The sequence below is a fragment of the Mirounga leonina genome, unplaced genomic scaffold (assembly GCF_011800145.1).
Source record: "Mirounga leonina isolate KUSES-001 unplaced genomic scaffold, KU_Mleo_1.0 Mir_126, whole genome shotgun sequence".
In the NCBI taxonomy this organism is placed as follows: Eukaryota; Metazoa; Chordata; class Mammalia; order Carnivora; family Phocidae; genus Mirounga; species Mirounga leonina.
This window is the reverse complement of record NW_023270314.1, coordinates 29,036,950-29,096,359: the sequence shown is the minus strand read 5'-3', so window position 1 is coordinate 29,096,359 and position 59,410 is coordinate 29,036,950. Positions and strand designations below refer to the sequence as shown.

Below are 59,410 nucleotides of genomic sequence, written 5' to 3'. Positions count from 1 at the left end.
AGGAGGGAAGAGGAGCCCAACAAGTATTCAATTCGCTAAAAGGGGGGTTACCACCAGGAAAGAACTAGGACCAGTGCACAAGGCTAGGAGGTACGAGGACTCGCTGTGATTGGCAAAGATCTCCGCTCAGCCCTGCCTCCAGCCTTGCTCCGCCCCCATCCCATCCCATCCCATCCTCAACCCAAGGGGCGCTACATTTCAGCAATTCCACTCAGCTGGGAGGGTATCCCAAGCCTAAAACCCGCGTCTCCAGCTGGGACGGCGGCTGCCGAGTCTCCCAGAATAGCTCCTGTTTCCCGGAGGTCTTCGGGTTAGCGCGGCCCGGCCGGGGAGCTGTCAAGGAGAAGGCGCTCATTGGTTGCCGTAATGGCGATCCGAGAGGCTGGGGAAGGCTGATTGGCAGGTTTTGTTTTGTTTTTTAGCGCCGACCACGCCCATCTCCTCTACTCCGGGTAACCGGCTCAGGGCCCAAGGCCTCATGGGTAGTTTGGGCGTGTGGCTCCGACCTGTACTGGGAGACAAGGCGTCGGCTTTAGCTGGGAGGGAGCCCAAGGCGAGGTTAAAGCCTGAGGGCGGGTTGAGCTGGGACCACAGCTAGAATTTCTGGGTTCCCTACCCACATTTTCAGGCCCTGGGCGCGCGCCCTCCCACGACAAGTGGATTTGCATCTGGATATGCGAGAGGGCTGGGACGGGACGCGCGTTTCAGAGTGATCGTTGAATTCTGGCTGTTGCATTCACATTGGTTTTCGCGGTCCCTGGGGGCTTCTCATGTGCCTCCGGGGTCCAGGGACCAGGGCCGAGGCTGCGGCAGGGAAGACGGCCCGGGCGGTGGCTTTTCGCGCGAGAGCGCCGCCCGCGCCGAACAGCTCCTCCCCTCCCCGCCCGCGTCCCCGCCCGTCCAGGGTCGGTTCGTGCCAGGCGCCCAGTCCTCCCAGGGCCTTGGATGAGAAAGTGCTCGCCCTTGAGAAGACAGTTTTATTTTAGGTCGCTCAGCCTGATTTTACAGCATTCCCGGCCATGCTCACCATCCGCCATAAACGTTGAAAGCATTTCAACGACGAATCGGGTAGCTCCTTACGGCCTGGAATTCCTTGTCCCTGGCTAGCCGTACCCCACCCCTCGCCGCCCCGCTCCACTTTACAATTCACTGCTTATTCTTCAAGGCTTAGTTCTAATACCATCTCTCCCGTAGAAAGCCTGCTCCATGCTTTGGGACAGTTATTCAATTACATCCTTAGGAGTGTGGGCTCTGGAATTGGTGCGGGAGTTAGAAATGCCTTTTTGAAATGTGTGATTTTGAGCAAATTGCTTAACCTCTATGAGCCTCAGTTTTGCATCTCAAAATGGAGGTAATCTGGTACTTAAAGGGTTTTGTGAAGATTAAATGTAGAACTGTTAGAACATAAGTGCTTGATAAACGTGAGCTTTTATTATCTGTCCTCCCAGTGTACTTTGTATAGGCCCCTTATAACGTTTGCTCTTTCTATTACCATTATTTGTTCTTGCCTGCCCTATTAAACTTTGAGCTTAAAAGCCCAGACTGTCTTGTTTATAATGTAAGCGTACAACAGCGTTGGGCAAATGTAAAGTGAAGAAATTGCTTGGAAAACTTTTTTAAAAGCACCCTTTCCTTTTTCTTTCTTTTGTTTCCTTTTTTTCTTAAAGGCTCTTTGAGACGGGAATTCTCAAACTTGGAGAAGAAGTTGAGATCCTAGGGGGAATAATAAGCACTTCTTTTGTTCTCCATGGTAACCAAGTGTGGACCAAGAAGGCCCTACTATTCCCTTTTCTGCTTGACAACTTGAGACTGGTTTCATCTTAAGTAGAGGCCCCTGGCCTCCCTTTTGTCAGACAATTTATTTTAGAAACTTGTAATTGCCAATCTTTTTCTTGCCTCTTTTTAAATGTATATGAATCTCCTTTAAAGCCTTTTGCCAGTTTCAAGACCCAGGGAAGGTCCTTCTCAATGACCTGGGAGCCATCCCTTTGAAATGTAATCCTCAGGAAGATGGCGTTCCTATTTCCTAGTGTCTATAGAAGGATAGGAGCCCAACATCAATGGGCTCCTTGCTCCAGTTGCAAAACTACAACCTGTAAGCTTACTTCTTTGAGTAAGACCAGTCACCACACACAGGTGGCCCTACGGCAGCTCTTAATAACTCTCTAGCCGCTTGTTTCAGTAGAGCTGAGTTCAATTTCCTATTGCAATAGTCTTAAATAAAGTCTTTCCTGTTTAACTTTGCCTATTTAATTTGCCTGGTGTAATTTCTCTTTGATAATGAAAATTTTATGTTCTACACTTATTGTTTCTTCTCAATTACACTGGCGTTTCATTTCTTCTTTGCTGCTGACTGAGAAGGCCTTCTCACGTGTCCTCGGATATCTACAGATTAACCAATTTGGATTCAAAAGATTAGAACTTTGTGGAGTGAAGCTACCACTTTAAAGTCATTGCAGAAGGTAGTGTGATGTGTATGATGTGGAAAGGGTAGTACATCTATTTGAGGGAATCCTAACTGAGGTGCATTTATCTTATGGAAGTGGCACCAGAAAAGAAAGAATAGACCTGTCCCCCTTTTTGTTTTTGTTTTTTTTTTAAGATTTTTAAAAATTTATTTGAGAAAGACAGCGACAGAGATAGTGAGAAAGCACAAATGGGAAGGAGAGGGAGAAGCAGGCTCCCTCAGTAGGGAGCCTGATGTGGGGCTGTACCCCAGGACTCCAGGATCATGACCTGAGCTGAAGGCAGATGCTTAACTGACTGAGCCACCCAGGCGCTCTTGACCTGTCCCCTTTTCTATTATTATGAAAGGGGCATGAGAAAAAAATGCAATTTTCAAAGAAAGGATGGCTAAAAATATAATCCCCTCTCAAGGGACAGTAACTGTGGTTGAGGAGAGAAGCTAGAGGAAGTGAGAGAGGTGAGGGTTGCAAATGGAAAGGCTTCTGCAATGGTACAGGTAGTGTGGAGAGGTGTTCCTTAAAGTACAGGGAATGAAATGTATCCATATAAGATGGGAAGTAAGGTGCAATAGGATTGAGTTGGAATGAAATGAAAGATAGTTGGGAAAAAAGGCAGACAGTAGGGAGAGGGGAGTTAATTGGGAGTCTATACCAGGGAAGGAAACTAGTAGACTGAGCAGCTTAGCAGAGGCATTGACTACTTGGATCAGAAGGGAAATATCAAGCAATCATGCTACCTAGGAAACTAGAAGATTTAGGAGAAGGGGTTTGAAACACTAGCCTCTCTCACCTTCCTTTCCTCAACAACACACAAGCATAAACTTAAGCTGAATGCATTATTATGGTGGCAGTTTAATACCATTACAAGTTCTCCCCCATGGGCTAGTGGAGGCTAACATACGGAGTTCAGGCTGACGATCTTTTTCATTTTCTTCTTTTCTCTGACTTTTCTTAATATCAACACTGTTCCCTAATTTCCTTTTTCTTAACTTTTCCCGCTTTTTCTTATGTAGAGGTGGGGTGGTTGAAGGTGGATTCAGGATATGAGAGTGGAATTTGAGAAAGAATAGAAGACTAAAATGACAAGTTGAAAGAGAAGAAAACTTTACTTCTAAATGTATATGCAAAACTCAGGCTGGGAATAGAGTGTAAAAGTACTGTATAAATAAAATGAAATGGAATTAAGTACATATATGTCTTTATAAGATCCTGTTTTGACAACATAGAAGAAAAAAGTAGGAAAGTCTCAAATTATCCTGAGAAAGGATCAAGAGAAAACAACACTTGAAGTGAAATCAGACAGATGAGCATTAGACATCAACATAATCTTCCAGGTCTGATGCTAGTAGGAAGAAAACTATGAATGCTCTTTCCTAGAGCCTTTCAGCATTGGAGAGTTACCCAGTTGTCAGGGCTGGGGGGAGGAAGCTGCTCTTCCAGGAGGCTTCCCCCTAGACAGACTCTGTCTTGGCCAGGCTGGTCCTCCCAAGGGCCCTCACCATGGCCCCCTTCATTTCCTTGTTTTGAAAACTATAGATGATGGGGTTGCACATGGGGGTGATGATGGTGTAGAGGAGGGAGAAAGGCTTGTCTTTTTCAGGGCCATGTGTGCTGCGAGGGTTCATATAAGAGAATATGGCTGAGGTGTACAAAAAGATGACCACAGTCAGATGGGAAGCACAAGTGGAGAAGGTCTTTCCACGACCTGAGGAGGAGGCTCTGCCAAGGATGGAGGCCAGGATGCGTGCATAGGAGATGACAATGAGCACCATGGGGCTGAGCAGCACCATGATGGCATCGGCAAAGATCACCCTCAGACTAAACTGGGGGTCTCCACAAGAGAGAGTGATCACTATGGGGGCCTCACAGAAGAAGTTTTCTATGTGGTTGTCTCTACAGAAGGGATTCCGGAATGACATATACTCAAGAAAGATGCCATTGATCAGCCCAAAGAACCAGGCAGTACTTACCAGCTTCACACAAACCTGCCCGCTCATGATCTGGGCATAGCTGAGTGGGTGGCAGATAGCAACATAACGGTCATAGGCCATAAAAGCTAAGAGAATGCACTCAGCCACACCCATACAGAAAACCAAGTACATCTGGGTTGAGCAAGAGACAAAGGAGACAATGTGGTTCTTGACCACCAGGTGGATCAGCATCTGTGGCATGGTGGTGGTGATGAAGCAGACATCCAGGAAGGACAGGTGGCCAAGGAAGAAGTACATGGGGCTGTTGAGCCTGGGGTCTGTCCAGGTGATGAAGATGATGAGGCCATTCATGGCCATGGCAAGGCTGTAGAGGACTAGGAAGAGGGCAAAGATCAATGCCCGAGTGAAAGAGGAGCTCTGCTCAAAGCCCACGAGGATAAACTCTGTCACTGTGCTGCCATTCCTTAGGTCCACTGTCTTGGACCTGCTTGAGGAGGGAGGACAGAAAAGCACAGGTGAGATAGTTGTAGGGGAATGTAAGGTACTCACTTGGGCCCAGAGATCCAGCTATAAAAGAACAATGAGTGGTGGTAAACATCTTGGAACTTTAGTAAACTATGTAATTGGCAATGTTGTGGGGCAGTGAAGATGCCAGGGTCACCATAGGCAGCATACATGGAATTGTAATATCAAAAATTGAGGAAGCAATGGTTATACTTTGTTCTGGTTTGGTCAGGCCTCAAATGAAGTACTGCAACTGCTCCAGGCCCCTCAATATTGAAGGATTAGCCACTAACCAAAATGTGTTCAAAGGTGTTAAACTAAGATGGTTGGGCCTGGAACCCATGCCAAATGAGGAAAGAAAGGTTTAAGAAATTGAGGAATGGAGTATTTGAGGGAAGAGCATGGTGGCTGTTAGCGTATAGAAGATCATATTTAGGAAGCACTTGGGAGATGTTTAAAGACATATTTTTCTAGAAGAAAGAAATGCTCAGTGTAGTATATGTATTTAAAATAATGGGTTGAGGGACGCCTGGGTGGCTCATCGGTTAAGCATCTGCCTTCGGCTCAGGTCATGATCCCAGGTCCTGGGATCGAGTCCCACATCGGGCTCCTTGCTTGGCAGAGAGCCTGCTTCTCCCTCTACCTGCTCTGCCTGCCGCTCCCCCTGCTTGTGCTCTCTCTCTCTGACAAAAAAAAATAAATAAAATCTTAAAATAAAATAAAATAAAATAAAATAAAATAAAATAATGGGTTGAAGTTTCAGAGGAAACAGTAATATTCTAGCCTTCAGCATTGCCCCTTAGGTGAGAATGATTTGCATACCTCTGGGAACAGCCATGCTTACCAGTCATCCACCCTCTTTCCAGACTCCCTCTCCCAGTGGTTGATGCTGCTGTATCCACCATCCATGCAGTGCATGCTGGAGATGGGGCCTCGTTGTGAGCTCTCGCATGCTTTCCCAATAGAAGACAGTTTTTCTATAGGGGCTGGAACTTAGGGCTAAGCACTTTTGGGTGGAAAGGATGCAACCCTTGCTGTGAGACAAAGGAAGCTATGAGCAGCGCACAAATTCAGCCTTTCTGGAATGGACCTTCAGAAAACTTTGATCTGTCCCTTTGCTTCCAGGATAAGTCTTGTTCTTTTCCCATAATCAGAGAATGAGCATTCAGAATTCTCATGTTCTTTTCTCATTATTATAACTTTTAGGAAGTCATTATGTTCATATTAAATCTCTCTTGTACTCTTCATCTTGTCTTGGAGTTAGATATCAGATCCCTTCCACTTTCAGATGCTTATAGATGGTTAGTATATTCCTTCTTAACCTTCAGTTCTGCCAACCACTCTTCTTTGTTTCCTTTTCTCTCACTCCTTTTTCTACACACTCTTACTCTACGCCCTCTGGGAGTCTTTCCCCCTCCTTTCTCCCACTTCCACTTCTCACTCTTTTCTTCTTCCTCTCCTTTTCTCATATTTGGTGTGGCTGTCTGCCATTCAGCTACCTCTGGTTGACTCCCCTCTCTTTTCTATGTCTTTAAGCATCTCATGTTGCCTATCTTAATTTTAGAAGAGACCTACCCATTGACTGCCACTCCTTTCCACATTAGATTCCCTGTAGGTGATTTCCTGATAGGTCAAGGCAATAGGCCATTCCCATCATCCGACTTTGGAACGCTCCCCTAGAACTTGTACCTAGAACTTCTCCTCTCCGAGGCCCATAAAGTGCAGGGAAGATCAGAGAGCAATGTTTAACCCCAGAAGTGGCCTGGAATCATGGGCCCAATGGACATGTTGGGGTTAAGGTCAGATTTTGGGCAAGGGAAGGCAGTGAGCTATGCTCCAGACAAGTCTGGGGCTTGTCCAAGAAGAAACTAAAGTTCAACCTAAGAAAGCAGTAGGATTTATAGGAGTATATAAATGCTTATTGTGGTCCACTGTGCCAGAAAGAATACTCCATGATACCTGGCATCTAGTGCCCTGTTAACCACCGGGGTTAATCAGTCAAGCATTTGCATAAATAAATAGGACAATGACTTGAAAATCACATCCTACCTCATTCTGTTGCTTGGCTGGTGATGATGTTTATCACTGAATCACCGCAGCAAAAAATAGAGAAAATCCCATGGTGTTTGAAGAACTGGTCCAGGGAGGATGGTCTGACCTGGTGGGCCACTCTGGAAGAGAGTTGTGATGATGGCCTCGTTAGTTCTTCAACGTCCATACCATAGATGATGAATGTTTACTTAAATAATAATACTAAGTTACTTACGTACTGCACTTTAACTGTCACATATTCCACTTGTTAATAAGCTTACTTGCTCCCACTTTTTCAGTGTATGTTTTGACCTTCTCAGGACTTTTAATTTTGTCCCAGTGCTAATTGAATTTTAGCCCCTTGACTTGAAAATCACATGCTCTCTTAATTGTTACTTGAAGAAAACACCAGCAAGAAAATAAGAAAACATTCATACTCCTTTAGCTGCAGACAATCTCATATTATTCTATAACATAAAACATATCCTTGCAATTGTTTCTGACAAAGAATTTTCTGAGACTGGACATCAGAAATTGTTGCTATGCTCTAAACCTAATTGTGAACCTCTAAAGTATCATTTTTATTGGTGGCCTTAATCATGGCCATCGTAATATTTAAATTGATATCTCTGTTTTCAGAAAGATATATATATATATATATATATATATATATATATATATATATATATATACACACACACACATACTTGTGAGATTTCTCTGTTAAACCAGAAGAGGATCATGGGATTTTCTTCTGCCCAGGGTACAGATATAAATAACCACCTACGATCCCTTGGACTTCTTGTTTAAAGAGTCAAGGGTCTGTAATCTCATTTAAATTAACAATAATTTATAAAGTAGTTCACACATGCCATTATTTTTTATTGTAATTTAAGGATATAATTTAATCTCATTGAAGAACCTCTGTTATGTTGGACAATGTAGTTGAACACAGTTTGGCAAGGAGAGAGGAATAGGGAATAAGTTTTCAGCTGTGGGTCTAGACTGGCTTCAGAGTTGACTTACTGTTCTGATTCCTTTTAGAACCACTTGCAAGGAAAATAGAACTGTTCCAAAGTTCCAAGAGCCTCTCACCAGAGCAGTGATTTGTGTTGGAGGGGCAGCCAACATGAAGGTGGAAGTAGGACTGTTTTAATATCTTACACCCTATGGTTAACTGTAGACTTAATGGGGTTAGAGAACACAATGCTAGATACTGTTAGGGGCGGGGTAGGTAGGGAATAAGTTCTTCCACATTCCTGATGTTTCCTTCCACATGGATAGATTGTGATAGCATAACCCTCTTGACCTTTCTCTTCCTCATTCAGACCGTCCCATGGGGAGTGAGTGGCTTACCAGATTGGTGATTTTAGAAGGAGAAACCGAGCACGTGTTTTCTATCCCTTTCCTCTCACCTTCCCCTTGGGAGGGAGTGGCCTTCTCCAGGGCAGGGTCTACCCCTGTTTGGGGAGGCCTTGTGGCAGTACGGTCCTGCCAGTTACAGGGGAATAGGTTTTTCTGTCTAACTCTCTGCTTCTGGATTAGGAAGTCCAATTGCTGCAGTGTCTGCTTTGTTATTAGTAAAGGTGATGTTTTAACCTCCACCTGCAGACTCTGTCTTATTTCTCAGATGATTCAGAGCCAGATGAGAAGAGCAGTGTTATTTACTGGACCCCTCAAAATCCCTAACAATTATTATTAGTGATATAATCACATATATGGAAATAAAATTTTAACAAAAATGTGATAGAGCTTTGATTACAACGACAAGAAACCATTAGTCACAGTGATGTCCGGGCAGATCCTGAGAGGGAAGAGTTCTGCTGATACAGGTATGCTGAATGCTCAAGGTATAGGGCTGGTGAGTTCAGGGAGAGAAGCGTACATTCCTTGACCACAGGAGCACAATGAACAAAGTGTGCTATTGTAGACTAGACAGGTGGGAAAATGTCTTATTGTAATGTTAAGATTCTGATTCCTGTCATGTTTACTGAAGAGGAGCAGGACACTGTTGAATACCTTCAACAGTTGGCCACAATGTTCCTGTAGCTTTCCTAGCATGCTATGGCCACAGGAAAGAAAATATAATACAGCACTGTATCATTCATTTATTCTGGAGAGTATGTTTGTTTTAGGAATGAGATTGGCTCACTTAAGTTGTAAACGAACTCATCAGCCTTGTTTAAATCATGTAGATTCTTAGAAAGCTTCAGCTTCTGTGAGGCTTGGCTATCTTCTTGCAGGTCTGCTGTAAATAAAATGTGCCTTTAGTAATTTCAAATCTAACACAGCTTGAAATCTGGTTTCTCTTCTGCATACTCTAATCCCTTCCTTTTTTGGATTAAATACATAATTTCATGACTTGAAAGCCAAAAACCATTATTTTTCTGAGCAGAAAAACTTTATGGTGGATATATTTATCCTGAGGTTCATGGAGCTCTAGGGAGTCAGAAGATATGTTTCAGTTTGTCCAGGCATCTCTGAAATGTTGTATGAAAACATGTGTGCATGACAGCATTTTTCTTGAGAGTAAAATGAAGAAAAACATATTTGTTGGTGTGGTTGGTGTGAAGATTAGGAGGAAATTTATTCAATCAAAAATGTGCGTGTGTATGTAAATATGTTTATATGTAAATCACATAGAACAGTATTTGTAGTAGGGAAAGTGCTCAACAAATCTAGCTTCCTTTTCTAGGTCACTGAATAAATAAAAAATATTAGTTAAGACATTTACTTTTTTTTTTTAAGATTTTATTTATTTATTTGACAGAGACACAGCGAGAGAGGGAACACAAGCAGAGGGAGTGGGAGAGGGAGAAGCAGGCTTCCCAAGCAGAAGGCAGATGCTTAACGATGGAGCCACCAGGCACCCCAAGACATTTACATTTTTAAATGTCATTAATCCTCGGGGTGCCTGGGTGGCTCCGTCGTTAAGTGTCTGCCTTTGGCTCAGGTCATGATCCCAGGGTCGGGGGATCAAGTCCTGCATCAGGGTCCTTGCTCAGCGGGAAGCCTGCTTCTCCCTCTCCCACTCCCCCTGCTTGTGTTTCCTCTCTCGCTGTCTCTCTCTCTGTCAAATAAATAAATAAAATCTTTAAAAAAATAAAAATAAATGTCAATCCTCAAAATGCCTGAAGCCTTTAAAAAACTGAAGCTGCAAATTAAAAATGTATTTCTAAGCATTGTTAAGTTCTGGTAGAGCATGCAGTACAGTTGAGGGTAGAGATATTTTACAATTTCACTGTACTATGATATGGATAAGAGCTCTAGTAGGGCATCAATAAAATACGGCGGTATCTCAGAGTAATGAAATAATGAAATACTCAAGGAAAAAGTGTGTAAGAAGAAAAAACATCAACTCCAGAAAAAATAGCTGCTTAATGACTGACAGATTCAGAGGTTGTTCTTGGAAAAGTGCTTTTTTTTTTTTTTTTTAAGATTTTATTTATTTATTTGACGGAGAGACACAGCGAGAGTGGGAACACAAGCAGGGGGAATGGGAGAGGGAGAAGCAGGCTTCCCGCCGAGCAGGGAGCCCGATGCGGGGCTCGATCCCAGGACCCTGGGATCATGACCTGAGCCGAAGGCAGACACTTAATGACCCAGCCACCCAGGTGCCCCGGAAAAGTGCATTTTTATAAAAGAAAAAATGGCCAATGTAAGCAGAAACATGGATTAAGCCCAGAAAGTCTGAAACTGAAAGTTAAAATTATACCCAAACTTTGAAAAAGACTTTAAGAGGTACAAAGTGGCCCTAAAAAGATGTTCTTTTAGTAAATTGAATTATTAGTAGGTTTATGATTATTGTGATATAAAGGATAGAGTCAGTGATGAAAACCAGTTTCTCTTCAATATTTAGTAAGGAAGATAGAAATTCCTGTCCCCAACTGGACAATGCATGGATCAATTGGAGGCCCCAAATTCCATAATGGCTGATACGCAATAATTTTGAAATCAAATTTATAAAATAAAAAATGTTAATTCATTGGGGCTTCTTTGAGAATTGAGTGAAGATTTCCACTGCTTCTCAAGGCTGAGAGCTAAGAGCCAGGTTGAAAATTCTCCTAATTCAATAGGATTAGATCAACAGGCAGTCTTTAGGAGGAAGGCAAAGGCATCCACTGTCCTGATTCTTGCTCAGACAAGCTACAGTTCATCCTAAAGTGGATAATCAATTTCTCTTTGTTAACTAACAATGAAGATTTAGAAATCAGATTTGAAAAAGCAAAAGAAGGGCCATTAATCATTCAAAAATACAGCCTGAGGGTTGGGAAAGGGAGGGGAGTGGGGGGATGCGATAACTCGGTAATGGGCAATAAGGAGGGCACGTGATGTGATGAGCACTGGGTGTTATACACAACTAATTAATCATTGAACATTATATCAAGAACTAATGATGTACTATACATTGGCTAATTGAATTTAAATTAAAAAAAGAAAAAAAAATGTAGATCTGATGAAAACCTCTAGAAAGGAATAAGGGTGAGCCCCAGAATTAGCCTTGCTAAAAGAGAAGGGCAACCAGGATCTACCGAGTTCCTTGTTAGTGAGACGGGGGTCATCCACAACTGGAGGTCAAGAAGAATACACAAGTTGCAGAGTTGTTGGGAAGATATTGGCACCTATTTGTGGAGGAAGAGAACCAAGTAGTTGTATCTAGCTGAGTGGTGTCTCACATCAGAAATATTAGAAAGACAGTAACCTACACTGAGACACTTCACCAGGAGCAAAAAAGTGAAATTAGAAAGACCTTGTAAGACCAGAGCCATTGTCTGCCAGGCCTTACTCTGCATCCTACTGCATTAGCCCCATCATTAGAAAGAGCCCAGGCCCTTACCAAACAAATCCTTACATGGCCAGAAAAAAATCATTGTTTTCGTTCTGATTTTTGCATTATTCAGAATGCCCTGTAATTGTGGCATTTCTAAAGATTTTTTGTGATTCATGACTTACATATAACACCCAGTGCTCATCACAACAAGTGCCCTCCTTCATATGCATCACCCATTTAGCCCAGGGCCCAACCACCTCTCTCCATCAACCCTCAGTTTGTTCTCTCTAGTTAAGAGTCGCTTATGGTCTGCTTCCCTCTTTCTTCCCCCTTTCTGTATGTTCATCTTGTTTTCTTTCTTAAATTCCACATATGATTGAAATCACATAGTATTTGTCTTTCTCTATTTCGCATAGCATAATACTCTCTACCTCCATCCATGTCATTGCCAGTGGCAAGATTTCATTCTTTTTGATGGGTGAGTAATATTCCATCATAGATAAATACGTATATGTGTATATATATACACCACATCTTCTTTATCCATTCATCATTCAGTGGACCTTTGGACTCTTTTCATAGTTTGGCTATTGTTGATAATGCTGCTATAAACATCGGGGTGCATGTGCCCCTTCAAAAAAGTATTTTTGTATCTTTGGGTAAATACCTAATAGTATAATTGGTGGGTCGTAGGGTAGTTCTATTTTTACCTTTTGAGGAACCTCCATACTACAACAGCAAAAATGAACTATTGGGACTTCATCAAGATACAAAGCTCTGCACAGTGAAGGAAACAATCAACAAAGCTAAAAGACAACCTATGGAATGGGAGAAGATATTTGCAAATGACGTATCTGATAAAGGATTAGTATCCAAAATCTAGAAATTTTTAAAAATTTTAAATTCCAGTATAGCTAATGTACAGTGTTATTTTAGTTTCAGGTGTCCCATAGAGTGATGGTACCATTTAGTACCATATACTGATATATCACCCAGTGCTCATCATGACAAGTGCACGCCTTAATCCCCATCACCTATTTTACCCATCACTCCACCCACCTCCCCTCTGGTAAGCATCAGTTTGTTCTCTACAGTGAAGAGTCTGTTTTTCGGTTTGCCTCTCTCCTTTTTTATTTTTTTTTTTAATCTTTGCTCTTTTTTTGTTTCTTAAATTCCACCATGAGTGAAAGCATATGGCATTTGTCTTTCTCTTACTGATGTATTTCACTTATTTCAGTTAGCATTATACTCTCTAGCTCCATCCATGTTTTTGCAAGTGGGAAGATTTCATTCTTTTTTATGGCAGAATAATATTGCATTGTGTATATATACCATATCTTCTTTATCCATTCATCTCTCCATAGACACTTGGGATGTTTCCATAATTTGGCTACTGTAAATAATGCTGATAGAAACATGTATCATCCTGTATGTATCCTCCCTACAATGCATTATCCATATGAATTAGTGTTTCTTTATTTTTGGGTAGATACCCAATGGTGGGATTACTGGATTATAGGGTAGTTCTACTTTTAAGTTTTTGAGGACCCTCTATACTGTTTTCCACAGATGCTGCACCAGTTTGCATTCCCACCAACAGTGCAAGAGGGTTCCTTTTTCTCCACATCCTCGCCACACTTGTTCTTCCTTGTGTTTTTGATGTTAGCCATTCTGGCAGGCATGAGGTGATATCTCATTGTGGTTTTGATTTGCATTTCCCTGATGATGTGTGATGCTGAACATCTTTTCATATGTCCATTGGCCACGTGTCTGTTCACATCTTCTGCCCATTTTTAATTGGATTATTTGTTTTTTGGGTGTTGAGTTGTATCAGTTCTGTATAGATTTTGGACACTAACCCTTTATTAGATATGTCATTTGCAAATCTCTTCTTCTGTTCAGTAGGAGGCCTCTTAGTTTTTCAGTTGTTCCCTTTGCTGTGCAGAAATTTTTATTTTGATGGAAAACTTTTGCTTTCATTTCCTGGCCTCAGGATACATATCTGGAAAAATGTTGCTATGGCCGATGTCAGAGAAATTACTCTCTGTGCTCTCTTCATAACTTTTATGGTTCCAGGTCTCACATTTAGGTCTTTACTCCATTTAGAGTTTCGTTTTATGTATGGTGTAAAAAGTGGTTCAGGTTCATTCTTTTGCATCTAGTTGTCCAGTTTTCCCAACACCATCTGTTGAAGACACTGCCTTTTTCCCATTGGATATTCTTTCCTCCTTTGTCTAAGATTAGTTTCCCATATAATTATGGGTTTATTTCTAGGTTTTCTATTCTGTTCCATTGATGCATGTGTCTATTTTTGTGCCAGTACCAGAGTGTTTTGATTACTAGAGCTTTGTAATTTAAGTCTGGAATTGTGATACCTACAGCTTTTCTTTTCCTTTTTTTTCTTTATATACTTTCTAAAAATTTTATTATGTTATGTCATCATACATTACATTATTAGTTTTTGATGTAGTGTTCCATGATTCGTTTGCATATAACACCCAGTGCTCCATTCAATACATGCCCTCCTTAATACCCATCACCGGGCTAACCCATCCCCCCACCCCCCCAAAACCCTCAGGTTGTTTCTCAGAGTCCTTAGTCTCTCATGGTTATCTCCCCCTCCGATTCCCCCCCCCTTCGTTTTTCCCTTCCTACTATCTTCTTCTTCTTCTTTTTTTTAACATATAATGTATTATTTGTTACAGAAGTACAGGTCTGTGATTCATCAGTCTTACACAATTCACAGCGCACACCATAGCACATACCCTCCCCAGTGTCCATCACCCAGCCACCCATTCCCTCCCACCCCCCACCACTCCAGCAACCCTCATTTTTTTCCTGAGATTAAGAATCCCTCATATCAGTGAGATCCTACGATACTTGTCTTTTTCTGATTGACTTATTTCGCTTAGCATGATACCCTCTAGTTCTATCCACGTCATTGCAAATGGCAAGATTTCATTTTTTGATAGCTGCATAATATTCCATTGTATATATATACCACATCTTCTTTATCCATTCATCTGTTGATGGACATCTTGGCTCTTTCCATAGTTTGGCTATTGTGGACATTGCTGCTATAAACATTGGAGTGCACATACCCCTTTGGATCACTACATTTGTATCTTTGGGGTAAATACCCAGTAGTGCAATTGCCAGGTCATATGGTAGCTCTATTTTCAAATTTTTGAGGAACCTCCATACTGTTTTCCAGAGTGGCTGCACCAGCTTGCATTCCCACCAACAGTGTAGGAGGGTTCCCCTTTCTCCACATCCTTGCCAACATCTGTCATTTCCTGACTTGTTAATTTTAGCCATTCTGACTGGTGTGAGGTTGTATCTCACTGACGTTTTGATTTGGATTTCCCTGATGCCGAGTGACGTTGAGCACTTTTTCATGTGTCTGTTGGCCAATTGGATGTCTTCTTTGGAAAAATGTCTGTTCATGTCTTCTGCCCATTCCTTGATTGGATTATTTGTTCTTTGGGTGTTGAGTTTGATAAGTTCTTTATAGATTTTGGATACTAGCCCTTTATCTGATATGTCATTTGCAAATATCTTCTCCCATTCTGTCAGTTGTCTTTTGGTTTTGTTGACTGTTTCCTTTGCTGTGCAAAAGCTTTTTATCTTGACGAAGTCCCAATAGTTCATTTTTGCCCTTGCTTCCCTTTCCTTTGGTAATGTTTCTAGGAAGAAGCTGCTGTAGCTGAGGTCGAACAGATTGCTGCCTGTGTTCTCCTCTAGGATTTTGATGGATTACCATCTCACACTTAGGTCTTTCAACCATTTTGAGTCTATTTTTGTGTGTGGTGTAAGGAAATGGTCCAGTTTTATTCTTCTGCATGTAGCTGTCCAATTTTCCCAATACCATTTGTTGAAGAGACTGTCTTTTTACCATTAGACATTTTTCCTGCTTTGTCAAAGATTAGTTGACCATAGAGTTGAGGGTCCATTTCTGGGCTCTCTATTCTGTCCCATTGATCTATGTGTCTGTTTTTGTGCCGGTACCATACTGTCTCGATGATTACAGCTTTGTAATAGAACTTGAAATCCGGAATTGTGATGCCACCGGCTTTGCTTTTCTTTTTCAACATTCCTCTGGCTATTCGGGGTCTTTTCTGGTTCCATACAAATTTTAGGATTATTTGTTCCATTTCTTTGAAAAAAGTGGATGGTATTTTGATAGGGATTGCATTAAATGTGTAGATTGCTCTAGGTAGCATTGACATTTTCACAATATATATTCTTTCAATCCATGAGCATGGGACCTTTTTCCATTTCTTTATGTCTTCCTCAATTTCTTTCATGAGTATGCTGTAGTTTTCTGAGTACAGATTCTTTGCCTCGTTGGTTAGATTTATTCCTAGGTATCTTATGGTTTTGGGTGCAACTGTAAATGGGATCGACTCCTTAATTTCTCTTTCTTCTGTCTTGTTGTTGGTGTATAGAAATGCAACTTATTTCTGTGCATTGATTTTATATCCTGCCACTGAATTACTGTATGAGTTCTAGCAGTTTTGGGGTGAAGTCTTTTGGGTTTTCCACATAAAGTATCATATCATTTGCCAAGAGTGAGAGTTTGACTTCTTCTTTTCTGATTCAGATACATTTTATTTCTTTTTGTTGTCTGATTGCTGTGGCTAGGACTTCTAGTACTATGTTGAATACCAGTGGTGATAGTGGACATCCTGCCGTGTTCTTGACCTTAGGGGAAAAGCTCTCTTTTTCCCCATTGAGAATGATATTCTCTCTGGGTTTTTCATAGATGGCTTTTATGATATTGAGGTATGTATCCTCTATCCCTACACTCTGAAGAGTTTTAATCAAGAAAGGATGCTGTACTTTGTCAAATGCTTTTTCTGCACCTATTGAGAGGATCATATGGCTCTTCTTCTTTCTTTCATTAATGTATTGTATTACATTAATTGATTTTCGGATGTTGAACCAACCTTGCAGCCCAGGAATAAATCCCACTTGGTCGTGGTGAATAATCCTTTTAATGTACTGTTGCATCCTATTGGCTAGTATTTTGGTGAGAATTTTTGCATCCATTTTCATCAGAGATATTGGTCTGTAATTCCCCTTTTTGATGGGGTCTTTATCTGGTTTTGGGATCAAGGTAATGCTGGCCTCATAAAATGAGTTTGGAAGTTTTCCTTCCATTTCTATTTTTTGGAATCGTTTCAGAAGAATAGGTAATAATTCTTCTTTAATGTTTGGTAGAATTCCCCTGGGAAGCCATCTGGCCCTGGGCTCTTGTTTGTTGGGAGATATTTGATTACTGCTTCCATTTCCTTAGTGGTTCTGGGTCTGTTCAGGTTTGCTATTTCTGCCTGGTTCAGTTTTGGTAGTTTATACAACTCTAGGAATGCATCCATTTCTTCCAGATTATCTAATTTGCTGGCATAGAGTTGCTCATAATATGTTCTTATAATTGTTTGTATTTCTTTGGTGTTGGCTCTGATCTCTCCTCTTTCATTCATGATTTTGTTGATTTGGGTCATTTTTCTTTTCTTTTTGATAAGTCTGGCCAGGGGTTTATCAATCTTGTTAATTCTTTCAAAGAACCAGCTCCTAGTTTCATTGATCTGTTCTACTGTTCTTTTAGTTTCTATTTCATTGATTTCTGCTCTTATCTTTATTATTTCTCCTCTCCTGCAGGGTTTAGGCTTTATTTGCTGTTCTTTTTCCAGCTCCTTTAGGTGTAGGGTTAGGTTGTGTACTTGAGACCTTTCTTGTTTCTTGAGAAAGGCTTGTATTGCTATATACTTTCCTCTTAGGACCGCCTTTGCTGCATCCCAAAGATTTTGAGTAGTTGTGTTTTCATTTTCATTTGTTTCCATGAATTTTTTAAATTCTTCTTTAATTTCCTGGTTGACCCAGTCATTCTTTAGTAGGATGCTCTTTAGCCTCCATGTATTTGAGTTCTTTCCGACTTTCCTCTTGTGATTGAGGTCTAGTTTCAAAGCACTGTTGTCCGAAAATATGCAGGGAATGATCCCAATCTTTTGGTACCGGTTGAGACCTGACTTGTAACCTAGGATGATTCTGGAGAATGTTCTATGGGCACTAGAGAAGAATGTGTATTCTGTTGCTTTGGGATGGAATGTTCTGAATATAACTGTGAAGTCCATTTGGTTCAGTGTGTCATTTAAAGCCTCTATTTCCTTGTTGATCTTTTGCTTAGAAGATCTGTTCATTTCAGTGAGGGGGGGCTGTTAAAGTCCTCTACTATTATTGTATTGTTGTTGATGGGTTTTTTTGATTTTGTTATTAATTGGCTTATATAATTGGCTGCTCCCATGTTAGGAGCATAGATATTTACAATTGTTAGATCTTCTTGTTGGATAGACCCTTTAAGTAGGCTAAAGTGTCCTTCCTCATCTCTTATTATAATCTTTGGTTTAAAATCTAATTTGTCTGATATAAGGATTGCCACCTCAGCTTCCTTTTGATGTCCATTTGCATGGTAAATAGTTTTCCACACCCTCACTTTCAATCTGGAGGTGTCTTTGCATCTAAAATGAGTCTCTTGCAGGCAGCATATCAATGGGTCTTGTTTTTTTTATCCAATCTGATACCCTGTGTCTTTTGATTGGGCCAGTTAGCCTATTTACGTTCAGGGTAACTACTGAAAGATATGAATTTAGTGCCACTGTATTGCCTGTAAGGTGACTGTTAGTGTATATTGTCTCTATTCCTTTCTGGCCTATGTTACTTTTAGGCTCTCTCTTTGCTTAGAGGACCCCTTTCAATATTTCTTGTAGGGCTGGTTTCGTGTTTGCAAATTCCTTTAATTTTTGTTTGTCCTGGAAACTTTTTCTCTCTCCTTCTATTTTCAATGACAGCCTAGCTGGATATAGTATTCTTGGCTGCATATTTTTCTCATTCAGTGCTCTGAATATGTCATGCCAGTCCTTTCTGGCCTGCTAGGTCTCTGTGGATAGGTCTGTTGCCAATCTAATGTTTCTACCATTGTAGGTTATAGACCTCTTGTCCTGAGCTGCTTTCAGGATTTTCTCTTTGTCTCTGAGACTCGTAAATTTTACTATTAGATGTCGGGGTGTTGACCTCTTTTTATTGATTTTGAGGGGGGTTCTCTGTGCCTCCTGGATTTTGATGCCTGTTTCCTTCCCCAGATTAGGGAAGATCTCTGCTATAATTTGCTCCAATATACCTTCTGGCCTTCTCTTTCTTCTTCTGGGATCCCAGTTATTCTAATATTGTTTCATCTTATGGTATCACTTATCTCTCGAATTCTGCCCTCGTGATCCAGTAGTTGTTAATCTCTCTTTTTCTCAGCTTCTTTATTTTCCATCATTTGGTCTTCTATATCACTAATTCTCTCTTCTGCCTCATTTATCCTAGCAGTTAGAGCCTCCATTTTTTTATTGCACCTCATTAATATAGCCTTTTTACTGCATGGAGCATTGGGTGTTATACAAAAACAATGAATCATGGATCACTACATCAAAAATTAATGATGTATGGTGACTAACATAACATAATAAAATAAGATTTAAAAAAAAAAGAAAGAAAAAAAAGATTTTTAAAGCAGGGGGAAGGGTGGGGCAGAGGGGAAAAAAATTTTCAACTTGGTTAGATTTTAGTTCTTTTATTTCTCCAGAAAGGGATTCTCTAGTATCTTCCATGCTTTTTTCAAACCTAGCTAGTATCTTTATATCATCATCCCGAACTCTAGTTCTGACATCTTACTAATGTCCATATTGATTAGGTCCCTGGCAGTTGGTACTGCCTCTTGTTCTTTCCTTTTTTGAGGTGAGTTTTTCTGTCTTGTCATTTTTTCCAGAGGAAAATAGATGAATGAGAGAACAAAATGCTAACAGGTTTACAATGACCCCAGAAAAATATACACTAAACAAATCAGAAGAGACCCAAAACCAGGGGGAAAAACAGGGAAAGAAAGAAAAAAAATATATGATCAGGCTGGTGAATAGATCAGAGCCACACACAAGATTTTGGGAGTATTTTGGTCTCTTAGAAGAAACTGCCTCCAAAAATTTTAAAGAAAGAAAAACTTATATATGTACAAAAATAAGGGTAAATACAATGAAGGGATGGAATATGACTGTAAAGATGAAAATTATAAAAGATTTTATAAAAAGGAATTGATAAGTTGGTTGGAAAAAGAAAGAAGAGAAATTTGGAAAAAAAAAAAAGGGAGGGAGAGAATGTGATCAGGCAGGAGACTAGAACAGAGCCATACACTAGAGATTTAGGGTATATTTTGGTCTGTTAGAAGAAAACTGTATCCCAACATTTTAAAGCGAGAACAACTTATATATATACAAAAAATAAGGTTAACTATAATGAAGGGATAGAATATGACTCTAAAAATGAAAATTAAAAAGATTTTTAAAAAGGGATTGATAAGATGTTGGTTGAAAAAGGTAAAAAGAAAAATTTTTTTAAAAATAGAAAAAGAAAAAAATAAAGAAAATTTTAAAAATTAACTTTGAAAGACTAACGAATCAGGGGGAAAAAAGCCATGAATTCTATGTGAAGTATTCCCCTAGCACTGGAGTTCTGCCGTTCTCATTGATTGGTAAACTTGGCCTTGGCTGGCTGTTCTCGCTGATCTTCTCAGGGAGAGGCCTGTTGCCATGGTTCCCAAATGTCTTTGCCAGAGGCAGAATTGCCCTGTCCTTGCCGGTCCGGGCTAAGTAATCTAATCGGGTTTGCTCTCTGGAGCTTTTGTTCCCTGCAAGCTTTCCCTACAGCTTTGGAGGACGAGAGTGAAAATGGTGGCCTCCCAATCTCCACCCTGGAGGAGCCGAGAACTCGGGGCCCCGCTCCTCAGTGAGCCCCCAGAGAAAAGCAGTCAGTCACTCCTGTCTCCCTGTCTCCAGCCGCACTCCGTGCTCACCCAGCCTGTGACCGAGCATTTCTATCTCTGGCACCCGACTTGGTGTGGAGTCTCTAAACCCAGAAGATGCCTGTGGTGCACTCCCACGCCGCTCCTCCCGAGGGAGGAAGGGGAGTCTCCCTGGATCTGCCGCTTGTTGGGTCCCTGCTGGAAGAGCAGTGGCCCGACTGTGCCCCGGATCACGGTTTATGGCAACCCCGAGCTGAAAGCCCACGCCTCGGCTCTGTCTCTGCAGCCAGCTTCCCCACTCTGATACCTGGGAGCTCTGCTGCACTCAGGCACCCCTGGTCTTTCTGTGACCCTGAGGGTCCTGAGACCACACTGTCCTGTGAGGTTCCACCCCCCCTTAGCCACCGGAGCGATGTCCCTCAGCGGAGCCGACTTTTAAAAGTTCCGATTTTGTGCTCCGCAGCTCTATCACTTGCCAGTAGCCAGTTCCCCCCCCCACCATCTATCTTCCCGAATATCACCTCAGATTCACTTCTCCGTACGTCCTACCTTCCAGAAAGTGGTCGCTTTTCTGTTCAGAGCGTTGTTGCTATTCTTTTCTTTGATCTCCTGTTGATTTTGTAGGTGTTCAGAATGGTTTGACAGCTATCTAGCTGAATTCCTGGGACCAGACGAAATTTAGGTCTCCTACTCCTCTGCCATCTTGCTCCACCCCTCCAGCTTTGCTTTTCTTTTTCAAGATTGCTTTGGCTATTTGGGGTCTTGGTGGTTCCATATAATTTTTAGGATTTTTTGTTCTAGTTCTGTGAAAAATGCTGTTGGTATTTTGATAGGGATTGCATTAAATGTGTAGATTACTTTGGATAGTATGGAGATTTTAACAATATTTGTTCATCCAATCCATGAGTGTGGAATGTCTTTCCATTTCTTTGTGTCATCTTCAATTTTATGGAAATATTCTTTTTTTTTTTTTAATTTATTTGATAGAGACACACACAGCAAGAGAGGGAACACAAGCAGGGGGAGTGGGAGAGGGAGAAGCAGGCTTCCCCCCGAGCAGGGAGCCCGATGTGGGGCTCGATCCCAGGACCCCGGGATCATGACCTGAGCCGAAGGCAGACGCTTAACGACTGAGCCACGCAGGCGCCCCTGGAAATATTCTTAAGCTAATGATTTATCTTTATGATTACAAGTGAGTTCATGTTTTCCTTCTTTAGTCATTTGTGGAAAATAATATTTCTCTAGTACTTTTTTCTATTTATCTAAGCAGATTTAATGTCATAAAGTTTTCCATGGTATTATGTTAGAATTTAAAAAGCTTGTTTATTAGTAGTCTATTGCTGTGTAACAAATTACCACAAATTCAGGGACTCAAAGTAACACAAACTTACTATCTTACAATTTCCTTGGGTCAGGAGTCTGGGTATGGTTAGCTGGGTATTCTGCTCAGGATCTCACCAGGCTGAAATCAAAGTGTCAACCAGGCTGTGATTTTCATCTGAGGCTCAGGGTCATCTCCCAAGCTCAAAGGTTGTTGGCAAAATCTGTTCTTTGCTGTTGTACCACTGAGGTACCTATGTCCTTGCTGGGTGTCAGTCAGACATTGCTGTCAGCTCCTGGAGGCTGCCTGTACTTCCTTGCCACATGGCCGCCACAGGCAATTCACAATGTGGATGTATGCTCTCTTCCAGGCCAGGTGGAGCATTGTCTTTCTTTGACTTCCAGCTCCTCTCTAGTCCACTACAATGGAGTTTTAAATAAGATAAATTTTATATTTTGACTTTCATTGTTGAGAAGATAGCTGTCAATCTAATTGTGCTTCTTTTGAAGGGAATCTGTCCTTTTCTTCAGGCAGCTGTTAAGTTTTTCTCTTTGTCCCTCTTTTTCAGACATTCTAATGGTATGCCCATGTGTGTATTTCTTTTTGTAAGTAACATATTTGGGGTATATTTAGGGCCTCTTTAATCTGTGCACTGATGTCTTCTTCAGTTTTGGAAAAATCTGGGCTATTTTCTCTTCAGATATTGTATTTGCTCTATCCATTCTTTCTTTCATCTTCTTCATGACATCTCTCCCACTTTACTAATCCTCTTATCAGTTCTTTCTAGATCTGCTTAAATGTAGATTGACTGTTCCTGGGTCTTAGCTCCCAAATTCTTCACTGCCTCTTTAGTGCTTTAGTGCCTTCAAGTGGATGGTTTAAAATATTTTGTCCAGCTTTTGTTGTTTTGAGTGACATAGTTGATCCAAATTACATGGTCCATCAATATCAGAAACAGAAGGCCTCTTATAATTCATTCTGTAACATCTGTAGTTATGGGCCCCTTTCATTCTTAGTATTGTTTAAGTCTGTTTATTTTTGATCACTCATGCCACAGACCTGTGAAATTATTAATTTCTTCTAATTCTATCAATTTCATCAATCTTTGGATTTGTTTGAATCAATTATATACATTTTTATTCCTTCTATGTTCCTTGCATAATCTGTGATTCAGTTGGTAGCTTAATTTATTACTTTTTAACACGTCCTTTTTTCCTAATAAAAGAAATTATTGCTCTAGGTACATCCCACAAAATGGTAAGTAGTTTCATTACTAATTTGGGGTTTGTAAACTTTTCTAATTATTATCATAATCAATTCTTGTGTTGAAAGCCTGACATGAGGTATCAGGTAGTAGGAACCGAGGTAAATAGGCTTTCAGTGGGGGGTTTTGTGTTAGGCTGTGTTTAATGTTTGCTGTAGCTGTGGTGTCAGAGGCTAAAATTTCCTCACATGTCCTTGCTTTTGTCTCCTTTGCTGTCTTTTTTTGTTTCCCTATAGACTCCTTCTTAAATAGGGTCTGAGTGTTGCAGCTCTTTCAGCTGTGATCCTTGAAAATCTACAACCTTATTGATGTGGTAGTAAGGTACAGGGGAGTGGAAACATTCCATAGTCCTATGATTAGGTCTTGGTCTTCTAATGAGCCTGTGTCCCTGGGCTGTAACAACCTTCACAGGTCCCTCTCAGCTTTTTTTTTTGTTTTTTGGCTTTTGTGTGTTTGTTTTGTTTTTGTTGTTTTTTCATGGATCCTTCTCCAGATTCATTAGATTCTCATCAAATAGTTTTCCTTGAGGGCAGACAGTGTTCTCTGGGCTTATTTCAAAATGCTAACTTGTCCCTTCCCCCTGCTGAAGCACAAGGGAATTTTTTTCTCATCTTCATCATGAGAATGTGGTGGGGCTGCTGGAAGTAAAACTCATGAAACTATGAGGGCTCCTCTGAGGTCAGGCCCTGAGGAGATTTTATCTCTGAAGTTAGCCCATTCTCAGTCTCCAATAACTAGTCAATTTCCCTTTAAGTATTCTGACCAGGCTCCAGTTGCAGCCTTCACTCCCAGAAAGCTGTGATTTTCTGTCTTCACTTGTCTCCCAGTTTTTTTTTGGGGGGGGGTGGTTTCCCCTGTGACTTCAATTCTCTGATAGATCTAAGAAGTGTTGTTGATTTTCCATTTGTTTACCCTAATTTATTGGTGAGGGTGGGAGTGCGAGCCCTTTACTTCCAAGCTCTTTACTCTTCCCATGTTGGACTAGTCTTATATTCATTCCTTGGTAAATACATTGATTACAATTATGTTTCTTAATTTCCAACCATATGGGTTTCTTCTAGTAATCGTTTTGATACTGCTTTCTAACTTAACTGCATTACGGTCAGAGAACTTGGTCTATGTGACTTCATATCTTTGAAATGTTTTGAGATTTGCTTTATGGACTAGTATATGGTTTATTTTGAGAAATTTTCCATTTGTATTTGGTAATATGTACCTGGTACCTGTTACTAGGTCAGTCAGTGTGCTGGGAGGAAATAGTTGGCATACTTAAATAGGACTAATGAGGGTGCTTACCAGGATATGGAAGGATTAAGGGGAATCAAAAAGGGATGGTGAATCATCCTGGGCTCTCAAGAGCAGGGAGCAGGTACCACCTTATGGGGACAGGAAAGGGAACTGTAGAAGGCCACCTGATGGTAACTCTGGGACATCAGGGAAGGAGCAGGAGAATAAACATCCTCACTCCTTCTTCTCCTGCCTTCCTCTATCCTACTAAGTAACTCTTACTAGTTGAACCCGACCAGTATGTAGAGGCAACAAAACCCATTGAGGAAACCAACAAAGGTCTGTCTACCAGGACAGAGACCAGAGGGAAAAGGTGTGTATTTCATTCTAGAGGGGCAAAAGAAAGTATCTAGCACACATAGAAGGTAGAGTGGACTTTCCTATGAATGGAACATGTGGGTTGTTTGTAAGTAACATATTTGGGGTATATTTAGGGCCTCTTTAATCTGTGCACTGATGAAATATAAGCATTGGTGAAAGAAGGAGATTGATAAAGTGAATGAGAAAAATACTGACATTGTAGGAAGTATTCCCTTAAGTATTCCCACATGGTTTTCATGGGTTGCACTGAATGGCATGTGCAGGAGTCCTACTGCACATGAACAAAGGTGATGGATGTTAGGATTTAGTTGGGCAGGAATGTGAGATTTATGGGAACAAGGGAAAGATGACTGTTGGGTGGGTGAAGTTTGGGTTGAAGTAACAGAGGAAAAGGGCAGAACTTATGTAGGTGTCCATGCTTGTGGCAGGCAGGAGTGCATGATTGGATAGGAAAAGTCTTATAACTTGGGAAAACTGGAGGAGTAGAAGTAGGCTCAGATAGAGACAAACACAGAAGTTTTAGAGCAGGTTTTATCACAAGTACTTACATAGATAGTTGCCATGGCAGTGCAGGAGAAAGCTTGCTCACAGTAAACCAGAAATGAGATAGAATTCTGAATTCTAAACTCTTGGTTTCCTCCTGCCTCTTCTTTTCCCATATCAATACCTCTTATCATCTTCCCCATTCTGCTCTTTTAATACTTCATCTCCTGACCAGGGTTACTCAAGCTCAGCACTAATGATTCTTGGGCTGCATAATTCTTTATTGTGGGTGCTGTTCTGTGTATTGTAAGATATTCAGCAGCATCTTTGACCTCTACCTACTAGGTGCCAGTAGCACACACCCTCCCTCGCTTGTGACAACTAGAAAATGTCTTCAGATATTGCCAAATACCTCCTGGGGGAGAGAATCATCCCTGCTGAGAATCCCTGCCTAGATATTAGGTAACTGACTAGGGGTAGGGTAGAAAGAAGAGATGTGAGCAGTGTCTCAGGAAATGTAGTGTATTGTAAATAAAAGAAGACATAGGAAGGAATCTTTTGAAGAAAAGGGAAACATTTAAATTGCACAACAAGCATCCAGGCCAGTGACAAAATCTTCCAATGGAAGCAGACAAATGCATAAATAAGTTAAAGTGCTCTTTTTATATTCTTATAAAATGCAGATGTCACTGGAAGCTTCCCTGACCCTAGGAGATTTTGTTCTATAGCTACCACTCCCAGTTCACAGTCTGGGGAACTGGGTCCTGTCCTCAGACTTCCTGCTCTTGCTTCTGCCCTCTCACCTCCCCACTAATAATTCACATGTATTTGGCATATACCTCCTCCTGTTGCTTCCTTTGAGGAGCAATACAATCCCATTCAGCAGTTCTTATTTTTTCTGGGAACTTCTTGGATAATTTTGATGCCACCATATAGGGACAATATCATATACCTCTTAGCATATTTCTCCCACCTACTGCTTTTTCTCTAACTTCTATAGATTCCCTTGTTTCCCTCATGGCTTTCAGTATGCTCTTTTTTCATAGATGGAGCTCCTGCTATTTGCCTTTGCCCAGGAAAGAAATACTCCAAAGAATGGACTGGTCATCCTATTACTTCCTTCTCTTTAGGCGCCTACTACCTTTCCCCCAGTTTTGGAATAAACTTTTCCATTTCATTACACTTGCCACTCCAATCATGAACATGTATCAGTAAGAGGAATTTGGAAGGATCAATGTAGTTGATTGGTTGAAATCAGACAGATGAGCATTAAACATCAACAAGATCTTCCAGGTCTGATGCTAGTAGGAAGAAAACTATGGATGCGTTTTCCTGGAGTTTCTCAGCATTGGAGAGTTATGCAATTGTCAGGGCTTGGGGAGGGAGCTTCTCTTCCAGGAGGCTTCTCACTAGACAGACTCGGACTGGGCCAGGCTGGTCCTCCCAAGGGCCCTCACCATGGCCCCCTTCATTTCCTTGTTTTGAAAACTATAGATGATGGGGTTGCACACGGGGGTGATGATGGTGTAGAGGAGGGAGAAAGGCTTGTCTTTTTCAGGGCCATGTGTGCTGCGAGGGTTCATATAAGAGAATATGGCTGAGGTGTACAAAAAGATGACCACAGTCAGATGGGAAGCACAAGTGGAGAAGGTCTTTCCACGACCTGAGGAGGAGGCTCTGCCAAGGATGGAGGGCAGGATGCGTGCATAGGAGATGACAATGAGCACCATGGGGCTGAGCAGCACCACGATGGCATCGGCAAAGATCACCCTCAGACTAAACTGGGGGTCTCCACAAGAGAGAGCGATCACTATGGGGGCCTCACAGAAAAAGTTTTCTATGTGGTTATGTCTACAGAATGGACCACGAAATGTCATGTAATCAAGAAGGATGCCATTGATCAGCCCAAAGAACCAGGCAGTACTTACCAGCTTCACACAAACCTGCCCGCTCATGATCTGGGCATAGCTGAGTGGGTGGCAGATAGCAACATAACGGTCATAGGCCATAAAAGCCAAGAGGATGCACTCGGCCACACCTACACCGAAAACCAGATACATTTGGGTTAAGCAAGAGACAAAGGAGACAATGTGGTTCTTGACCACCAGGTGGATCAGCATCTGTGGCATGGTGGTGGTGATGAAGCAGACATCCAGGAAGGACAGGTGGCCAAGGAAGTACATGGGGCTGTTGAGCCTGGGGTCTGTCCAGGTGATGAAGATGATGAGGCCATTCATGGCCATGGCAAAGCTGTAGAGGGCTAAGAAGAGGGCAAAGAGCAATGCCCGAGTGAAAGAGGAGCTCTGCTCAAAGCCCACGAGGATAAACTCTGCCACTCTGCTCCCGTTCCTTAGGTCCACCATCTGCAGCCTGCTTGAAGAGGGAAGACAGGAAAAGCACATAAGAGATAGTTGCATATAGACGCTACCTAGTTGTATAAAAACAGATTGCAGACAAAGGAATGAAAAAGAAAGGAATTTTAGTACACTCCGTATGAGTCAGGAGAGTCATGGGCACTGAAAATGCTAGTGCTGAAAGGTCTGGGAACCATGTGACAACGTTTTGAAGAAAACTTTAAAGAAGACTCAAGGAGAATCCAAGAGGCCCATTTAAATATTAAGAAAGCACTTGTGATGAGCACTGCGTGTTATGTGTGTTGATCATTAAATTCCACTTCTGATACCAATATTACCCTATATGTTAACTAACTAGAATTTAAATGAAAAACTTGAAAGAAAAATAAATTTAAAAAAATTGATAAATAAATCTTAATGGGTTCTGCATCTAGAAGAGTGAATTTTCTTTTTCTGTGTAATTTCAATGAGTAGAACTCAAACTAGAGAGTAGAAATGTCAGAGGAAAAAAATGACTGATATTTCTAATTGTACATTTCTCTTCTCTTTACTATAAAAGTAATGCCTGTTCATTATAGAACATCTAGAAAATACCAAAAAACAAAAGCAAAATTAAGTAAATTAAAAGAATCATCAAGACAGTACAGTACTGGCACAAAAAACAGACATATAGATCAATGGAACAGAACAGAAAACCCAGAAAGGGACCCTCAACTCTATGGTCAACTAATCTTCAACAAAACAGAAAGAACATCCAATGGAAGAAAGACAGTCTCTTTAACAAATGGTGTTGGGAAAATTGGACAGCCACATGCAGAAGAATGTAGCTGGAGCATCCCCTTACACCATACACAAAAATAGACTCAAGATGGATGAAAGTCCTAAATGTGAGACAGGAATCCATCAAAATCCTAGAGGAGAACACAGGCAGCAACTTCTTCAATCTTGGCTGCAGTAACTTCTTGCTAGACATGTCTCCAAAGGCAAGGGAAATAAAGGTAAAAATTAACTATTGGGACTTCATCAAGATAAAAAGCTTTTGCACAGCAAAGGAAACAGTCAAAAAAAGCAAAAGACAACCAATAGAATGGGAGAAGATATTTGCATATCAGATAAAGGTCTAGTATCCAAGATCTATAAAGAACTTATCAAACTCAACACCCAAAGAACAAATAATCCAGTCAAGAAATGGGCAGAAGACATGAATAGAGATTTCTCCAAAGAAGACATCCAAATGGCCAACAGACACAAAAAATGCTGATCACTCGGCATCAGGGAAATACAAATCAAAACTACAATGAGGGACCACCTCACACCAGTCAGAATGGCTACAATTAACAAGACAGGAAACAACAAATGTTGGTGAGGATGCAGAGAAAAGGGAACCCTCTTACACTGTTGGTGAGAATGCAAGCTTGTGCAGCCACTCTGGAAAATAGTATGGAGATTCCTCAAAAAGTTAAAAGTAGAGGTACCCTATAACCCAGCAACTGCACTACTATGTATTTACCCAAAGGATAGAAACATGATCTGAAGGAACACCTGTACCCCAATATTTATAGCAGCAATGTCCACATTAGCCAAACTATGGAAAGAGCCCAGATGTCCATCAAGAGATGAGTGGATAAAGAAAAGGATGAAATCTTACCATTTGCAACAACGTAGATGGAATTGGAGGGTATTATGCTAAGTGAAAGACAATTATCATATGATTTCACTCATATGTGGAATTTAAGAAACAAAACAAAGGCTCATAGGGGAACGGAGGGAAAAATAAAATAAGATGAAATCATAAAGGGAGACAAACCCAAAGATACTCTTACTTACAGGAAACAAACTGAGGGTTGTTGGAGGGGAGGTGGGTAGAGGAATGGAGTAAGTGTGTGATGGGCATGAAGGAGGGCACCTGATGTAATGAGCACCAGGTGTAATATGCAAGGGATGAATAACTGAACTCTATATTTGAAACTAATAATACACTATATGTTAATTAATTGAATTTAAATAAAATAAATAATAATAATCACGCAGAGAGAAACACATCAGTATTTTCGTTCATGTCTTTTCAATTATTTTGTTTTCTATGTTTATATTTTAAAAGCTTTTAAGATCAACATAAGGCCTGAGTAGAACCTGCCTTCAAAACTTAAGTGTTGGGGAGAAGTATATATTCAGGACGAAATGCAGCATTGACTCCTGATTGGAAGATCTGCTGTAAGTCCAATAGGGAGAAAGTATAAAGGATAAAAGTTCACTTTTTGTTTGAATTGGCAACTGGGAACAATTGCATTCCATACCATTTTATAGCCAAAAATTTTACTTATTTAATAAGTGAGTGCCTACTATGTTCTATATATTGTGCAAGGTGCCAGGGATATAGAATCATGCATAAGAACTTTCTCTCTGACTTCATGGGTATTATACTATATTCCAAGCCATTAGATCAAGGGGATAAGTAAGAATATAGAGAATCCGTATAATATATGGGTAATATTAACAAAAAAGCATACATTTATAAGCAAATATATTTCAAACTCTATGCCTCCATATAGGGAATGTACTCTTTTGAAGGGCCATGGAACACTTGTAAAATACTGTTGATCTATTAGAGTATAAAGAAACCTTAAATGAATTCCAAAGAGCCAAAACAGTTCAGACTATATTCACTATGCTAACACTGGGGCTGTTGAGCCTGGGGTCTGTCCAGGTGATGAAGATGATGAATCATGTTCAGCAATGAAAAATTTCAGAAATTTTCTCTTCTGAAATTTTCTCCTCTTCTGTCAGAGGAGATTTCTGAAAATTGTGTTTATTTTCTTCCCTTGAGGGAGAAAAAGAGCATAGGGGGCTGGTCAGCTTGTATATAGGATTTTGCTTACCAATATTGTTTATCATCATTGTGCACTTTAAATATCTTACAATTTTTGTCAATTATACCTCATTAAAGCTGAAAAAAGTCTGTCAAATCCAATTGAATAAAAGAGAATACTGTTTGCTGGGGTTTTGTTTTTGTTTTTGTTTTACTTCAAGGAAAGAAGTAAATTCTTACTGAATATTTTAAATTTAGAATGTGTTTTTTTGAAATAAATTGTAGATAACATTCTTCTGATCATCAGGGTCACCAGGAGTGTTGTGCCATTTGTATATGGCACAAAGGCCCCCAGAGGAAAGAGTGAATACTGAAATCCAGGCTGTGCAATCTAGCCTGTGCTCAACTTATCAAGCTGTGCACCCTAGTGAGGTGTGAGTTCAGGGGAAGTGTGGTGCCTTTTTTTCTGATTCTTCCTTGAGAGAGAGTGACTTTTTCTAATTAGCCCAAAGGTACCATATGTGCTAGGGAAGCACTGCTGATCAAGAAGATCCGGCCATGAGAATATTTAAATTTCAGCACTTAAAATATTGTCTTATAAGATTGGTGAAATTTATGAATGAATAATAATAAATAGGCCTGTGTTCCTGTTATTTATTAGGAATAAAAATGCAACAGGCATTTCTTATAATTCAGTGGTACTCAAAGCGTGGCGCACAGACCACCACCACCAGCAGCATTACCTGAGAACTTGATAAAAATGCAAATTGTTGGCCTTCACCCCAACTACTGAATCATTAACTCTGGGGATGGGGCCCAGAAACCAGTGTTTTAACAAGCCCTCCATGTGATTCTGATGCATATTAAACATTGAAAACTACTGATTTAATACAGGGGTGGACAAATTATGGCCCCCGAGCCAAATATAGTCCACTGCCTATATTTATAAAGTTTAATTGGAACACAGCCACACCCATTTACTTATGTATTTCCCACTACACTAAGTAGAGCTTAGTAGTTGCCACAGAGACCATATAGCCTATAAATTGGGTTGTAGGTTTAGCAACTAACAATATAAGATGCTTCATTATAAATGTGTTTTTCAGATAAACAATGAATAATTTTTTTATTATAAATATATTCCATGCAATATTAGTAATCCAACACACAAAGCCTAAAATATTTACTATCTGCCCCTTTACAAAAGACGTTTGCTGACTCCTGCTTAATGTAATGACTTTAGAGTGGACTTGCTTCTGATAAACAAGGGTGTGTAACAGATGCAATGAAAAAGCCTTAGTCCTGAGTACACACCTGGGATTCTGGTGCATCCAGTCTCAAGCACTTCCCTCCCAAGAAGAAGTCTAAAACTAGGAAACCAATTTGCCTGGATGGAAGGGCAGCTGGTGCCACTTCTTTTTCTGTTTATTAAACTCACTATTATCAGTTGCTTTCCCTTTTTTAAGCGCCTGGTGTTACACATTTCAATTAAGATAAAGCAGATGTACTTCAATAATAAAAAATTTTTAAAAAGGTCAAGCAGATATTTTAGTATTGTCCACAAGTAACTCAGAAGAAGTTCTGTGACAAAAATAAAACTAGACATGATTACAGTAATCCCACCTACTTGAAAATTGGGGGAAAAAAGCCCTCTGAAAACAATCCTTAGATCAAACAGGCAATCAAAACAGTAATTACAGACTATCTAAAAAAAATACTGATAATAAAAGTAACATATATCAATAAATTCCATACACAGATACTTGTTAGAGTAAAAGCTGGTAGCCTGAAATAGTTTTATCACTTAACAAAAAGGATTAAAGATAAATGAAATAAAATTGCTGAAGGGGTCAGAAGCAGATAAACAAAGTGAACCTAAGGAAGACCAGAGAGGGAAAATATGTAGTGGAGGAAGAGATAAGTTTCTAGGTCAATTCATTAAAGAAATTCATTTAAAAAAAGGAGAGAAATCAAGATAAGCTACTATTCTGACTGAAAGGAATGAAATGCAGTTATTCTAAACCTTGGCTTCACATTGTAGTCACTTGAGTTTTTAAAATCCCCTTGGCAGAAGACATGAACAGACATTTCTCCAAAGAAGATATCCAGATGGACAACAGACACATGAAAAGATGATCAACATCACTCATCATCAGGGAAATGCAAATCAAAATCACACTGAGGTTATCACCTCACATGTTTCAGAATGGCTAAAATAAAAAATACTAGAAACAAGAAGTGTTGGCGAGGATGTGGAGAAAAAGAAACCCTGCACCCACTGGAGGGAATGCAAGCTGGTGCAGCAACTGTGGTAAACAGTACGGAGGTTTCTCAAAATTTAAAAATAGAATTACTATATGATCCACTACGTAGTGGAACATAATAATTCCACTTACTGGGTACTTACTGGGTATTTACCCAAAGAATACAAAAACACTAATTTGAAAAGATATATGCACCCTTATGTTTATGGCAGCATTATTTACAATAGCCAAATTATGGAAGCAACCCAAGTGTCCATTGGTAGATGAATGGATAAAGAACATGTGGTCTATATATACAATGGAATATTATTCTGCCATAAAAAAGAATGAAATCTTGTCATTTGCAAAAACATGGATGGAGCTAGAGGGTATAATGCTAAGTGAAATAAGTCAGTCAGAGAAAGACAAATACTATATGATTTCACTCATAAGTGGACTTGAAGAAACAAAACAAACAAAGAAAAAAGAGATAAACCAAAAAACAGACTTGTAACTATAGAGAACAAACTGATGGGTAGCAGAGGGGAGGTGGATGGGTGAATGGGTGAAATAGGTGATGGGGATTAAGGAGTGCACTTGTAATGAGCACTGGGTGATGTATGAAGGTGCTGAATCACTATATTGTACACTTGAAAATAATATAACACTGCACATTAATGATGCTGGAATTAAAATTAATAAAGTAAAATATCCCCATGCCCTGGCTGCACATCAGACAAAACAATGTTTTGAGAGGGCTCAGTCATCGATATTTTTAAAAGTTCCCCAGGTAGTCCAATGTGCAGCCAAATTTGAGAATTATTTAAAATAGAGAAAGTTGACAAAGAGTTATGACCAAATAGTGCCAGGCCATGACAGTACCTTAAGTGAGTTCTTTCTGATCTTACAGGGATGATATTTTTGAAGGCTACCAAAACTGTTTATAAGAACAGAAAAAATAAAAGCTTCCTGATTATTTTTACAAAGTCATCAAACCACTGATACCAAAACCTAAAAAAAGTATACAAAAGAAAACTGTGACCAAGGTAATTTATTAATAATGAAATAGGCAAAAGAAGTTATTAGCAAATGGAATCCATCAGTGCATTCAAAGAATAGTGCACTATGACCAAGTGAAATTTATTCCAGGGATTTAAGATTTTCCTTATATGAGGAATTCTACTAATATAACTCACGATATTAATATGTCAGAGATGAAAAACTTCTAATCGATGAGATGTTAGACATTTGATAAAATTCAACAGTGATGCCTGATTTTTAAAAATCTTTAGTAAAATAGGACTAGAAAGAGGCTTTTATGTTATCATTTAAGAATTTATCTAAATTAAAATAATTATAATGCATATTATGTATTAGGTATTGTTTGTTTTACATGTGCTTTAAGTAGTAAGTGTTCTAAACTTCAAAATAATACATGGGGTAGATAATCCTTTTAATCTCACGGAGAGTCAGTAATTTGCCCAACATCACACAGTAAATAAACAGTGAAGCTTGAATTCAAATCTGGGGAGTCTGATTCCAGAAGCTTCATTGTCAACTACCCCCACACCTTCAGGGTTTTGAATGCCCTACAAGTACTAGCCAAAGCATATGACGAATGAATCAAAGGAGTGGTGTATTGGTAAGTGTCTAACAGATGGTTCTGGGAGGGGCTCTGATTTGTAGCATTTACCAATTTCGAGTATAAACACTCCTACCATGATCTATTTCAAGCTAGAAATGCCACACCACTAAACATGTTTTAGGAAAGCATGCTCATTATGTTACTATTATATAATTTTTACAACCATACAGATATAATGGATGTAAATAACCGTGAGAGCATAGATTATAGTAAAATATAGTAAAAAAATCTTAGGAAGTGATGAATTTTTAGCATTACCTTTGTTTTTTAATATAATTTATTTAGTAGTATTTATATAATTTGTTTGTAACAGATGTGTTTGCCAACCAGTTCTTAAAACTCCTGAAAATTTAATAATTGGCTCTTGAGAGCTGGTACCAACTGGCTCCAGTACATCACTGGAATGAAAAGGAAAGGGCAGAATTATCATTATTTGCAGAAGATATTTCTAGGAGTAGGATGAATTTCTCCTCTTTTTATGTTTCTGCCTCAACCCATAGGGAGGCCAGAATTTCTACCTAAATTTCTCCCATCAGGAAGGAGGAACAATGTTACAGGAAACACTCTGACCCCACTGTTCATCTTCACTTTAGAAATAAATATCCTGCAGTTAGGCCCTGGTTACCTATATTATGGTACATACACAAAACGGGACAATCTTTTGGAAACTGTCTTACCTTGTTATGTTGCTATGGCTGGAAATGGTCTTTTTGTCACCAAATCACCTCAACAGGTAAGAAAGACAGTTTCATGGAGCCTGAGGATGAGCTAGCCCAGGGAGAACATCTGATGTTGGGGTCCTCTCTGGAAAAGATAGTGCCCCTATAAGTTTATATAATCCCTCACATGTAACCTCTCAAATCATTCCAAATGAATGTCTACTCAGATAAAAATTCTTTACCCATTTATAGTAATTTATAGTTTACAAAGCATATTCACATATATTATCCCATTTAACTCTTACAAAAATCCTGTGAAGTAGATACTACCTTCATTTTACAGATCAGGAAACTGAGGCTCAGAGAACTAAAGTAACTTGCTTAAGATCCTATAGCTATTAAATGAAAGCAATGAAACTCCGACCAGGCCTTTAAGGTCCTTAGAATACCTTTTCCACCATACCAAGGTGCCTAGGGCAGAGATGTTACTACTTCTTGCAGGTTATACCATTAATTAATATCCCACTTAGGAATACGCATGCACATACACATGTATTATAACCCACATTTCCTTATGGTTATATTTCTCATTCTTTGAATTTAATCATGGTAGAGAACAATTTATTGTGTGTGTGGAGGGGGAAATCCCTTTGAAATGTGAATGCATTTATTAACCATTTTAGCCTTTTCCCTCAAGCTGAATATTCATGAGACCTTTTACCGTGCCTTGCTATCCTTATTTCCTCATTAACTTTAAAGTTTCCAGAAATAAGAAAAGAAACAACTAAAGAAGAAATTGACTGGAGACATGAAGGAAAGTATAATAAGAACTAAATAAGCACATTTTGCATTTTTAAAAACTGAATGTGTATAACACCCTTGGCTGACAGTCTGATCAGATCATCCCTGGAACAAAGAGTTATATACTAAGGAGGCGGTTGAATCAGAACACTGAAAAGAGAGATTTAAGAGGTTAAGAAAGAACAATCTGTTGGATCCTATTGGCTAGTATTTTGGTGAGAATTTTTGCATCCATGTTCATCAGGGATATTGGTCTGTAATTCTCCTTTTTGATGGGGTCTTTGTCTGGTTTTGGGATCAAGGTAATGCTGGCCTCATAAAATGAGTTTGGAAGTTTTCCTTCCATTTGTATTTTTTGGAACAGTTTCAGAAGAATAGGTATTAATTCTTCTTGAAATGTTTGGTAGAATTCCCCTGGGAAGCCATCTGGCCCTGGGCTTTTGTTTGTTGGGAGATTTTTGATGACTGCTTCAATTTCCTTAGTGGTTATAGGTCTGTTCAGGTTTTCTCTTTCTTCCTGGTTCAGTTTTGGTAGTTGATACATCTCTAGGAATGCATCCATTTCTTCCAGGTTATCTAATTTGCTGGCATAGAGTTGCTCATAATATGTTCTTATAATTGTTTGTATTTCTTTGGTGTTGGCTCTGATCTCTCCTCTTTCATTCATGATTTTGTTGATTTGGGTCATTTCTCTTTTCTTTTTGATAGTCTGGCCAGGGGTTTATCAATCTTGTTAATTCTTTCAAAGAACCAGCTCCTAGTTTCATTGATCTGTTCTACTGTTCTTTTAGTTTCTATTTCATTGATTTCTGCTCTTATCTTTATTATTTCTCCTCTCCTGCAGGGTTTAGGCTTTATTTGCTGTTCTTTTTCCAGCTCCTTTAGGTGTAGGGTTAGGTTGTGTACTTGAGACCTTTCTTGTTTCTTGAGAAAGGCTTGTATTGCTATATACTTTCCTCTTAGGACCGCCTTTGCTGCATCCCAAAGATTTTGAGTAGTTGTGTTTTCATTTTCATTTGTTTCCATGAATTTTTTAAATTCTTCTTTAATTTCCTGGTTGACCCAGTCATTCTTTAGTAGGATGCTCTTTAGCCTCCATGTATTTGAGTTCTTTTCGACTTTCCTCTTGTGATTGAGTTCTAGTTTCAAAGCATTGTGGTCTGAAAATAGGCAGGGAATGATCCCAATCTTTTGGTACCGGTTGAGACCTGATTTATGACCTAGGATGTGATCTATTCTGGAGGGTATTATGTTGAGCGAAATAAGTCAGAGAAAGACATGTATCATATGACCTCACTGATAGGAGGAATTCTTAATCGCAGGAAACAAACTGAGGGTTGCTGGAGTTGGGGGTGGGGTGGGAGAGATGGGGTGACTGGGTGATAGACACTGGGGAGGGTATGTGCTCTGGTAAGCGCTGTGAATTGTGCAAGACTGTTGAATCTCAGATCTGTACCTCTGAAACAAATAATGCAATATATGTTAAGAAAAAAAAAAAGAAGAAGAAGAAGAAGGTAGCAGGAGGGGTAGAATGAAGGGGGGGAAATCGGAGGGGTACACGAACCATGAGAGATGATGGACTCTGAAAAACAAACTGAGGGTTCTAGAGGGGAGGGGGGTGAGAGGATGGGTTAGCCTGGTGATGGGTATTGAGGAGGGCACATTCTGTATGGAGCACTAGGTGTTATGCACAAACAATGAATCATGGAACACTACATCTAAAACTAATGATGTAATGTATGGGGATTAACATAAGAATAAAAAAAAGAAAGAAAGAAAGAACAATCTGAAAATACCCCTGGGGCGCCTGGGTGGCTCAGTCATTGGGCGTCTGCCTTCAGCTCAGGTCATGATCCCAGGGTCCTGGGATGGAGCCCCACATCGGGCTCCCTGCTCCACGGGAAGCCTGCTTCTCCCTCTGTCAGTCTCCCCATTTGTGTTCCCTCTCTCGCTATGTCTCTGTCAAATAAATAAATAAAATCTTTAAAAAAAAATACCCCTATTCAAATACAGCAACCAGCTGTTCTCCAATTCTTGCAAGACAGACCTATAGGAATGGAGGTAAGTGCAACAAGAGTATTAAAATTGAGAGAAGACATACTTTATTGATTTTAATGAGGGATTTGAAAGCATCAAAGGGACTGACCAAGGAGTGATAAAAAACCTTTTCTGTGGTCTTTGGAATTAGGACAGATTCCAGAGCATCAGGTCTTGTTTCAGTTCAAAATGGTCCAAAAGCAGAGTGGACTGGAGCCTACATATCCTTCTGTTTGCTTTCTTGTTTAACAGCATCAATAGGAGACTGGGTGACCTCATCTGCTTCTTCCTCACTCATCTCCATATCCAATTAGCCTTTCATTCTCTCATTTCAATCTCCTCCACCACCTTTATGCACCCTATACTGCAGTTACTATTTACCATACACAAACCCATCCATCTGTTCATTCAGTTATTAGTTGGTGCCTACTACACATACATTCCACTCCTTCTTTCCTCCATGCTTTCACACATGCTGGTTGTTTTCTATGTAATGCCCTTCACCCTTATTGGCATCTGGTGAATTCTTTTCTTATTTTTTGTGATGCAGATCATATGCCACCTCCTCAACAAAGCCTTCCCCAAAAACCTATCACTCCTCTCCAACTTTCTTTTACTGAAAGTGGCTTAATTTTTTTAAAGATTTTATTTATTTGACAGGGAGAACAAGCAAGCACAAGCAGGGGTAGTGGGTGAGGGAGAAGCAGGCTCCCCACTGAGCAGGGAGCCCGATGCAGGGCTCTACCCCAGGACCCCAGGATCATGATCTGAGCTGAAGGCAGATGCTTAACTGCTTAACTGACTGAGCTACCCAGGTGCCCCAAAAATAGCTTAGTTTTTTAGAAGTAAGCTCTTTTTATTCCATTATTTGCTCTCTTTTTCTTTTTGAGTATAGTTGACACATGATGTTACATTAGTTTCAGGTGTACAACATAGTGATTCAACACTTCTATATGTTATGCTATGTTCACCACAGGTGTAGCTACCATCTGTCACCATCCAACACTATTTTCTCTTTGAGCCACGAGTGCTGTGTACAAGTTATACAAGGCCCTCAAAATAATTAGAAGAATTAAATTAGCTTTATAACAGTTCTCGGGAATAGATCAATACTGAGATATTTAACAATTTTATAATGGATTAGCTAAGAAATAAATACAAATATAACTGACAGAAATAATCAATACAAAAATAAAACTGAAAATAGGCAAAACTGGATGTGGTAAGATGTAGATCTATAAATTTTGACCTGGGAAAATGGGATTGGATAAAAATAATGCCCACAAAAGAAAACCCACAGTAGCAGAAACTATTATGTAAAATTTGATTTGGACAAAAGCTGATAACAGAACTGTTTGATAAGCTAAACATAAATGAATTAGTCTGGATGAAAATAATTTAGTATTTTTTATAGTTTTTATTTTTTTTTTGTTATTTTGATTTAAAATCAATTAATTAATATATAGTATATTATTAGTTTCAGAGGTAGAGTTTAATGACTCATCAGTTGCATATAACACCCAGTGCTCACTACATCAAGTGCCCTCCTTATTGCCCATCACCCAGTTACCCCATCCCCCCACCTCCCCTCATGACAAAGTTGGAAATATTTTAAGTACTATACTAGAAAATTGATTAAGGGATTAATTCAGGTTAATGGAATTAATTATTAAGAGTAATTTCATATCAATAATTTATATGAATTTGGTGCTGATATAATTCTGATTTTAATGTTTGTATTCATTAACATAAATCAATCTCAGGATCAAAGTAGTGAGGGAAAAATAACTATAGGGACATAACTGTGGGACAAAAATATCTACTGGTTTTCCAATAGAGAGTAAAAAATTTTTTTAAGATTTTATTTATTTATTTGACAGAAAGAGACACAGAGAGAGAGGGAACACAAGCAGGGGAAGTGGGAGAGGGAGAAGCAGGCTACCCGCGGAGCAGGGAACCCAATGTGGGGCTCGATCCCAGGACCCTGGGATTATGACCCTAGCGGAAGGCAGATGCTTAACGACTGAGCCACCCAGGTGCCCCCAGAGTAAACTTTTGATTAATGATTTTTGAACAAGGAAATGAATATTTAAACTGTAATTTTTGTGATCACTTTCTAATTATGTAATCCACAAACCGAAATCTGCTTGAAATTCATATTTGCCAAATTTGCAATATTTAATACAAGATTAGATTATTTTAATTCTCTGAAAATTTTGCATTACTTTGTGTGCTTCTCCCCTTCTATTTAGCTTTCTTTGGAGCATTTCAAGGAGTTTTAAATTCTAATTTATATACAGACCCTTCTGTCTTAATTTCCAACAAGCATATTATATTATGTTAATCAGGAAACGAGAGCATTTGATATAAGTCCGTCATACAGAAAAAACGTGACAATTATTCTTTTACAATTAGAGAAAACACCATCATAACATTTAATATTTCATTATTTCATTGGTCCTTCTGCTTTCCAAAAAAGAAAGAGAGAAACTTGAGGACAAGAGAAAAGAAATATAAATTAATCTCTTTCCTTTAGTTTAAAAAAGCAACTAGATGCTTCACAGCACAACCTAATTATATTTGCATAAAATTTTGAATATATTTCAAAAACTCATAGAAGAACTAGAAGAAAATAGAATTGAATTTTGAATGAAGGGGAACTTCTGAACCAAAGGTGATAAAGCATCAGCCCTCTGGCCCACACAGATGTGCTTTATTAAGCCTACAGTCTTCTCTGAAGGATATCTCACATAGAAATCTAGATTCTAGCTTCTCTGGGAAGAACAATCAGTTGCACAAGCCTCAAGTCCCTCCAGTCCCAAGACTTCCCACTGTCATGCCACTGCATTGTCTATCTGACCACTAAAAGAATTTGAGCTTGAGGACTTTGTCTAAGTCATACAAGAAATCACGAAGAGGAAGACAGATCTGATAGATTTTTACATCATATGGGAAACTTTGTTACAACAACAAAAAAAGCTACCTTATTTATTTTTAACAAATAACTGATTCAAAAAACATGCAATTACAAGAGGCAACAATATATTAAATTTATTATGTAAAAAGCTCATCAAAAACACCAAAATGTTAAGAGATAGAAGGATGAAAACACCATGATGAGTCTAGAGAAAGATGAAAAAGAGAGAAATAAAAGGATAAGAACTCTTAACTCATAGAACTAGAAAAAACACCCGAAAGCATACAAACTCATTAGTAATCAAACAAGTTTCAGAACAATCAGATACCATTTCTGAGACATTAATTTAAAAAAATTTAAATTATAACATCAGTGCTGGTGAAATGATATTCTATTCTTAGTTGCAAAGCAGTTTGGCAGTTTAAGAATGTTAATTCCTTTTAATGCACAGTCCCTTTAAAAATACAGACCTTGGAGTTCAATTATCTGGATTTAAATCCTGGCTTTGCCACTTAGCAACTGTGTAAACTGAGGTGACTTAAATTAACGTGCCTTAGTTTCTTCTTTTCTAAGATGAGAATAATAGTGATAGTACTTTATTGAATTAGGAGGATTAAATGAATCAATACTTGTGAAGTTTTTGGAATAGTGCCTGGCACATAGTGCTATATAAGTTTGCTAAATGTGAATAGATTCAACTATTTAAAAAATTTACTCTAAGAAATTAACTACCAATTGAGAAAAAGCTTTGTAAATAAAATTATAAATTAGCATTATTTATAATAGCAAAAAATAAGAAGCTATAATATGGGAATGGTTATATCATTGAAAATTTAATGAAATATTATAGTCATTAAAATTATGTTTACAAACTGTGTAATAATGTTGAAATACTTACATTATAATTTTAAGTGAAACAAAAAGCAAATTATAAGCCAGTATATTTGATACTCTCACTACATTAATAAAAAAGAAATTTCCTTTGCATTGATAAAAAATTGGAAGGAACTTCACCAAAATGTTGAATGGCTGCTTATAGATGATAGATCTATAAAATATTTATTTTTAATGCTTTTCTCTACTTTCCATTTATTTAAAACTCAGCATTCTTTACTTTTACATATTTCTTTACACACATTTTCAAGGTAGAAAGCGATATTTGTTTAATATTATTATTCTATGATTTAAGCTGTCATAAAGTGCACCAAAGAAAACACACTTCTCATTTACCCATTATACTTTCTTACTCTTAGTGTTTAAAATACTCCTCTTAAACTGAACATTGTGTAGTACTAGTTTGTTTAATAAATATATAGTTATTACATATGTATGTAATTAAAATATATTGAGAATATTAAAAGGGATAAATCAACTTAATAAATATCTAATTTATTCATCCACTCAACAAATACTTATCAAGACCCTGTTATAGGCCAGGCCCTGTTTTAGACACTTGGGAAATAGCAACAGATCAAGATTATTGTCCTCATGAGGCTTCCATTCCACTGGAATTGAGAAAATAAATTGAAAATGGTTTTGGCTAAAGGAATTTGAGATGTCTAAAAATATATCTCTCAAAGAATTAAAAAGGATTTAGAAGAGTGAGACTCATGGTATAATTAACCAAAGTCCAACAAATTTAAAAATTCTTAGACATATCAACTTCAGACAACCATATTCTGAGATGATTTTCTTAGATGTTAATATTAAAAAAAATAAAGACAGACCCATAAACAAATGCAAAAATAGAAAATATCTGAAGTCATTTAATTACATATAAGATGTTACAAATTTAATAAATGTCAACTTGTCATTGTGAAAATTAACCATTAGGCTCATAGGAGAATAGGTTTTAGGATACTTAGTTTGCTGTCTTTGGGCCATGGTAGAATTAATAACTATATAGCTTTTAGAATTTTTTATGGGAATTAAAAGGAATACTGGTATCAAATGCCTGGCTAGATCTAACCTACATCTATTATGGAACAATATATGTTGTCTTTGCCTTAGCAAAAATTGAAATTTATGTTCAATCTTTACTATGTGAAAGACAAATTTAACAAATTTGTTAAATTATAATAATATTTTCTATTATGTTATCTAGACATTTTTCAAGGTAAATGTGGTTTCTTTCCCTTTTCTCTATTACAGATTCTGCCCTCTTATAGTTGGGTCCACTGCAAAGTCTCCATATTTCTACAATTGAGAGATCCTGGTGGGGTCTTCATATGTAATGATGGTCTGACTGACAGTGTGGGGGCCCTTGCTTGGCATGACAGATCTTTACTACTATGGATAAGACAAAAGCACAAGCTCTGTTTAAAATGAAATTTCTCTGGCATCCACAGGAGAGACAGCACAGATAACCTTATTTTAGATCTTTATTTCAATCTATTTTCTTAATTTTAGCTGGATGACTTATCCACTTATCCTTTCTGCTAAAATACTTAGTAGTTGTTCACAGTTTCCCCTCCAGAGTAACAATTTAAGCTATATATAAAGTAAAAATCAAATAAAGCCAAGAATACATTCTTCCTCCTGACAATGGCTACTTTTAGAAGGGGATTTTAAGCAATTGCTGAAAAAAGTCCCTAAATAACCCCCAAAACTGCCTCCTGACCCCAAATAACCCTAAAATGTACAGGGAAAACAAGATGAAAAGGTGACCAATTAATCCACACATAAAATGATTAATCCTTAAATATTAAGGGTTTGGCTATTTGTAGAAAATTATACAGACTTTGTGATTGATGAGGGCAAAACTGAGCATTAGAGTGGTTCTTTTCAAGCAGTATTAGCAGCCATGGTTAATGTGAACCACATGTCATTTACGTGGTCTTGAAAAATTCCACTGATTGTAAAAATAATCAGAAACACAAAGATAGGGACATGAGATAGTCACATATGAAAGTCCTGGACTAGAGAGTTAGTTGGTCAATGATATAGATAGTATTAAGAAGTGAAATAGGGGCACCTGGGTGGTTCAGTCGCTTAAGCAACTGACTCTTGATTTTGGCTCTGGTCATGATCTCAGGATCTTGTGTTGGGCTCCACGCTCAGTGGGGAGTCTGCTTGAGATTCTCTCTCCCTCTCTCTCTGCCCTTCCCCCTGCTCTCTCTCTCTAAAATAAATAAATCTTTAGGGAAAAAAAGTGAAATAGTCACTTTTTGAGATCCAACATCCACATATGAAACTCACATATATATGGTAGATGTATAGAAAAAGCTTAGGGTTTAGAATTCGATAAACCAGTACTTACATCTCAGCTTCACCATTTACTAATAGTATTTTGGAATATTCTCTCTGGCTTGTCAAATGGTGTAAAGATAAACTGATAATGGAAATAATATACTTAAAGTGACCAAAAGACAGTAATTGCTTAGTACATGTTCATTACCTTCTCCTTTACTTCTTTTCTCCCATCTTTTCTTCTTTGCACCTCATATGTTGGAAGAGATCTTTTAAGGTCTTGAACCAGTATTCCACTGCCATGGAAAATTTCTAGGTAGAAATTATAGTTTTAAAAAAGTAACTTTTTTAGATCAGGAAATTCTTTTGTATAGCAGATTAAACTCCTGTCCCATCTCTGACTCCTTGAACTATTTCTTTTTAATTTTATTTATGCTACAGATCATAAGGAAATGAGAAAAACTGAATCTTCATGTTATTTACCTTATTTTGTAATATGTTTATCTCTTTGAGAGCCCTAAACCATCTTTTCTCAAAGGAGCAGGAAAGAAAAATGCACAGATAACAGGAAAACTATTTAAGCAGGCAAATGGATTAAGAGAAAAGCACAAATGGGGAAGGAGGAAGAAAAATAAATTGTGAGGCAGATAAAAGAAAAAAAAAGCAAATGAGCAGAAAATGGAAGATAAAGTCAAATAGGGAAAGTGAAAGTTAGAAATAAGAGGAGACAAGAATAGACTGTGAAAGACATAATTGCAACAATCCCTCCCATTTCTGTGACTCTCCATGGCTTAGATTCTCTCATATGCTCCTCACAACAATCAGTGAGGTACTTTGTGCTCTAAAAAGGTGTCACTAACAGGACTTCAAGATGGAGAAATGGAGGGGTGCCTGGGTGGCTCAGTCGGTCTAAGTATCTGCTTTCAGCTCAGGTCATGATCCTTGGGTACTGGCATCGAGCCCCGCATTGAGCCTGGCATCAAGACTGGCATTGAGCCCTCTCCTTCTGCCACATGCTCTCTCTCTCAAATAAATAAATAAAATCTTTAAAAAAATGGGAAAATGGAGTCTCAGGAAAGAATAAGCAAGCTGACTTGTCAAGTAGCTAGACAGGAATAGAGGCAAGACTCTAATTATGGTCTTTTAGTGTCCTTAAACCTCTGTGGATCAAGGCCACTTTTACATAAAGTATTAAAACCAAAAGAAATTTTCTGGCTCCTAGGACAGTGCTCTTTCTTCTACTCATGCTAAAAGAGGATGGAAAAATGATTAAAGGAGGGATCTAGAGAGAGGGAGGTGAAGGACATGGTAAAGGCAGAAAGAAAGCTAGAAAAAGAGATGGAAAAAGACCCCAGAAAGATGAAAAGCCAAATAGGAAAGAGACTGAGAGGCCCACATAAGCATAATGGCACATGTCTTTGGATGAAATGGAACCAATCTCCCAATCTAGGGGTTTAGAACCTTCTCCCTTCAACCAGGTGACTCTGAGACTACCTGGTCTGGTCTCTGGGTTCTTTCTGCCTTGTAGACAGGTCACCTCAAAACCAGGCCAGCCCTCTCATTCAAGTCATCTGCCCCTCAGCCAGAGCCAGAAGGGCAGGTGGGCAGACTCAGAGCCTGATGGAAACACAGAGGGGAGACACAGAAAGAAGCAACTAACCGGAGACACAGCTAGACATCTAGAGAAGAAACAGAGTAATGCAGAGTAAACTGAGTCAAGATCTGTGACATCTTTTTTTTTTTTTTTGAAGATTTTATTTATTTATTTGACAGAGACACAGCGAGAGAGGGAGCACAAGCAGGGGGAGTGGGAGAGGGAGAAGCAGGCTTCCCGCTGAGCAGGGAGCCCGATGCGGGGCTCAATCCCAGGACCCCGGGACCATGACCTGAGCCGAAGGCAGACACTTAACAACTGAGCCACCCAGGTGCCCCAAGATCTGTGACATCTTATCAATGGCCACCATGTGCAGATCTCTTGTGCGATCTGAACACAGGTGATTGCTGAGGGAGGCAGTGAGCGTTCATCTTTGAGAGATGCCAACTTTCAGCACAGGAGAAGTGAACATATTCACTGACCTTCTCCATGGGCTTCAGCATCTGCACATAAGGACAATGGCTGTGCTGATATCAGGCTCACAGTGAGGATGCAGTAAGTTCTGCTGTAAAGCAGCTGCTCATTTATAGTGTGACCTCCTGATTCTCTGCTCCCTCTGACTCTATTGTACTCTCCATGCTATCTCTCACACCACACCACACATACACACCCCCCCACATGTGCACGCACACACCCCCACACGGATGTACTAGGATATCCAGTAGGCTCTCAACATCAGGGAGGTAGAGGCTCCTTCTCACTGGTCACTGACAGGAGACTGTAACAGATGAACAATCTATTCTTTCAGTCTGCCTTAATCTGACCAGGTCTCAGGAGTTTAAGCAGATCAGACCAGTCCTAGGATCCTCAGGGAGACCTGTACATTGGCAAAGGGCCCTGGAATTTCTTAGTTTCAGATTTCCTAAGCAGAATCCTTTCCCCACCCAAGATTGCTGTTTGAAAGAACTAAGGGTCAGGGTATTTTCATGTTTCCTGCTCCCTAATGTCAGATAAAGAACCCTCATCCCCCAAGGTAGAACCTATCTAGAACTGATCATCCTGACCCTCAGCCCAAGAGGTTCAGGGAGACCTAGTCCAACATGGGACCCCAGGAAATGCAATGGATAGTAAATTTTCTTTGGAAAATGTTTATTCAGAACAATTCCTGAACTGAATCACCTATCCAGTCATGTTCAAAATCTCCTTCTTGTCTCATCAGCTTTTCTTTTTCTTACAGTTGGTTACTTAAGAATGAGAATTCAAACAAGATCCAGAACTTACAAGCAGCACAGGAAAGAGTGGGCCCATATCAACAAGACTAATTCTGCATATCTCTGCTGGCAGAGGAGGTTATAATTTCCTCCCTTGCCTTCTTCAGATGGGCTTAGCAATTGCACAGGGTGAAGCTATAAGAACAGCATTTAAGTCTCTGCTGTGAGCTTGGCCAGAGACTACAGGGCTAATAACGAAATAGTAAATATATAATTCTATCGGGCTTGAAATACTCCCTTCCTGGAGTTCCAGATACTGAAGCTAAGAGGTTCAATGTGACACCACCTTCCAGGAAGCAGCCATTACGAGAACTGTAAAGAGGGTGGAATCGACTCCCAACTACATTTCCTAGAATCCCAGAACTTCTTTTCAGTCTTTTCTAATGTTGGGTAGACTCTCTATTTGAGGAAGTGATTTTAGATAAATCTGAGGTGCTTCACTCATTCCCCTCTTCTTTCTTCCATACTTTTTTCCTGAATGGCCCTTATCCCCCAAAGCTTGCCAAGGGAGCATGAAGAATTGAACTGTTTGGATTTGGTGTCTATTTTTCTACTTATAGTGGTTCGAAGTTTGTGCCATCCTCTGTCTTCTAATTATGCTGAGGCATGTGTTTTGTGAGTTTTAGTTTTTCTTTTTGGCCTAAATGCTTCTAAAATATTTGTGGAGATATTCGGTTTTAGGTAGCTATCATTATCCTTGATAAGCCAGAATCCAGCCATTTCGGTTTCTATTTTTGATACTAAAAATCCTTCTTTTGCTCTAATATCTCTTCTTTGTCAATGTCTTTTCTCCCTGGCTATTCTTTTTTTTTTCTTTTTTAAAATATTTTATTTATTTATTTGACAGAGAGAGAGAGAGCAAGAGAGGGGACACAAGCAGGGCGAGTGGGAGAGGGAGAAGCAGGCTTCCCGCCATGCAGGGAGCCCGACATGGGGCTCGATCCCAGGACTCTGGGATCATGACCTGAGTCAAAGGCAGACACTTAACGACTGAGCCACCCAGGTGCCCCTCTCTGGTTATTCTTAAGACCTTCTCTCTGTATTTGGTATTTTGAAATTTTACTACCTTTTTAATTTTTATTTATCCTGTTGGAGATCTGTTGTCCCTCTTAAATTTAAGAATAAAACCTTTTCATTAACTTGGGAAAAATCACTCAGCCATTACCTTTTAGAATATGACTTCTTTATTCTTTCTGGTATATTAGTTTTTCTTTTTTTTAAAGATTTATTTGAGGGGGAAGGGGCAGAGAGAGAGGGAGAGAGAGAGTCCCAAGAAGACTCCACACTGAGTGCGGAGCCCGACCTGGGGCTTGATCCCATGACCTAAGATCACAACCTGAGCCGAAACCAAGAGTTGATCGCTTAACTGACTGAGCCACCCAGGCGCCCCTATTAGTTTTTTCATTTATCTTGCCACATCTCTTAATTCTCTTTTATTTTAGTTTATCTCACTGTCTCTTTGAGCTGTGTTCTGGGTAATTCTTTAGTTCCACATCTCATAAGTTTTCTAATTGTTCCTTCTGTGATGTGTAAGGTACTGTTGAAACATCTAAGTTTTTATTTCAAAAATATTTTGCAGTTATGTATCTTATTTCTTTCTGCCAGTTTATCTGCCTTCACTGATAGTATCTTGTTCCTTTCTCATGTTTTCAACTTTAGATTTTATTTCTTTGAACTCCCTCATGGCCCTATGTAGTTAATTTAGTCAACTCTTCCATCTACCCCCAAACCCTTGGTAATCACTGAACTGTTTTCTGTACTAATAGTTTTGCCATCTCCAGAATGTCATATAAATTGAATTATATAGTACATAGCCTTTTGAGTCTGCCTTCTTTTATTTAGCATAATTTATTTGAGATTCATCCATGTTGTGTGTATCAATAGTTTTTTCCTTTTTATTTCTGATTAGTATTTCACTGTATGGATGTACCACAGTTTGTTTACCCATTCATCATTTGGAGGTATTCACTACCACTCAAAGTGTCAGCTTTTGGTGATTATGAATAAAGCTGCTATAAATACCTGCATATAAATTTTTGTGTGAACATTAAGTTTCCAATGCCCCAGAGTGGAAACCTAGGAGTAAGATTTCTAGGTGATATGTTAAGTGTTTAAATTTATGAGACACTGACAAATTATTTTACAAGAAGTTGTACCTTTTACATTCTCACCAGCAATATATAAGAAACATATGAGAGTTCTATTTGCCTTATTTCTTTGTCAGCACTATTTTCAGATTTTAATTTTTTTCTGCAATTCTAATAAATGTGTACTATGTTCAAATTGTGATTTTATTTGCATTTCCATAATGACTAATGATGACAAGCATTTTGTGTGTGTGTGTGTCCTATTTGCCACACATATATTTCCTCTGGCAAAATATCTATCAACTATTTTGCACATATAAAAAATTGGGTTGTTTTCTTCTTATTTAGTTTTGAGCATTATTGATGTATTTTGGATACAAGTCATTTCTCAGATACGTGCTTTGCAAATGTTTTCTCCCAATCTGTTTGGTTGTTTTCATTCTCTTGATAGTGACTTTCAAAGAGCAAAAGTTTTAAATTTTGATGAAGTGCAATTTACTAATTTTTTTTCTTTTATGGATTATGCTTTTAGTGTCATAGTTAAGAAAACTTTGCCAAAACCAAGGTCATAAGAATTTTTACCTATGTTTTCTTCTGGAAGTTTGATCATTTTATATGATATATTTAGGTCTATGGCTCATCTTGAGTTAATTTTTTTATAGGGTACATGATAAGAGTTGAAGTTTGTTTTGCATATGTATGTTCAATTTTCTCAGTGTAATTTCTTGAAAAGATCATCTTTTCTTTATTAACTTTGCACCTTGCTGAAAATAAATTGGCCATTTATATGAGGATCTATTTCAAAAATCTATTCCATTCCACAGATTTATAGGTCTTTTTTTCCCTTTAAGAAGTTGTTTTTGTTTTTGTTTTTGTTTTATTATGTTATGTTAGTCTCCATACAGTATATCATTAGTTTTTGATATAGGTCTATCTTTTTGTCAATACCACATAGTCTTTGTTATTGTAGCTTTATAGTGAATCTTGAAATCAGGTAATGGGAGTCCTCCAACTTTGTTGTCGTTGTTCTTTTTAATTAATTGACTCTATTTTTAAGAGCAGTTTTAGGTTTACAGAAAAATGAACATAAAATACAAATAATTCCCATATATCCTTTAGCTCCTCACCCCAACCACCGAGCTTCCTCTCTTATGAAGATTTTGCATTGGTGTGATGCATTTGTTCTAAATGATAAGCCAATATCTATATATTATTAACTAAAATCTATTGTTTACATTAGGATTCACTCTGTGTGCACATCCTATAGGTTTTGAAAAATGTATAATGGCATGTATCTACCATTGCTGGATCATACAGCATTGCTTCCTTGTCCTGTAAAACACCTGTGTTTTACCTGTTCTTGCCTCCCTCTCCCCATGAACTCCTGGCAACAACTGATTTTTAAAAAATTGTCTCCACAGTTTTGCCTTTTCTAGAATATCATACAGTTGGAATCATATAATACATGCCCTTTCCAGATTGGCTTATTTCACTTACTAATATGCATGTAAGAATCCTCCATGACTTTTTGTGGCTTGATAACTCATTTCTTTTTATCATTGAGTAATATTATTGTATGGATGTACCACAGTTTGTTTATCCATTCACCTACTGAAGGACTCAGCAATTATGAATAAAGCTGCTACAAACATTTGTCTACAGTTTATATCTCATTTGGGTAAATACCAAGGAGTATAATTGCTGGATCATATGGAAAGAGTATGTTTAGTTTTGTGAGAAATTACTAAACTGTCTTACAAAGTGGCTGTATCATTTTGCATTCCCACCAGCAATAAATCAGAGTTCCTGTTGTTCCATATGCTCATTAACATTTGGTGTTGCCAGTGTTTTGGATTTTAGCCATTTTAATGGATGTGTAGTGGTATCTCATTGTTGTTTTAATTTGTAGTGCCCTAATGACATATGACATTGAGCATCTTTCATATGCTTACTTGCCATCTGTATATCTTCTTTGATAAGGTGTCTGTTCAGATCTTTTGCCTATTTTTAAAATCAGGTTGTTTGTTTTCCTATTGTTGTTTTAAGAGTTATTTGTATATTTTCGATACCAGTCCTTTATCAGATACATGTTTTGCAAACATTTTCTCCCAGTCTGTGGCTTGTTTCACTTTCTGGCCATTGCATTTTGCATAGCAAACGTTTTTAATTTTAATGAAATCCAATTTATCAATTTTTTATTTTATGCATGATGATTTTTTTATGATGATTTTGATATTGTTTCTAAAAAGTCATTGCCAAACCCAAGTTTCCATAGATTTTCTCCAATATTATTTTCTAGGAGTTTTATAGTTTTGTGTTTTACATTTAGCTCTATGATCCATTTTGAATTAATTTTTGTGAAAGATGTAAGATCTGTGTGTAGTTGTTTTTTTTTTTTTTTTTTTTTTGCAAGTGTATGTCCAGCTTTTAAAGCACCATTTGTTGAAAAAACTATCCTTTCTCCATTGAGTTGCTTTTGCTCCTTTGACTATTAATTGACTATATTTCTCTGGGTCTATATCTGGGTTCTCTCTTATAGTCCATTGATCTATTTGTCTGGGTTTGTTTGTTTGTTTGTTTGTTTATTGCCAATAGTATACTCTCTGGATTAATGCAGGCTTATATTAAGTCTTAAAGTTGAATATTGTCAGTCTTCCAACTTTGTTCTTCTCCTCCAATATTGTGTTGGCTGTTTTGTGCCTTTTGCTTTTCCATGCAATCTTTAGAATCAGTTTTTTTGTATCCACAAAATAACTTGCTGTGTTCTTTTCAAAGCTGTTTTGGATACTGTAGTTCCTTTACACTCCCATGTATATTTTAGAATCAGATTTATGATTTCTACAGAAATCCTTCTAGTTTTTTGACATTCTGTTGAATCTATAGATCAGTCTTGGGAGAAATGACATCTTAACAATGTTTAGTTTCTAATTCCTGAACACAATATAGCTTTCCATTCTTTCCTCAGCATTTTATAGTTTTTATCATAAAGGTCCTATATATAATTAGATTTATAATTTAGTATTTCATGTCTTTTTAAAAAAGATTTTATGTATTTATTTGTGTGAGAGAGAGTGAGAGTGAGTGCACAAGCAGGGGAACAGCAGGCAAAGGGAGAAGCAGGCTTCCCACTGAGCAAGGAACCCAATGCAGGACTCAATCCCAGGACCCTGGGATCATGACCTGAGCCAAAGGCAGACACTTAACTGACTGAGCCACCCAAGCATCCCTAGTATTTCATGTCTTTTGGTGCTATTGTAGTTGGCAACTTTTAAGTTTCAAGCTTAGTTATTCATAGCTAGTATATAGAGACACAACTGGTATACTGACCTTGCTGAACTCACTTATTTTGTAGATTGAGATTTTCTGTCAACAACTCTGTCATTTGTGAATAGAGACAGTTTACATTTATTGCATTCCAATCTGTACTTTTTCAGAGGTACCAAAATCTGTACCCTCCCTCCTTCTATTTCTTTTTCTTCTTCTTAAGCCTTTTTCTTTAGTATTACTTCACTTTCTGAGACTTCCTGTATGATGAATAAGAGCAGTAATAGCAGATATTTTTGCCTTTTCTCAATCTTAGTGTGAAAATATTTAGTCTTTCACCATTATGATATTAGACATGGGTTAAAAATTTGTTTTCAGATGTTCTTTATCAGTTTGAAGAAGTTCCCTTCTACTCAGAGTTGCTGAGATATTTTATAGTAAATGGGTATTGAATTTTGTCAAATGCCTTTTTTCATCTATTAAGATAAGCATATGGTTTTACTTCTAAAATCCACTACATGGTGAATTTCATCAACTTTTTAGTGTTGAACCTACCTTGTATTCCTGGGATAAATCTCACTTGGTTGTGATGTACTGTCCTTTTCATATAATGCTGTATTCTATTTGCTAATACTTTTTCTTGAAGATTTTTCTACCTATGTTAACAAGGGGTATTGGTCTGTAGTTTTCTTTCTTTTTTTTTTTTTTTTTGTAATGTCTTTCTCTCATTTTGATATTCTGACCTTAAAAGAGTTGAAAAGTATTCCTTCATTTTCAATTTTCTGAAAGAGTTTGTGAAGAATTGGCATTATTTTCCCCTTAAATATTTAGTAGAATGCCTCAGTAAATACCTATGGGCCTCATGTTTTCTTTGGTGGAATGTTTTCAACCATGAATTTATGTAGTATATATAACTTTTCATGTTATTGGTTTCTTTTTCAGTAGTATTTGGTAGTTTGTGTTTCTCAAGGGATTTGCCTATTTCATTTAAATTGAATTTTGTAAGCAAAAAATTGTAATATTTATTATCCTCTTTTTAAATTTTTATTTTTAAAGTTTTATTTTAAATTACAGTTAGTTAACATACAGTGTAATATTAGTTTCAGGTGTACAATACAGTGACTCAACACTTTCATACAACACCCAGTGTTCATCACAAGTGCACTCCTTAATCCCCATCACCTATGTAACCCATCCCCCTCAACCAGCCTCCATTCTGGTAACCATCAGTTTGTTCTCTATAGCTAGGAGTCTGTTTCTTGGTTTGCCTTTCTCTCTCTTTTTCCCTTTTCTCATTTGTTTCTTAAATTCCACATATAAATGAAATCATATGGTATTCATCTTTCTGACTGACTTATTTCACTTAGCATTATACTATCTCCATGCATGTGATTGCAAATGCCAAGATTTCATTGTTTTTTATGGTTAAGTAATATTCCGTTGTGCACACGCACACACACGCGTGCACACACGCACACGCACACATCACCTCTTCTTTCATCAGTCAATGGACACTTGGCTGTTTCCATAGTTTGCCTGTTGTAGATAATGCTGCTATAAACGTTGGGGTGCATGTATCCCTTTGAATTAGTATTTTTGTTTTCTTTGGGTAAATACCTAGTACTGCAATTGGTGGATCCTATTTTTAATTTTGTGAGAAAACTCCATACTGTTTTCCAGAGTGGCTGCACCAGTTTGCATTCCCACCAACAGTGCAAGAGGGTTCCCCTTTCTCCACACCCTCACCAACATCTCTTGTTTCTTGTGTTTTTTATTTTGGCCTGACAGGTGTGAGGCGATATCTCATTGTGGTTTTTATTTGCATTTCCCTGATGATCAGTAATGTTGAGCATCTTTTCATGTATCTGTGGGCCATCTGTATGTCTTCTTTCGGAAAATGTCTATTCATGTCTTCTGCCCATTTTTTAATTGGCTTATTTGTTGTCTGGGTATTGAGTTTGATAAGTTCTTTATATTTTTTGGATACTAACTCTTTATCAGATATGTCATTTGAAATATCTTCTCCCATTCCAAAGATTGCCTTTTACTTTTGTTGATTGCTTTCTTTGCTGTGCAGAAAGAAGCTTTTTATCTTGATGAACTCCTTATTTTTGCTTTTGTTTCCCTTGCCTCAGGAAACATATCTAGGAAGAGTTCCTATGACTGATGTCAAAGAAGTTACTGCTTATGATCTCTTCTAGGATTTTTATGTTTTCAGGTCTCACATTTAGGTCTTTCATCCATTTTGAATTTATTTTTGTGTATGATGTAAGAAAGTGGTACAATTTCATCCTTTTGCATGTTGCCGTCCAGGTTTCCCAACACCTATTTGTTGAAGAGACTGTTTTTCTTCCACTCAATATTCTTACCTGTTTTGTCAAAGATTAATTGACATTTCTGGGTTTTCCATTCTGTTCCTTTGATCTGTGTGTCTATTTTTGTGCTAGTACCATACTCTTGATTACTACAGTTTTGTAATGTAACTTCAAGTCTGTAATTGTGATGCCTCCAGCTTTGTTTTTCTTTTTCAAGGTTGCTTTGGCTATTCGGGCTCTTTTGTGGTTCCATACAAATTTAAGGATTATTTGTTCTAGCTCTGTGAAAAATGCTGTTGGCATTTTGATAGGGATTGTATTAAATGTGTAGATTGCTATGGGTACTGTGGGAGAGGAAGATGGTGGCAGAGTAGGATGATCCTAGGCTCACCTGGTCCCAGGAACACAACTAGATAACTATCAAATCATCCTAAATACCCTAGAAATCAACCCTCTTACTATTATCTTAATATTTGTGGCATATTTTGTTGAAAGTATTGTAGCATCTGTAATGAAATTTCCTATTTCATTTCTGATATTGAAAATGTATGTCTTCATCATTTTTCTTTGTCTGACTAGAGATTCATTAATTTTATTGAATTTTGAAAGAACCAGGTTTTTATTTCATTGATTTTATTGTTTTTGTTTTCAATTTCATTAGATTATTCTTTTTTATAATGGATCAGTTATTTAATTAGGTTCTTTGCAAGAAATTTAGAAGACCAACTTGTTCATTTTTTAATTTAAATTCAATTAGCCAACATATATTACATCATTGGTTTCAGATGTAGTGTTCATTAATTTATCAGTTGCGTATAACACTGAGAACTCATCACATCATGAGTGATGAGTTCTTAATGACCATCACCCAATTACCCCATCCCCCCACCCATCTTGCCTCTAGTATCCCTCAGTTTTTTTCCTATAGTTAAGAGTCTCCCCTGGTTTTTATCCCTCTCTGATGAATTCCCATTCAGTTTTCCCTCCCTTCCCCTATGATCCATTGCACTGTTTCTTATATTCCACACATGAGTGAAACGATATAATTGTCTTTCTCTGATTGACTTATTTCACTCAGCATAATAATCTCCAATTCCATCCATGTCAATGTAAATGATAAGTATTCATCCCTTTGGATGACTGAGTAATATTCCATTGTGTGTGTGTGTGTGTGTGTGTGTGTGTGTGTGTGTGTATACACCACATCTTCTTTATCCATTCATCTGTCAATAGACATTTTGGCTCTTTCTACAGTTTGGCTATTGTGGACATTGCTGCTATGAACAATGGGGTGCAGGTGCCCCTTGGGATCAATACATTTGTATCTTTGGGGTAAATACCTAGTAGTGTAATTGCTAGATCATAGGGTAGCTCTATTTTTAACTTCTTGAGGAACGTCCATACTGTTTCCAGAGTGGCTGTATCAGCTTGCATTCCCACCAACAGTGTAAGAGGGTTCCCCTTTCTCTGCATGCTTGCCAACATTTGTTGTTTCCTGTCTTGTTAATTGTAGCCATTCTGACTGGTGTGAGGTGGTATCTCCTTGTGGTTTTGATTTGTATTTCCCTGATTCCAAGTGATGTGGAACATTTTTCCATGCATCTGTTGGCTATTTGTATGTCTTCTTTGGAGAAATATCTGTTCATGTCTTCTGCCCATTTCTTGACTGGATTATTTGTTTTTTGGGTGTTGAGTTTGATAAGTTCTTTATAGATCTTGGATACTAGCCCTTTATCCATAATGTCATTTGCAAATATCTTCTCCCATTTCATAGGTTGCTTTCTAGTTTTGTTGACTGTTTCCTTTGCTATCCAGAAGCTTTTAATCTTGATGAAGTCCCCATAGTTTAGTTTTGCTTTTGTTTCCCTTGCCTTTGGAGACGTGTCTAGCAGGAAGTTGCTGCAGCCAAGGTCAAAGAGATTGCTGTCTGTGGTCTCCTCTAGGATTTTGATGGATTCTTGTCTGACATTGAGGTCTGTCATCCACTTTGAGTTTATCTTTGTGTATGGTGTAAGGAAATTGTCCAGTTTCATTCTTCTACATGTGGCTGTCCAATTTTCCCAATACCATTTGTTGAAGAGACTGTCCTTTTTCCATTGGATGTTCTTTCCTGCTTTGTTGAAGATTAGTTGACCATAAAGTTGAGGGTCCATTTCTAGATTCTCTGTTCTGTTCCATTGATGTATGTGTGTGTTTTTGTGCCAGTACCATACTGTCTTGATGATTACAGCTTTGTAATAGAACTTGAAGTCTGGCATTGTGATGCCAACCAGCTCTGGTTTTCTTCTTCAACATTCCTCTGGCTATTGGGGGTCTTTTGTGGTTCCATACAAATTTTCGAATTATTTTTTCCAGCTTTGTGAAAAACATCAATGGTATTTAAATAGGGATTGCATCAAATGTGTAGATGGCTCTGGGTAGCATAGACATTTTAACAATATTTATTCTTCCAATCCATGAGCATGGAATGTTTTTCCATTTTTTTGTCTTCCTCAATTTTTTTCATATGTGTTCTGTAGTTTTTATAGTACAGATCCTTTACCTCTTTGGTTAGGTTTATTCCTAGGTATCTTATGGTTTTTGTTGCACTTGTAAAGGAGATTGATTCCTTAATTTCTCTTTCTTGTGTCTCATCATATAGAAATGCAACTGATTTCTGTTCATTGATTTTAAATCCTGCCACATTTCTGAATTGCTGTCTGAGTTCTAGCAATTTTGGTGTGGAGTCTTTTGGGTTTTCCGCATAAAGTATTATGTCTGCAAAGAGTGAGAGTTTAACTTCTTCTTTGCCAATTTGAATGCCTTTTATTTCTTTTTGTTGTCTCATTGCTGAGGCGAGGACTTCTAGTACTATGTTCAACAATAGTGGTGAGAGTGGGCATCCCTGTCATGTTCCTGACCTTAGGGGAAAAGCTCTCAGTTTTCCCCATTGAGAATAATATTCACTGTGGGCTTTTCAGAGATGGCTTTTATGATATTGAGGTATGTTACCTCTATTCCTACACTGTGGAGAATTTTTTTTTTTCTATTAAGTTCAATTAGCCAACATATACTACATTGTCAGTTTTTGATGTGGAGAGTTTTAATCAAGAAAGGATACTGTACTTTGTCAAATGCTTTTTATGCATCAATTGAGAGGATCATATCGTTCTTGTCCTTTCTTTTATTAATGTATCATGTTGATTGATTTGTGAATGTTGAACCACTCTTGCAGCCCAGGAATGAATCCCACCTGGTTGTGGTGAATAATCCTTTTAATGTACTGTAGCGTCCAATTGGCTAGTATTTTGGTGAGTGTTTTGGCATTCATGTTCATCAGGGATATTGGTCTGTAATTCTTTTTGGTGGGGTCTTTGTTTGGTTTGGGGATCAAGGTAATGCTGGCCTCTATAGAGCAAGTTTGGAACTTTTCCTTCCATTTCTATTTTTTGAAACAGCTTTGGAAGAATAGGTATTATTTCTTCTTGAAATGTTTGGTAGAATTCCCCTGGGAAGCCATCCGTCCCTGGACTCTTGTTTGTTGGGAGATTTTTGATTACTGCTTCAATTTCCTTGCTGGTTATGGGTCAGCTCAGGTTTTCTATTTCTTCCTGTTTCAGTTTTGGTAGTTTATAAGTTTCTAGGAATGCATCCTTTTCTTCCAGATTGCCTAATTTGTTGGCATATAGTTGGTCATAATATGTTCTCAAAATTGTCTGTATTTCCTTGGTGTTAGTCATGATCTCTCCTCTTTAATTCATGATTTTATTAATTTGGGTCCCTTCTCTTTTCTTTTGGATAAGTCTAGCCAGGGGTTTATCAATTTTATTAATTCTTTCAAAGAACCAGCTTCTAGGTTCATTGATCTGTTCTACTGTTCTCTTGGTTTCTATTTCATTGATTTCTGCTCTAATCTTTATTATTTCTCTTCTCCTGCTGGGTTTAGGCTTTATTTGCTGTTCTTTCTCCAGCTCCTTCAGGTGTAAGGTTAGCTTATGCATTTGGGAACTTTCTAATTTTTTGATAAAGGCTTGTACTGCTAAGTACTTCCCTCTTAGGATCACCTTTGCTGCATCCCAAAGGTTTTGAACAGTTGTGTTTTCATTTTCATTTGTTTCCATGAATTTTTAAAATTTTCTTTAATTTCCTAGTTGACCCATTCATTCTTTAGTAGAATGCTCTTTAATCTCTAAGTGTTTGAGTTCCTTTCAAATTTCCTCATGCGACTGAGTTCAAGTTTCAAAGCATTATGGTCTGAAAGTCCCAATCTTTTGGTACCAGTTGAGACCTGATTTTTGGCCCCATATGAGATCTATTCTGGAGAATGTGCACTCAAGAAAAATGTGTAGTATGTTGTTTTAGGATGGAATGCTCTGTATATATCTGTGAAGTCCATCTGGTCCAGTGTGTCATTCAAAGCCCTTGTTTCCTTGTTGATCTGCTTAGATGGTCTATCTATTGCAGTGAGTGGGGTGTTAATGACCCCTACTAATATTGTATTGTTATCAATGTGTTTCTTTAATTTTGTTATTAATTGGTTTATATAATTGGCTGCTCCTGAGTTAGGAGCATAAATATTTATAATTGTTAGATCTTATTGTTGGATAGACTGTTTAAGTATGATATAGTGTCCCTCTTTATCCCTTACCAGTCTTTGGTTTAAAATCTAATTAGTCTAAGGACTGTTACCCCAACTTTCTTTTTTTTTTTAAGGATTGTATTTATTTGACAGAGAGAGAGAAAGAGAGCGAGCACAAGCACGGGGAGTTGCAGGCAGAGGGAGAAGCAGGCTCCCTGTTGAGTAGGGAACCCGATGTGGGGCTCAATCCCAGGACCCTGGGATCATGACCTGAGCCAAAGGCAGATGTTTAACCGACTGAGCCACCCAGGCGCCTCTACCCCAACTTTCTTTTGATGTTCATTAACATGATAAATGGTTCTCCACCCCCTCACTTTCAATCTGGAGGTGTCTTTGGGTCTAAAAAGAGTCTTTTGCAGACAGCATATGATAGGTCTTGCTTTTTTAGCCAAT

The 59,410-nt window shown here is 38.4% G+C and overlaps 2 protein-coding genes across 2 annotated transcripts; both read right to left on the bottom strand.

The window, feature by feature from the left end:
• Positions 1–3,744: 3,744 nt before the first annotated feature.
• LOC118008907 (olfactory receptor 10AD1-like) lies at positions 3,745–5,352 on the bottom strand. The gene has a single exon (XM_035002776.1). The coding sequence runs from the start codon at positions 4,751–4,753 to the stop codon at positions 3,917–3,919; it is 837 nt and encodes a 278-aa protein (XP_034858667.1). The 5' UTR covers positions 4,754–5,352; the 3' UTR covers positions 3,745–3,916.
• Positions 5,353–26,595: 21,243 nt separating this feature from the next.
• LOC118008906 (olfactory receptor 10AD1-like) lies at positions 26,596–27,785 on the bottom strand. The gene has a single exon (XM_035002775.1). It carries the CDS (start codon positions 27,629–27,631, stop codon positions 26,624–26,626), a length of 1,008 nt encoding a protein of 335 aa, XP_034858666.1. The 5' UTR covers positions 27,632–27,785; the 3' UTR covers positions 26,596–26,623.
• Positions 27,786–59,410: the final 31,625 nt, after the last annotated feature.

Excerpts from the sequence above, each read along its gene's own strand:
- LOC118008907 (XM_035002776.1), bottom strand. The coding sequence starts at position 4,753 with ATGGCCATGAATGGCCTCATCATCTTCATCACCTGGACAGACCCCAGG.
- LOC118008906 (XM_035002775.1), bottom strand. The coding sequence starts at position 27,631 with ATGCAACTATCTCTTATGTGCTTTTCCTGTCTTCCCTCTTCAAGCAGG.